General features: G+C 48.9%; 1 protein-coding gene across 1 annotated transcript; it reads right to left on the bottom strand.

Annotated features, from left to right (window-relative positions):
* Positions 1-31729: 31729 nt before the first annotated feature.
* NOL6 (nucleolar protein 6) lies at positions 31730-57000 on the bottom strand. Its single transcript, XM_059873849.1, has 26 exons — positions 56961-57000; positions 56648-56860; positions 55250-55366; positions 54803-54982; positions 54048-54216; positions 53157-53291; positions 52848-53011; positions 52523-52643; positions 52131-52189; positions 51864-51965; positions 51232-51347; positions 50688-50865; positions 49523-49645; positions 49219-49367; positions 48434-48509; positions 46035-46175; positions 45639-45750; positions 45263-45417; positions 44871-45034; positions 44285-44437; positions 43026-43123; positions 42028-42152; positions 41789-41878; positions 39585-39782; positions 33196-33297; positions 31730-32122 (listed from the first exon to the last, which is right to left on the bottom strand). Exons 1-26 carry the CDS (start codon positions 56964-56966, stop codon positions 31973-31975), a joined length of 3396 nt encoding a protein of 1131 aa, XP_059729832.1. The 5' UTR covers positions 56967-57000; the 3' UTR covers positions 31730-31972.
* Between the last annotated feature and the right edge of the window lie 14398 nt (positions 57001-71398).

Raw genomic sequence — 71398 nt, 5'->3', positions numbered from 1 at the left:
TTTTTTAGGCATTCACAGGTGTCTTCAAATTACCATCTGACCTCAGAGGACCTACCAGATCCCTTAGGCATTCTAGTATCCTTAAACATCTCAAATTGCAGCCTAGCATTTCCATTGACATGCAAAACTGTCTTCCTTGTGAGGGCTTAAAAGAGTGACATAAAAGCCCATGGCTGTGTCTCCTGCCTGGCCACTTGCAGAGTGTCAGGAGCCTCTGGGCCACTGTCTGGGTGACTTTCTCTGCAGGTTAGTTCAGAGCCAGCTGTGTCCACTGTCAGCAACCAGAACAGCTCTACCACTCACACACCCATGGAAATACTCACAGAGGAGTTGGATACACTCCCCTAAATAGGTCCTTAGAACTACAAGAATAGTTATGAGCTACAAAAGCAGGATCTGCACATCCAAGTCCATTTGCTTTCAGGGGTCTTTAGTTAAAATAAGTGACTATGACACACAAGTCCAAGGAGGAAGGAGGTTATGCAAGTTGATGCTGCTCAGTGAGGTGAAGGATGGGGCACCTGATGTGCCATGGGACAAGATGCAGAGCAGGAATGTGTATAGGTCAATGGCAGCAGCCAGCAGCTCCCTTCACACGGAGAAATATCAGCAGGACCAAGGTGACTTCTGGACCCCAAAGTCCATGGGATCCTCATGCTGTTCCCTCTCTGCCACCCAGAGCTCAAAATCAGATCAAACAAGCATAATCTAAAATGTGCAGTGTTGCAATGTCCTCCACGTGCTGCAGAGCAAAGCCAGGGGATTCCCTAGAGCCCACATTTTGGAGTCTGGAGGTGGTAATGCAGCAGTCCTGTATTTTGTCCACCTTTCACCAGGGTAGAGAACCAATCCGAAAGCAACCATAATCTGAAATCAAATATTTTTGCTGCTGACTTGTGACTTCTGCCTAATTCCCCAAAAGAGATGTGCAGCAAGCAGCTCCCATCAGAAAATCACTACTTTTCTCTGAGACACAGCAACACAATGACCATTGCCCTCCAATCCTGGTGTCATGATCTAGCTCCTGATTATAGCCTCATCTGGAATAAAGAGGTCTAGCCTAAGAAAATGCACTTAAGCTTCAGGGTGTCTTTGAGATATGATCAGTCTGGAAGGCCCAAGTCTGATGGGGAAGTTTCCTCCTTATACTGTAGATGAATGTTCAGAGCAGTCCACGCGCTTCCCCAAAGCTGCTCAGAGAGTCAGGAGCCCAAATGCCTTTTGTCTGACACCTGAGACACCACACTGATAACTCTGAGTGTTTTATGCCCATTATCCTCTTCATGAATTGCTTCCCAACAGCTCCTGGCTGTGTTGGAGTCAGTTTGTGCAGCCTGAACATCACGACATGTCTTGCTGATTCCTGAGTGCCCTCGGGAGCATTCCTTGCTCTTGGTAGCAACATTGCTTTTTGGAGCAGTATCCTTCCTTAGTGCTTTCAATCATCCATTTGAGATTCTGCAAGGGCTCTTGCACTGTCAGGATTCCATTGACTTCAACCATTCAGAGAGAACAAACAAGTTAAATATAGACTTGTTTTTCAGAAGAATGATTTTACAGGCCTTTCTGTTCCCATCCCTCAAGCTCCTGGAACCATATATTTCCAAAAGATCTCCAACAACCAGCTTTTAAACCCTTAAAAACCATGTCTGGGCCCAGATCTACAAAAATGAACCACACTTACTGGGTTGTCTTCTTACAAAAAGCAGATTCTTATCTTTGTGATAAGTGCACTTAACAGCTTGGACTAAAATTTTAGTCTTAAAAAGCAGATTTTAATACTGCAGCCTCTTGACCGAGCTGTTTCACAGCCATGAATTAATGTGGGTTATGTCTGTACTGTAACACTAGCTTGATCATCAGACCTATTTAAATGGCTTCAGAATAAATAGGACCAAACTGCTAACCAAAAATAAATGAATTAAAAGGTAGGTGTTATGCCTCACTCCAGACCTGGAGTCTGATTGTATGCTGCGTCTTCTGCCTGGAGGCCCCATGAGGAGACAACACCAGCAGCCATAAACACTACTGAGTCCAGGGTGTTGAACTTGAGGTTATGTCAGGGATCTTTAAAGGCAGGAACTTTCCTGGTCCCTGATGAATGGAGAGTCAAAAAGCATATTTCATGCATCCAATATGTCTTTAATTGTCCAACAAGAAGCATAAATAAATAAATTATGAGTCACAGCATCTTCCTGTTTTTGCATCTTTAGCTAAGGGGAGGTAGATTTCCATCTGAGCAACTCCACCCCGTCTGCATCTATTGTCTTATTTGTCCTGGCTCCCACACTCGCTAATTTTACACTCTCTCACACTTTCTGCAGCATTGTATCTCCTTCCTTGGCCCTGTGTGTGTGGAACCACTGGCCTCTCTTCATCACAGAGAAACCAAAGCCCCCAGCTGCCCTTGCAAGGGCACCCACCACGATAGAGGTCTCACTAGTGCTACAGACTCAGTCCTAATAGGGGGCCTGCTTTTACCATTTCCCTGTTCCCCAACACAGATCTGTTCATGTGGGCAGCCCAGACCCAGACATATTTTATCCAAAGATATCTGCAAACTGCCCTTTCATAAGCTGGAATCTTGCAAAAATCTGAAGCCCTCATGGCATGGATCTCTGCTCCAGCTGGTTTCATGACACAGTGAAAGTTGTAAGGCAGACACATACCATGATGAGGAAAGGAGAAAGGAAATGCAAGAGGACTTGTGAAGGTGAAGCCACTTAGCCCTCATCTTCCACCATCTATCAGATCCCACAACTTCCTCCTCTCTGAGATTCCTACTGGCTCTGACCAAGACTTCACACTGGAAAATGCCTTTGTGTCAGAAGGGACAGGACTGACAGCTGCCCCGGGGCACCGGGTAGAAACACTCCCTTGTGTTCTGCAGGTTGGATAGCAGAAAAGATAATGTGTGGAGTTTTTTTTCCCAGTTCAAACTCCAGCAGCCTTCCCACCATACTTGTACTGCTGGATCCTGTGTGCCAGTAATGGAACAAGAACAGTGGTTTCCAAAAAGAAGATTTGAAACATGGATCATAAGTTTCAACAAAAGGAATACTCACAAACATGGGGAATTCACCTTAGGGAAAAAAATCTAAATCAGTAATGCAAGTGCAAGAGAGCCTGTGTGCTACCAGAGGACATTGTGGATGTGTTTACTCATCACAAGAGACCAATTAGTGCATCGGAAGGCATTACTGCAAATCAACTAATGTAATAATTGACTATATGCAAAAGACTAATTCATTTCAAATGCGATAAAAAGAGTTTGCTTAACCCCAGCCATGAAGGTGTTCAAACTCACCCATTTAATTTCACAATCAGGACAGGCTCAAACAGAAGAAAGGAGTCAGTTACTATGTTTCATCTGACAGGTAATAATTTCTTATGATGTGTTGACTTAATTCTCTTGCAATCACATGAATATGCCCTTGATTAAGCACACAAAGGCAATCTGTCCTGACGAGCAGGGGAGAGAGGAAGTACAGTGAGAGATGACAGTGACAGCATCAGACACCAGCTGGCAACCTGGGAATCAGAAAGGAATTTTATAAATGGAAATGCTGTCCTGTGAGGAACAATGATCGTGACAGTCAGGCCTGGAAAGACAAGGATAAGCTCAGATAGGATGAAGAACCTGTAAGGGTTAGAAATTAGTGGGAACATATGAGGGGCTCCATAGAAAATGTTCTTGAATTACATTGGAAGTAAGTGGAAGATGAAGAAATGCAGACCTGCTCTTAGCAGGACATGAGAACACACAGCAAGTGATCCTGGGTGCACGAGGAGGAGAGTGCCCAATGATCAAGAGCATTGATCCTCCCCCTCTACTGGTGAGGCCACATACCAAGTGCTTTGGTCACTTCTGTCCTCCCCAGCTCAAGAAAGACATGGAAGGACTAAGAGGGGCCAGTGGAAGGTTACAAAAATGGTGAGGGGACAGAAGCACCTCTCTTGTGAGGAAAGGTTGAGAGAGCTGGACCTGTTTAGCCTGAGGAAGACGTTTACATCTCTCAGTGATTACAAATACCTTAAGGACACCCAAAGGTGTCAGGGGATGAGGCCAGACTCTTTCCAGTGGTGGGATGAATGTGTGACTGAGTGAAAGCTGGTTCATCCCATACCATGCTCCAGTTATAGGAAAAGGTTAAACTGGGACATATTACCAACAACAGAAAATGTTAAGAAGGGCTGGGACAAGAGTCCAGAATGGAATAAACACAGGATGAAGCCCAGTGGGAAGAATTTAATAAACCAGGGGTACTTAAGGAAACAGTCAGAGACACTTCAAACCCATTAGTAATTATCTTTGAGAACTCTTGGCATTCCCATAGGACAAGTGAAGGGTAAACACAACATCTATCTTTAAAATGCAGACCCAGGAGGACACTGGGAATCCCAGCTCAGTCAAGCCACCTTCTGTGCTGGGAAGGACCCTGCCTTCCCTGTTGACTGACCTATTTGTAAGTGCTGGGAACATAATGAGATGGTTGGTGCAGGTAAGATGGCTTGCTGAGGAGAAAACACATCAAAGCAAACCTTCTTCCTGGCAGATCATCTTGTGGTCTGGGAGGAGGTACCCAGTGAGGTCCCACACTTGTCATTCTCCAGCATGAAATCCTAATACAAAATCAGTACAGTACAGCTGCTGTTCTGGTTAAAAGTGATTTGTTATTGGAAACTTTCTGCTGCAAAATGTGATTTCAAGTACAGGAACATCTCAAAAGGATGCACAGAAGGGCCAGGCTTGGGCAGCATTTTGGTCTGTATTTTACTGATCCTAAGGCAGAAAATAAGCAGACTCACAGTAAGTCTGGGAGGGCTCCAGAGAACAGGCTCAGGTAGAATGCAAATGACTTTATTAAAGCAAACTAAAAGTTTGTAGTGCCATGGGGAAAAGGGTGGCTATCATGTCGTTGGTAAGGACAGGAGAATCAGAACTAGGTCATGAGAAGTAATTATTTTGCTTTTTCCACTGCTGATAGAGCTGGAGCTGGAATCCAGCTGCCCTTAGCAGAGGGAGTCAGGACAGGAGAAGGGTTGGAGGTTTCCAGAGGAGAGTTTTGGTGTGAGTTCAACCTGTCTGGGGCACAGCTCCCAGCTGGAAGAAACCCAGCATGAAGGCCCCAAGCAGTGCACGCAGCAGTGACCTGGGGGAGTAGTTGGACAGCCAAGTAAGCCAAGAGAATGAGGGTCTTGCAGGAATTACCACAGTGCTGGTTCCAGGATTTGTGGAGTCCCAGCTCCAGCAAGTGCAGGTAAGACTGATCCCCTCTCCTAAGCCCACCCCGGGGTTTCATGCCCACATTCTTTGGGGTCTTTGCAAGCTTAGGGGAAAACAGCACTGTGTGTGCAAGGCCTTTGCTTGGGTTTCCCCCACACAGACCTGGGCTTCAGGGTTTCCATCTATAGCATGGGCCTTTCTCCCTGTGCTTGGGCAAAATAAACCCAAGGAGTGCAAGGCACTTGGCTGGGAACAGAAAGAGGACAGTGGGGGCTGGTGGAAAACCCACAGGAGCAAAACAAGGAGGGTAAAGGTAAACCTCCTCAGTCCAGTTCCCTGACTAATGCCCTGGGTGGCACAAGGCAGGTAAGTCAGCAAGGAGGGAGGGAAGCAGCTCTCCTCTGCTCGAGCTAACCACAGGGTCCCTGGCCCCCTTGCCCCTCTAGTTCTGCTGCCAAACTCTGCTGGGCACATCTGGCCCTCAGGGACAGCCTGCTTGCAGGTATTTACCCCGTCCCCAGCACAGTGTCACCTCACCTTGTGCTCAATCACTCCACACCTAAGGGACCCCATCGACTCATGATATGAAAGCATTATTCATCAGCAGCTGGGAGAAAGGGAAGCTGAGGTTTACTTTCACAGGGAATTAATTTTTTTTTTTTGCTCCATTCCCTGCCCCAGGGGATGCCTCTGTAGCTGGCAGGGTGTAGGATAAGCCAGGACCATCACAAAGGAATCACATCTTCCTAAATCTGAAGGATGCTTTCCCAGGCCAGCAATGCTCACCAGTCATGTTGGGCTGCTGCCACAGTAGTTTGAAGGGATTCAGGTGGGCATGCAGGCAAAGAATGGATTCACACCAACATTTAGGGTCAAGCCTAGTGTCATCTGTCCACAACTTGAGCCATGTGAGCCACCCACCCCTTCTCCACTTCTTTTACACAGCCTGTCCCCAAGCTGCTCCCGCATGTCACTTACTGCAGGGTACAGCAGGGTCCTTTGGGTTCATCTTTCAGCAAAGCCCTCTCAGCCCTAACAGGGCACTCAGCAGAGCTGTACAGTGTGCTCTGCCCCTGCTCATGAAGTGGAAGCAGTCAGTCACCTCATCTCCTTTACTCCTCACTCTTCCCCCAGTGTGCAAGCAGAGCAAGAGCTGGACATCTGCTCCACAGCTCCATGCACCTGAGTTTGGACCTTCCTTTCTCATATTGCCTAAAAGTAAATGGGTTTTTTGGCTAAACTGGAAGAGAAAAATCATCCCGACCCACCCAGGTAGTATGGCTGATGGAATCTCTCCCAAGTATTGAGCTAGTCAGACCCACCCTAACTTTTTCCCTGCTCCCCTTGCCCAGCCCAACATCTCTCTCCCCGTCCTGCACAGAGACAAGACTTGGTGCTGCCAGCCCCAAAGTCCCCAGCAAACTGCTAATCACACACTCCACCAACACAGCCACACCCACCTCTCTCAATTCTCCTGCAGAGAGACCCTTCCACTGCTCACACTTCCCAGGGGAGCCACAGCAGCTCCCCTTGTCTCCAGCTCAGTCCTGCAGAGAATGGCTCAGTGATCCCTGAGAACTCCCACCTCCACTGCACTGGGTCCACCAGCACCTGACACTTCCTGGGTCTCTGGTGCTAAGACCTGCTCTGGGTGACTCTCTTGAGACCAGTCTGTGCCCAGCTCAGAGGTACACACGAGCTGGAGCACTGCTGGGAAGGGGTTAAAACCCCAGGCCTTGGATGTTGGAGGGGAATTTTGGAAACCACAAGGAACTCAAGCTGCTTTGTAGCAGGGTGTACAAGGAAACCCAAAGAACCACAGGCAGTTTGCTGTGTGGTTTAGGAAGCTCTCAGCTAATTGCCACCTCCTGTCTGAGGTGGTGCTGGACTGTGTTGTAATTTAGATGTAAAACAAGATCAAGACATTCACCGGAACTCGATCAAGCCAGAAAATAGAATTTACATGCAACTCATAAACCTGCTTTACAGAGGAGGTTGTAAAACCAGAGACCCTCTGGTCCAAAAGGAAAGAAAACAATTAATGTCTTCTTGTGGGAAAGCAACTCCTACGCATACAAGACATCAGATTTAGTGTAGACCCAACATGTACATGAGGAAAGCAAGCTTTGTGAGGTATTTATGTTATTCAATGAGAAATTATTGTGCAAGAAATACTGTATATCTTGTTGGCTGGGAGCAAAGATGTAGGAGGGTGTTATTAGAGCCATTAGGGATATTAGATACGTCATAAAAACACAAGCCTACGTTCTGCTTGAGAAAGATGCTGGTTTGAGAAATATGCTGCTTAGAGAAAGGCAGAAGTGTAAGCACAGACAAAAGGCACTGCAGATTTTGTGGAGTATGAAAAGCACGCTCCTATGGAGGCACTTTCTATCCTCTAAGCATCTCGAGCTGATAGATGCCTCAAAAAGTTTCTGTGGATATTGGTTATCTTTCTGATTCAAGATTTTACCTAACCTCGGTTATTCCTTAACCAATTGTGATGACAAAACTCTTTGAAGAAGTTTAGTGTGGATCTTCTTCACCTTATACAAACCTATGTTATTGGAATATTACCAGTAATTACTGTAATTATTTTGTAATTACTCCTTCACTCTTTTTTTTGTGTAAATCTGGGAAAGTTTATGTTTCATATGCCAAACTCCCATATTGTTAGCATGGCAACTCACAAAACAGAGTATTTACAGGAATCAGGAAATATTTGTTTGGCAGCACACAGACAAGCTCCTTAGGAAATTCAAAAAGACCAGAAGTATATTAGGAAGAAAAAAATACTGGGATGTTTAAAAATAAATTAGGTGTCAAGACTTATTTCAAAGATTAATATAATTAAAATCAACTTTCATGCTCAAGATCTTTTATACACATAGCAAAGTTTGTCCAGGTTTTTTTGAACAAAATCCTTGCTTCTGCAAGACCCTTAATAACCTAAAATGGCATCTCACCTGTTCAAATCCATTCAAATTATTTTTCTACTTTAAAAAAAGGAGAAGCAAAAATAGTTTTTCTAAGAACAGAAAACTCCCCAAAACTATAAGCCGAAAATTTCAACAAATGAACTCCATAAGAACACTGACTCATTGCAGGGACACAGAGGTAACACAAACAACCTTCTTCAGATCCAGACAAGTATAAAATAATTACACTTTCTTTCTTATTTGGGTCTTTGAAAAGAAGTGATCATAAAAAAACCTCAGAACTGAACATGTAAATGAGACCTCTATCCTCATCTCTCAGCACTCATCACACCCTCTCTGTAAACAACCCCAGCAAGACAAATAACTGAAATAAAAGAGTTTATCACATGGCAAAATTGCCAGACTCAGCAAAGTTTTAGCAAAATGACATATCAGAGATTTTTGTACTCTGGGTGAGGCAAAGCATTTAAAACACTACCCACAAATCAGACTGTCACCTTCACAGATGTTAATGGACTTTTTAAACATTCTCATTAATTCAGCATATCCTTGTTAATCTTATGATTGGGACATTTTCCTCAAGATGAAACACAAACAAAATTACAATGAGAAAGAAACCCAGTAGGATTTGGTTGTGCTTTAGCTAGCTACTGAGGTCTCAAGACAAGTCTTTAGATTACTTATTCTGAGTAATAGGCTTAGAGGAGTTCTTTTATTTCATAGAGCTGATTAATATCACCTGTGCTTGTCCTTTCAGCCTGTGAGTTTTATCCTGGACATGCCCATAAGGATTCTCCAGCAAGGAAATGGTGAAGCCTCCTATCTACTGCTGATACTTGCAGCTCTTCTACTAATTTGGGTAAAAGGGTGAGCCCACTTAGAGCTGTAATCCCTGCAAGGCCCTTCTGCAAAGGGGTTGAAGGTAACATGAAACACGCTTCGTTGTCTGCTTACTTTAACATACTAAAAACATCCTTTGTCCCAAAAACCCCTGGGCAAGAACATGCAGGAAACCCTCTGGAGTGGAAAGCCCATCTCCACAAACCACAGTTAAAAGACAGAATGTTAGGAAAAACAAGGCAGTACATGCCCATGGCCTGAGTGGTGCCCACGCTGAGGGGAGGTGCTGGAGGCTGAAGTGGGTCAATGAGTTATTGCATTCCAGAGACAATGGCTGCCCCACTTCTAAACGATGCCCTCAATTACCAAAGCCTTCTGGCACATCAGCCCAGGGTTTCAGATTTTAAAACTGCAAATGAGCTGCAATTAATGGAACTGGAATAGAACCAAAATAGCAAGACAAAAGAAAGCCCCTGCCCTTGCACTGAAATTACAGAGAAGCTGGATCCACCCAGGTGAAGTGTGAGTATCTCACCTCAACTGGATCATCCTCTTTAAAATCCTGTCCTCAAAACATTTTCCAGCTCCATCATCTCTTCCACTCTTTCTTCTACCTTTCAGTGAGACCTCTCAGAAGCATGGCCTCTCTAAAAAAACTACACCTACTGCAAGACTTTATCCAGTTCCCAAACATACTCTGTGATTTTGTGATTCAGTGATCTCGCTAGCAAATAAAGGTACTGTAGTGAGTAACTGCGGGTTTTGCTTTCTTCAAGCCACAGCAAGTATTTTTAGAGGAATCAGATCCTTGTCAAACAACAGCAGTAGCATCACAGCCAAGCTTCCTGGAATTGCCTTTTGTCTTGCTGCTACCAGGTAAAACTCAAGATGCTGCAGATTAGCAGAGAGGTGGATGACATTTAGGATGTTTGTCAGCATTGTGAAAAGTTAGGATCAAATCTGAGGCCACTGTATTTACCTCCCAGAATCAACATGCCAAGCTTGTGATGCAGAATCATAGAAAAATGGAGCTGGGGATGTCTGCCTAGCAATTCATAGATACCTGGGGCTGGATTAGTGGATTAGTGTTGCTCAATAGACTTTTACTAATCCAGTAAAGGAAGTGAGCAGTTAGGTGACAACTCGATCATTGCTCACACCCTTCTCAACTGTGTTTATGAATATATTAAATAGCAATGACCATAAATTAGCACTAGTTAGTTACACAATCGTGGAGAACTGGGATGTAGAGTGACCTGGAGAGAGCCAAGAATCGGTCAGCCCTAACCTTGTGATTACAGACAGATGTTTATCTAGCCTGTTCTTTGAGATTCCCATGCTGGGAATTGCCAGCCTGCTCAGATCACACATTCCAGCCCCTAGAGATCCCACTATCCTTAAGATTTCCTCCATTGTAATTGCTACAATGTGCTCTCCTAGCTTTCTGCCTCCCCAACCAAGAGATCAAGTTCTTCCTTCTATTTTATGCATTTAAAAGTTGGCATTGGGCCCCTTTCACTCTTCTTTGTGAAACAGGAGTGTTTCATTGCCTCTCACTTCAGTGTTGGGCCCTAAGTTCTTTTGCAAGGACGGAACTTTTTAGAGATATTATATCTGACAGCCCTAAAGCATATAGAAACTTGCTTTTCTTATTCACCTTTTCCAGGCCATGTACAAATAGACCAGAAGACAATAGGCCACAGTCTGGAAAACCCCTGCTGCTCTAGACCCTGGTCCCAGCCACAGATCTTGTTCCCTAGCCCTCCATTCACTTCTGTTGCATTGTCTGAACCCTCTCCCACTGGTACATATCCTTCCTGAAGGGCAGTGCCCAGAACAGGTCATATTACTGCCATGTGGGCATGATCCACACTAAAAAAATGATTGAAACTATTTTGTCTCTCCTACAAACAATTCCTTTGTTTATACATCCCAGGGATTATTAAATTTTCCTTTCTTTTTTGCAACACCATGACTCTGTTGACTTATGGTCAGCTGATAACTGCTCCAGCCACCTGCAAAGCTCTTTCTGTACAGCTGCTGCCACCCCAGATGACTGCCTGTCTCTTGTTTGTTCAAAGGACTGTTCCTGTATCCACACCAAAATCTGCACCATCCTCCCTGAAATCTATCCCTTCTCTGTCGTCAGAGCTGACAAATGCAGTGAGCAAAGAGCTGACAGGGTTTGGCATGTAACAGTGAGCAAGGAGGGACAGCATGTGGTCTGTAACACTGGGAAAAAACCCTCCATCTTGCAAACTGAAAAATAAAATCTTTAATTATTCAGAACAGGCTTAGTTCAGCCTCTCTGCTGAGAGATCTGACCACCACAGTAGTCAGCTCACTGACAACACCTGTTCCACCAGTGATCAGTCACACTGTTAATTTTTTAATCAAAAATCTCCGATTCCAGCTGGGAACTTCTCCTGACTCCTTCTGGCTCCTTGTCAATGTTCTGCAAGATGCAGCCCAAACAGCACATCTCTCAAAACAGTCAGGACAAATGAGGGTGGGACTGCAATGCTAGCACCACACAGCTCTGGTTACCGTGGGTGAACAAAGTTCAGGCAGGGATTCCCAGAACCAAAAGTAAAATGTGTGGTTTCCCTGGTTCCAGGAGCTGTACCCAGCACAAGCTGCCTCCCTGCCAAAGCCTCCTCCTGACACAAAACCTCCTTGCACATCACATTTCACCTGTGGAGAAAAGCAAACCTGTGAGCTCCCAGCAAGGTGCAGCTTTAACACCTACCTGGGGCTTTACACCTCAGCTGCCTGGCAGGTCAGCAGGTCATGGCATCTCTCAAAGAACAGTGACCAGGAAATCTATCAAAGTGCTCCTGGCCTTTCACATGCACCACTGCCAAAGCTGAAATTTAGAGCAAAATAGCAGCAAGAAGGATGAGGATGGATGAAAGGGAAGTCAGGAATTTTCAATAATAAGTATCCTTTTTGGTTTTTTTATCAAAAGGATAAAGTCTGGAGGGTTTTGACTTCGTAACTTCACTCTGAAATGTCCCATGGGCCAGAGGTGTGGGAGGTGTCTCATGCAGGGTGACCTTAAAGACCCTGCTCCCCAGGGAGGCCAGGACACCCCACCTCTACAGGTGGTGAGGACAAGCCAAGCAGATCCATGAAAGACCTGGTAATGTCCATCTCATGCAAATTGTCCTCCTTAATTTCTCTCCATGCTAAAGAAAATTTTAACAGGCATCAAGCACCTCAGGTAGTTCAGATCACACGTAAAGACGAAGGAAGGGTCCATCAGGTTTTCTGCATATTTCCTCCCTCATATCAGGATCTCCTAATCACTACACTCTCCCTTACTAATTAGACTTCACCTGGCAGGATGAGAAAGTTGGGGCTGTTCAGTGTGGAGAAGCTTCTGGTGAGACCTTCCAGTACCTAGAGGGGCTTCAAGAGAACTGGAGAGGGATTTTTTTACAGAGAGGGACATGGAGAAGATGAGGAATGGGTATAAACTGAGAGGTTTAGATTAGATATTCAGAATTCTTGTCTGTGAGAGTGGTTGGGAAATGACACAGGTTGCCCAGATAAGCTCTGAATTCTCCATCCCTAGAAGTGTTCAAGGCCAGGCTAGGTGGGATGACATGAACTGATTCACTGGTGGCAGCAGTGTTGACATTAATCACCTGAATTTCAATATCAGGGGGACCTTTGAGCTGCCTCATCTAGTGGAAGGTATCCCTTTAAAGTCTCTTCCACCCCAAACTATTCTCTGAGTCTGTGAGTGAGGAGTGCTTTAGCACCCAAGAGCCCTGCAGCCTTCCCTGCTGTAGTTTATCACGCAGGACACTGTTCACACACCAGCAGTGCAGTCAACTCCCAGCTCACACACAGCCAGGTGTCAGGTTCTCTGCCATTGCAAAATACTTGTAGTTTAAAGGTACAGTAAAGAATGTAAAATCCTAAGATTTTCCACAAGCACAGCTTTCCACAGAGCATTGCAAGGGCCCCAGGGCTCAGTGAGGTGGATGGGGCAGCCTCACCTCACCAGGCTGTGCAAATCATGCCAGGCCACAGCCACGCTTGCACCACATCCCTGGCAATCTCAGCAAGAGCAGCCCAGCCTCTCCCGTAACAGGTGGGGAGGAAGGCTGGAAAGGATGGATGAGAGTACCTGTGAGGCCCTGGGATGCTGCATCACCCCTGTTTGACCATCCCCTGGGAGAGCCCGTGCACTGGCCACACAATGAGCCAGCAGTGACACTGAGCCAGAGCAAGAGGGCCCCACAGTTTTGTTTTGGTTTTTTTTTTGGCATCTGCAGTGGTTGTTTCCAGCCCATTAGCTGTTCTGTCACTGCCTAGGTGTGTATGATTCCACTCCTGGGGCACAGATGAGGCCCCATTGATGGATTAACCACCTCAATAGGCAACATGAATGGCAGGCATGATTTGTGTGCTTAGCTGCCAGGAGGAATTGGATTTTAATCTCATGCCAATATGGGTCATATCCTCAGCTTGCAGCCTGAATCACATCCTCACCTCACATTCCTGACCCACCTTCTAGCACAATCCAGCCTCATTGGCAAGGAAATGGTGAGGGCTATTTCAAGCACCTCAGATATTGCAAAGGGGGAGCTGTGCCTGAGGGTCCCATTATGGCTGGTGGAACATGGGTGCAGCTAAGCCCCCTGTAAACCTGGCCCACAAAAGGAAAATCTTAAGCCCTGCCTTCTTTCTTTTTAAGGAGTTGAGATCTTTCTGGAGATGGACAAGGACAAAGAGCCACCAGTAACAGCTGCATGCATTTGCTTTCCTAAAAACATACCCTCCAGAAACAGCAAGCAAGAAACAGGAATCAGGTCTGGTCCTTGATTTGGTGAGTGCCATCAAATAAATTACATAAGAAATCTCTGATTATATAAAGTGCATTGCACAATGCATTATATAAAGCTCAGGTCATGGCTTAATCAACCAGCACTCAGCTCTCTTACATCAAGAAAAATTAATCTGAGGAGCAGCAAGGAAGGAGGAGGAAGAGGAGGATGCTCTCCCTCTCTTAAGGAGGCGTCTGGCATGCACATGGCACGAATGACCACTGAGCACACCTCCATCCCTGAGCCAGCCCAAAAGGAGCAGCTTCCAGCCAAACTCTAGCTTTTGGCTCAAAGATCACCTGCAGGGTACCTGAACAGAGCAGGAGATTTATGCATCCCTCAGAAAACAGACCCATAATCACAACCACCTCACCATTAATCTTGTCTGGCTCTAATGGGTTTGCCCAGAGGCACAGGGTGTCCATCAACCACTGTAATGCACCTTGGAGGAGAGAAATGAGAACCTCCTCATGAATGCATTGTTTAAAAAGGTCTGGTTTTCTTTTCTGACACTTGTGGATTTCAAATCAGCGGGAAATAGCCAAGGGAAATGTTTCAATGTTGACAGTGATAGAGGAAGTTTTACAGCAACAGATGGAAATCAAAACAAACTGGGAATTCTGCGCTGAATCTGGTGCCAGAGGTGCCCTAAGATACATAACAGAAGCCAAAGGCCCCACTTCTCTGCCCTAATATACATGTTTTTCTATAAAAAATAATGTGAGTTCCATAGTTTCTAAAGCCCAAGAATGACATTAAATTATTCACAGGATTTCCACCACCATGGGTCTGGCAGGTGGGACCTGCTCCTTCTCTTGGAAAACTTTGCTCTTAGAGAACCCTGAGGCTACCTGTGGCTTTAACACAACTCTTTCAATCAGTTTCAACAGGTCTTGTGCAGGATTTTGAGCCTGCAAGCACTTCAGGGTAAGAAATATCTGCAAAACTTCCACCATGTCTTGCAGAATCAGATCAAATCAGCAAGGGCGTCAGTGAAAATCGTTTTAACTACTGCAGGTTTCAATGGTGATAGCATCCATTAAATAGGAAAAGCAATAAATCTATAGGGGACATATACTGAAAATAAATGGTGAGGTTTCAGCCACACTTTGAAGTAGCATGGATTGGCCCAGAGGCAAAGTGCCAGGAACTGCTTGGCCCATTGTTCCAGACAGGCAGAGAACTTTTGTGTACCAGCGGAGAGGCAGAAAGTTGCAAGAAGAGGAAAAAGGCCCTCTTTGATGGTTGATTTTGCAAATGGGCTGTTTCATGGAAGGTGAAATTCTGAAAGGAGAGATGGGGATGCAGGAAACAGCAAGGGCAGCGCAGAGAAATCCTCACGGGGTGTGTCTGAGCCTTGGAGGCAGATGGTTTCTAACAGCTCTTCCCATGAGAATGGCCATAAGGAATCTAAGAGGAGATAGGATTTTGGGTTCTGTTCCCTTTCCCTTTGGTCACAGGAGCACCAGCTGTCACCAGGGAAATACAAGAGGTTGGCCAATTGGATGACATACAGATGGAGGGGTGTTACACCTCCCTGGCACTTCCCAACAGCTGTCGGCACATTTGTGGGGGGAAAAAGCAGCAAAACAAACCAGAACCTTGCCTTGTGTAATAAAATCCAAAGGGAAATCATGAGAGGCAAGAAGATAGCCAGAGCACATTCCCTGTGACCAGCCATTCCCAGGAAAGGAGTTCCCACCATGTCTTCTTCAGAAAAGAATGAGTCAAGGAGAAGTTACCACAGACACGACAGGGCATGCAGGTGTGCACAGGGAGAGAGCATTCCTCCTTTGGTCATGGCAGTGGGGAGCATTACTCAGGAGACCTTTCTTGCAGCCAAGATCTCCACAGGTGAGGTCAAACAGGTCCTCAGGAGTCAAGGATTCTGCAGACAGAACAATGTGCTGAAGCCTGGATGTGGCATTAAGAGAAATTCAAACACTTGGAGCCTCCCTGTGCCCAAAAGCCAAGAGCAATGGGTTGGGTTGGAGGAAGAGGATAGGGAGTTGCTCCTAGCTACTCCTTACCACCTGTCCTCCTTTTCTTCCAAAAATGGCGTTATCTAGGGGTTATTCAGTACACAAAGGCTCTCTGTGCCAGGGCTAGATTTCTGAGTCACTAGATGAAAAGCAAACCTATGCCACCTTGGAGAGTAATGCCTGTAATGCAAGAGTGAGAGGGCTCTTGCACAAGGCGCTGGGCTCCTGATGATCACACTGCCTCACACCTGGCCAAAAGCTGTGGGCTTTAGTGCTCCATGTAAAACTCCCTGGGTAGACACAGGATGCCAACCCGTGGGACGCTCAGGCTGGCTACACCTCCTGTTTGTCCAGTTGGGAAACTGGTTCTGCAGTGTGACCAGGAAAACCTGGCCCCGGTGAAGCCTGCACCAAATCCTTCCTTTGTGTGAAACAGCATTTAACAGGTGCCTCCACTCAGGCTTTCTCCCAAGTGTCTCTGCCACCCACACCTCTATCCCACACACACTGTGTGTTCCGGGGATCCCAAATAATCCCCAGCACAAATAGGCTTTATACTGTGGCCTGGGGAGATATTCACTCACAGAATTCTCAGTAAGATTAGTCTTTGCAGGTTGTATTAACACAAAGGTCCCATCAAAGCCAAGTGAAAGAAAACAGAATTTGACCACAAGGTCTCCTAGTTGGTTTTGGCAAGCTTTAGTTGCAGTCAGGCAGTCCAGAATCCTGTTTAATGCACAGGCTGACAGCTCACAGGGCTTTTTGTCACTGTGGGTTGTAGCACAAGATTGCTCAGATGCAAAAGGGAGGTGAGATCCTCTGGCTGCAGAGGAGCCCTCTGTGTGCCATGCAGCTCCAGGGAATTCCCAGGTCAGGGAGTGGATGGGGATGGATACACTTTGCACCAAAGGCTCAGAGGAGAACTCTGCTTAATCTCAGGATCAAATCATGTGCCAAAGCCAAGTCACAGAAAACACTAATGGCACATTCCTGGCCAAGGAACAGCTGTGCTGGTACAAGGTAGGCACTGCACAGTTAGGGCTCCTGGCAGCACACTGGTCCATCAGGCAAACCCTCAAGTTTTATCAGGCCTCAGATACAGTGCAGGGGAGTCAGCACTGACCTCCTTCAGCCTGTGCTCTTCACCCAAGGACTAGGGGATTCCATACTCAAACCCCTTCTCTCCCCCAAGAAATGCGACACAGAAATGAAGTGATCAACCCCCAAGCTAACAGCCCCTGTGAGTGTCAGACAGACACAGGTGAGATATCCATATCTCCCCTTTGGAAAGCTCCCTCACTTTGTGCAAAATAATCTGAAAGGGAACACACGAATCACTTCCACCACGGGCATGGCAGAGGGCTTCCAGCAGGAGAGCTGGCAAGAGCCTCTCACTTAATCATACATGAAAGGCTTGTGTTCTGGCCTCTGTAGTGGGAAAGGAGGCAGACCTGGATCTCCTGAAACCACAGGGAGGTAAACAGGTAGAAAATAGGAAGACAGCCAGGAAAGGAAGTCAGCTGTAGGAGCACACAGACCAGGACTACATACCTTCCCCCAGCTGGAACAAAAAGGGATAGAAATTGTGGGTATTTGGCTTGAAGAGCTGTATTCTCAGCCTGTGGTATTTTAGGAGTGTGGAAGATTCCCTAGCTGTGCAGTGTACAGAGTCCAGGACTGTTAATACCATGTTTCCAGGTGGGGAAACCCACTGGGGTTAGAGGCGCTGTCCCACAGAGTTCCCTTCCCTGGGCATCCCAGGTGAGCACCATCACCTGCATGTGATGCATCCCAGAAGCCCCACAGTAAAGTCCACCCCTCCCCAGGCTCTGTCATGATAAAGAACTTGGCTCTTCCTCCTCTTGTTTTTGGGGTCTAATGCCTGGCTAAGGAATGGCAATGGAAAGTGATACATGTGTATAGAGTGAGACAGGTAGCAGAGACATTCAGAGTGATAGCTACCATTGGCAAGCTTAATTATACAGGCATCATTTTATATTTTTGGCCACAGAAGAATATTTGCCAGCACTTTTCTGTCATATTTTTTAGTTGCCATGAAACTGAAGGTGTTTTCAGGGTCTGATAAATATGCACTAGATCAGACACAGCATGAAGCTGTGACATGTACCATGAGAAAGGAGGGATCCCAAGTGACTTGCACCAAGGAAGAGCTGGTCTGCCAGGCTCAACTCAGCCAATAGACCTCTGATTTCTGTGACAGTCTGCTGCTCAGAAGCTCTGTTGTAGAAGAGATCCATCTCTCAGGGGAGACCCTTTGCAAACAAGGTTGCATGTCAGGTTTTGGCCAGACCAGAAGCTGCAATGTCGCCCCAGAGCTCAGGTGAGAAGTGCTGCAGAGCCAGCCTGATGCTGCTGTGTGCATGGCTTGAGATGGAGAAGCTTTTCTGCACCACCTTCCCTTGCTGGTTTCCCTCAGAACATGAGAAAAACAGCAGCACCGTGCTGAAGGCAGGAGAAAGCAGGCTGTCAGGCAGCTCAGTAAGTGGGCCTCTTCTTTGTGATCCTTTTCAAATTCTTTCAGCCTTTTACCTTTTCTATTCTATTGCTTATCTGCTGGGAGAGCTTTGGGGCACCACTTGCTGCCCAGCCACCTCTTTATCCTCCTGTCTATGACCTCGTTGTTCAAGGGCAATGAAACAATCCAAGGCAAGGGAAGCTGACGTCTTGGAGGCATGGACAGAGTACAGATGATGGAAGTAATATAGGAGCACTCACCTTCCTGTCCTCGGGTCACCCAAGCACACCTTGCACCTTCAGCTGTTGCTGTGTACTCTCCTCTCTCTGCTTATGGGGGTTGGCTCCATCTCACATTAAGATCAGCGATTAAAGCAGGGAATAAATAAATACAGTAAATTGAGAAAGATCAGCTCATCAGGCCAAGAGCAAATGCTACAGAGTCATCCAGAAAGCATCCTGTAATGTGCAAACAGGAACTGATAGAGATCCTCTTCCAAGGGCTGAGCTTGTTCATAACTGATGGATATTCTTGGCCAAAACCACCTCCTGCATATCTGGGTGTGAGCTCTGCTATCTGCTGCTGCATCGTGCACAGCCCAGATCTCTCCTGGGCCGAGGGCAATTCTCAAATTGGAGAGAATGGAAGCATCAACAGGGGCAGATCTGTTGTCCTCATTAGCCCATTCTGTCAGGGAGCATTTCAGGCTGAAAGCGAGGGAAGAAACATGCCTTTTTATCTTGTCACATTCTTGCATATGGAAGGGAATAACTGAATCCCTGTGGCAAGTTCTGCCTAGCAGAGCAAGCCCAGCTGCAGAACCTCACACTGCAGCCCACATAAACATCACCTTGGGAAGATCTCTTGGGAGTCACAGCACAAAACAGCTCTGTGCCTGGCAACAACTACAACTGTGGAAAAAATCCCTCACTATGGAGCCTGGGTCTCAAAGCACTGTAACACAATAAGCCTCACCAACTCATTTCCTTACCCTGGGGAGGCTGCACCATGGGAAGACACCAGAATTCTCTCATAGGAAATGCTATGATGGGAAGGACGCTCAGCAAAACAGGTGGTACCACACCTCTCCTGCACTGCACAGGGCATTTGTGAAAAAAAAGGACATCTTAGGAACTCTCAGGGAGAGGTAATGAGGCAAGACAGCAGCAGGATGAAGCAACAACTTGGGCAGCAAAAGACAAGCAGGAAAACCTGCTCTTGGGTCAGATGCTTTAGTCCAGGCCAGATCACCCCTCTCTACCCCATTCCTGTTATTAGTGCTGCTGACCTTTCAGAGCAACCTCTGACATCCAGAGATCTGCAAGGCAGATGGACAGTAACCATCAAAGCTGACCACTGGCATCATTCAGGCTGAAGAGCTGCACACCCTGTGCTGGTTTGCATGGCCAGCTTGTGATAGAAGAGGGGCTAGAGGAGTGGCTTCTTGAGAAGCTTCTGGAAGCTTTCTCCCTGTCTGGCAGAGCCAATGTCAGGTGGTTCCAGGATGGACCCAGCACTGGCCAAGGCTGGGCCAGTCAGGAATGACAGTAATGCCTTTGTGATAACATATTTGAGAAGGAAAATAAATCGTTATTGTGCAGAGGTAATTGCATCCAGAGAAGAGCAGGGTGAGAATGTGTGCGAGGAGCAGCCCTGCAGACAGCCAGGGCAGTGCAGGAGGGGCAGGAGCTGCTCCAGGCTCTGGAGCTCAGATTCCCCCACAGCCCCTGGAGCAGCCCAGGCTGAGGCAGCTGTGCCCCTGCAGCCCAGGGAGGGCACGGGGGAGCAGAGATCCAACTCAGCCCCTGGGGGAGCCCAGGCTGGAGCAGGGGGTGCCCAAAGGAGGCTGTGACCCCATGGGAAGCCTGTGCTGGAGCTCCTGTGCTCCTGGCAGGACCTGAAGACCTGTGGAGAGAGGAGCCCAGGCTGGAGCAGGTTTGCTGGTAGAACTCCCCTTTAGGGGACCCACACTGGAGCAGCCTGTTCCTGAAGGATTGCAGCCACGGAAGACTGAGCCACACCATTGGATGGACTCACATTGGAGATGTGAGTTCATGGAGAACTGTCTCCTGTGGGAAGGTCCCCACACTGGAGCAGGGGAAGGACTCCTCTCAGGAGCAGCAGCAGGAACAATGTGTGATGAAGTGACCATAATCCTCTTTCTGATCTCCTGGTGGCACTGTTGGAGGAGGTAGAGCCGGGAAGGAGGGAGGGGTGGGGGGAAAGTGGTTTTAAGATTTATTTTACTCATTATTCTGCTCTGATTTTGATCAGTAATAAATTCAATTAACATTTTCAGTTTGAGTCTGTTTTGCCCATGACAGTATTTGATGAATGATCTCTCTGGGTCCTTATCTCAGCCCATGAACTTTTTTTATGTATTCTCTTGTCCAGCTGATCAGTGGCAGAGCAGCTTTGGTGGGTGCCTGGCATCTGGCCAGGGTCAACACCCCACCCCCTGCAGTTCCCAGCCTCAGCCTGGCCATCCTCATGGCTCGGATTTGGTGAGCTCCTTGGGAGGGCAGCAGTGCACTCATCACCTCAGAAAGGTGCCCAAAGAGCTTTTGCTGGACAAGGTCTGCCTGTGGATATTCACAGCTCTGAGGCATGGCCCAACAAACCCTGACTCCCTGCCTTTGTTCTTCTAGGATTCCATACTTTTCCCTGCTGCTGTCATCTCGACCATCCCACCTCTGCCCTCAGTGTTACCTTTCCCAGCATGGCCATTTCTCACATTTTTCACATGGGCAGGTATGGCAGGACCATAGCTGGGATTTCGGACTTGGGAAGATGGGGCCTGGGAGCTGGGGATTACCCAGAGATGGAGTTACAGAGAGATGGGCTGAGGCTGGAGAGGAGGGGTAGGAGGGATGGCTTCCCCACGCCTTTCCCTTGAGCTGTTCCACCTTACATGGGAAAGAAAAAAAAAAAAAAAAAAAAAGGAGTCCCTTGAGCCGCAGAATGCGTAATAGTGAGCACAGCCCCACCATGAGTCATCTCTGCTTCCAGACAGGACAGGGGCTGAAGTTTCCCACGACTTGAACACAGAGGACAGCCTGGCACTGGCACTGTATATCAGGGGAACATCTCCCACAGGGCCAGAGACACACAGCCCTCAGACACAGCCCAAGCCAAAACTCGGCCTGAGCGGAGAGAACATCATGATACCTGGTTCCCTGCTGCTTGTCTTATGTGACATTCAGCAGGATCCCTTCCATGTCTTGTGGAAGCTGTCCCTGCCTGTGGTAGATCACTTGGGAAAAGATGATCTTTCAGGTCCTTCCAACCAAACATTCTGTTTCAAGTCCCAGCTTAATGGGGTCAAGTCAAATTTCCCAGCAGAGCCAGGATCCAACCTGTGTATAGAGAGCACAGCCAGTACCTGACCATCCACTGGAGAGGACTCCTTGGATGTGTTACTGCTGAAATCCCAAGATGAATACAGGAACTTCTCACACAGGTTCCACAATCCCACTGGAAAGACTAAAAGCAAAACTACCCTTCCATCACCCTGTGTGCTCTATGCTGCCATAGAGAGAGCAGCATGAGAAGCTTCCACCTGCTCTGCCCTTTCCCACATTTCCCTGTGTGTCCCTGGAGATGTAACATGGCGCAGAAGCAGCACTAGGGACGACAGTGCTTGTGGGACACACTAGACTCAGGATCCCAGCTCAAGCCTCTCTGCTCCCACCCCAGACCCAGATTATGGACACCCAGCCCCCCTAGGAGGTATGTGGGGAGGTCAGTGCTGCCCTCCAGCCCTCCCAGCTGCTTTTCCAGACACATGAGCTGAAGGTATAAGCTGAACAAGTACAGCTTGTGCAGGGACTCTCCCTCTGAGGGCTTTGCAGCCCTTTTTGGGGTTCAGGCTGTTCTGGAGGGCAGTGCATATGTAGCTTCAAGCCCAAGGGTTTCACTGGAGATGGGTACACTGTTGAAGACAGCATGGAGGCAGCTTGGGCAAAGCAGAGGGCAGTGCAAGCCCTACACTCCTCTCAGTGCTACGTCCATGCCCACCTACCTCCCAGGTTAGCTATTTTTGTTGACAGTGCACACAGTTAGATCCTGTCTTCTCAAGAACTCTGTGTGGTGATCCCCAAACAGACCTCAGATTTTTCTGGCACCAGTTGCAACATTCCTGCTGTGCACACTGAGCTCCGCCTCAGAAATGATCAAAACCTCAGAAAAACAGATTTCTGCTCTCAGGATCCCCAGAGAGCTGCTCTGGTAGTGAACTCACCTTTTTTGTCTACAGCAACTCCCAAAGGAGGCTGTGTTGATCTCTTTCCTAGGAGATGAGCACCTTCTGGAGAGCAGCAGCGCATGCGCTGGCAGCTGGCATGGTGTGATCTGCCCTGACTCACACTGAGTCCTGTTTGCCCCAGGGCTACCAGTTCCAGCCATAAATCCCAGCCTGAGCAAGGATTGCCAGCATGCTTGGCCTGGCCAAAATTCCTGCAGAAAAGCTAATACTAATAAATGAATGTTTGCTGGAAGTGTTGGCACGAGGCAGCAGGATGTTGCTGAGCTCTGCACAGAAACGTACCAGCAGCGTTGTGGTTTCAGATGAAACTCAAGGCATGTGAGTCCTCCGGCCAAGATTCACCACTGGGTTTCAGGATCACCCTCAGCAGCAGGAGCCAGCCACCAGGATGCTGGGCTGGGAGCAGAGCCAGATCCCCAGCACATCCAAGGCCGGATGTGCTCCTGGTTCAGGAGGCAGAGGGGAGCTGGTCTCCCCTGTACACACAATGACAGGGTTCCCCGGCAGCCTGCAGGTCCTGAATTTCCTCTCACTCCCCAAAATGTGGTAGGGAGGCCCTACCCCAGTCCTCTCACACCAAGGACACGGGAGAGGCACATGTGAGTGGCACCTGGCTCACAAGCCACACAATGCAGCCGGGACCTGGGTGGGCAGCCCACGCACCTCCACCACCAGCCTGACTTGCTGCAGTGATTATTGGACCTCAGGCAGCCTCCATGCTGAGTGACCTCTGCTTCCCTGTCAGCAGCCACGGGGAGCTGCAAGCCCAAAGCCTCCTCTAGCTTCTCCATCTCTCATCCTGCACCTCCAAAACTGCAGCTTGTGGATTCAGGGCTGCTGCTTGCTACTGAGCAGGCTGTTTTCTCCAATTTCCACCACCAATGTATTTTTCCCCTTGCAAAACTGCAGACAAGCCACCTCCTATTTCCAGGTGCAATGGATGTGTAGGGGAAATCCCTCCAGTCAGGCAGGGCTCTACTGTCCTCATCACAGGAGGGATGGCAGCTTTGCAGCATCCCATTTCCATGGAGCTGCCTCACAGCAGGAGAGGTGTAGGAGAGGCCTTGAAGAAGTGTTCAGGCTGATAGTTTATCTTGGACCACTCCTAAGCCTGGCAATCCCTCAGCCCTTGGAAGAAAACTCTTTTGGCTGATTTGGACATTAGTGTTCAAGCCCAGCAGCAGACACATGGAAATATTTTCATACTCCAGGGCATGTCTTGCTGGAAGAGGGAGAAAGAGTGGCTGGATTCATGTTCCTGCTTCCAGCACTGCTGGTGACTCGTCCTGTGACTTGGGCCCATACTTTCACAAACCACACCATGTCCAGCTGAGATGGGAAGATAAAGGCGGCCCCACACTGCCAGGCCATGGCTATCAGGCATTTTTATGGCACTTTACATATACAAGTGGCAAAGATTGCAGCCTTAAAAGGGAATTGACACATTTGGCCCCCAGCCTGGCTCTGGGTAGCTGAGGGAACAGCTGCTGCACTGGGGAAATGGTGTAAGCCAAACCAGGAGCACAGGTCTGGAAAAGGCCAATGCTTTTCCCCATGGTGGCTGCACCAGTGACACAGCCCCACACTGGGATGTACACCACATCACTGGGGTGAGCACGGGGTGCCAAATACAATTTTGGATGCTGCTTTGGTTGATGGCTGAGATCTATGTCCATGGCATGGAGAAGAGCAGGGAAAGGAATCCTGCAAGCCCATATGGCTGCGTATCAGCATGCCAGCCATCCTCCTGCCTTGCACAATAGGGACAGGCTTCTCCTATTCTCAGGACCATTCTCAGACCCGTGGCTGTGATGTCCCACCCATTCCATTCCCAGACCCCATGCTCACGCCGAAACTCCCTCCCCATGTGCCGCTCACGCCCTCCCTGTCTCATCCTACCTGCCTCCAACCGTTGGTGCTCCAGGGCAGGGAAAGTATCTCCTGGCTGTGGCAAATTGCTGGTGCTAAACAAATTGCAGCTCCTGCCAAAAATCATCACTGTCGTGGGGCAGGAGCTGGGAGCATTACTCACCCAGGGAATTGGGTTTGCCTGTGCCAAGAAGGGCTGGGGGCAGCGGCTGCCTTGCTCATGCTCTGCTACAGGCCAGTGGTGACATGGCACAGGCCACCAGTCCCCCAGCCACATATTCCAGGAAAAGGCATGTCATTCCCCAAGTTCTCACCAACCTCCAACAAGTACCCAAAAGAGTGAAGGAAAGGCATACCTATATAAATATAAGGTGTGGGGCAGGCATAGGGCAGAGCAATACCTTGCCCTGTAACCATGCAAGGGAGGGATATGAAGTATACTTTGAAGGCAAAAGGGAGAGGAAATGTCCTTGGGATGGGACCACCTGGGCAAGAGGTCCTGGTGCTGTGGCAACAGGAAGAATGTTAACCATCTACAGCCCCAGGCTGTACTGGGAGGGAGCATGGGATTTGGTTGCCAATTATTCCACCTGGCTGAGCCTTTAGCAAAGATAATCCTCTCTGACAAGCTCTAACAGAAATGGCTGGCTCAGCCCTGCACTGTAGGACACCCATTGCACCATGTAGTCCTGCCTTGTGAGCCCTGATCCCACTGGATGGAGGAGAGGCATCTCCCACCCCCTCTGATCTTCCTTTGGTTTGGGGAATGGCCTTGTTGTGGGACAGGGTCTACTGATCCCTGGTATCCTTACAGAGCTAGCTGCCCACCAGCAATACACAGCCCCTCATCCCTTCCCTGTAACACTTTAGGGTCTCCCATCATGCAGAAGGACATGGTTACCCCATGGCAGCATCTCCAGCCCATCGCCAGGGTCTTGCCCTGCATTAACACAAAGCAGGTCAGCACTCCACCAAACCAAGCCTGGCTACTGTGTGTGTTCATAGAATCACAGCATAAGCTGAGCTTGAAGGGGCCCAAAAGGATCATTGAGTCTAGCTCCTGGGCCTGCACACAACCACCCCAAGAGTCACACCACGTGCCCAAGAGCATTGTCCAATCCTGTTCTGAACTCTGTCAAGCTTGGTGCTGCAACCACCTTCCTGGGGAGCCTGTTCCAGTGCCCAGCCACCCTCTGAGTAAAGAACCTTTTTCTGATATCCAACCTAAACCACCCTTGACACAACTTAAGGTCACTCCCTCAGGTCCTGTCACTGGTCACAGAGCAGAGATCAGTGCCTGTCCCTCCTCTCCCCCTCATGAGGAAGTTGTAACTACAATGAGGTCTGCCCTCGGTCTCCTCCAGGCTGAACAGACCAGGTAACCTCAGCTGCTCCTCACATGGCTTCCTCTCAAGACCCTTCATCATGCTTGCTGCCCTCTTTTGGATGCTCTCTAGTAGCTTTATATCCTTCTTTTATTGTGGCACCCAAAACTTCACCCCAGTGCAGAGCAGAGCAGGACAATTTGCTCCCTTGCCCAGCTGGCCTGATGTGCCCAGGACAGGGATGTCCCTTCTGGCCGCCAGGGCACTGCTGACTCATCAGCTTCTCATCAATCAGGACCCCCAGGGTCCCTTTCCCTGGCACTGCCTTCCGCCCCTCATTCCCCTGTCTGTCTGTCCCGTGTCCCAGCCCTGTATCCAGGGTTGTCTGGTGGTGCAGAATCCAGCATTTTCCCTTGTTGAACTCCATGGGGCAGGTGATTGTCCAGCCCTCTAATTTGTCGAGGTCTCTCTCAGGGCCTCCCTGCCTTAGGGGGAGTCAACAGCTGCTCCCAGTTTTGTATCACCTGTGAACTTGCTCGAGTTCTGCATCCAGGTAATTTATGATGATGTTGAAGAGCAGAGTGCCAGGGATGGAATCTAAGGAACCCCACTCATTCCTAGGACTAGACAAGTCACCAGTCTGGTGTCACTCCAGCCACTGCAACCCTTTGTGCTTGACCTGTGAGCCAGCTAATCTCCCATCCTATGATATCTTTATCCAGCTGTGGAATGGACACTTTGTCCAGAAGGATACAGTGAGATACAGTATTGAAAGATTTACTGAAATCCTGGAAGCTGGCTTCCTGAACAGGCTTCCCTTGACAACTAGGCAGGGAAGAGACAGAACATGACAACTTAAAGCCTAGTGGGGCCACCACTGTAGTTTGCCTCCCAGACACTCTGATCCTCAGTATTTTAATATGCATGAAACAATGGGATGTAGCCAAAAAGGAGAGACTCAAGGCTAATAAATCAATACAGTACCAGGTTCCTGCCATGCCCTTTTCTGGCACCTCCCTTAGACTTCCCATGCATATCCAGGAGCAACATTAACAGGAGCAGTCTGTCTGGCACCTTCAGCAGCGCAGGAGCCACCAGCACAAGGCACAAGTGTTTCCCTGCAGGCTCACTGCCAACACAAGCTCTCGGCACCTCCATTTGTGACAGTAAATGAAACCCTGGGGGACAGATTCCCCCTTTCTTGCTCTCTGGTGGGAAGAGGCAGAGTTTGCAGAGCCTGGTCATGATGCTCAGCAAGAAAGTGGAATAATGGGGAAATCCTTGATGCACCCCCAGTTCATTCCTCTGCCAGATCCCACCATGCATCACCAGCTACCCAGCACCTCCCCGCTGTGCTTCTGGCCAATGTTTCTGTTTCTCCTGGTGGCTGCTAAGCCTCTAGCACTTGAGTCTAGTGCAAAGGCTTCAGAGCACCAGAGAAAACATCTTCGTGATAGCTCGTATGGTCTGAGCAGCTTGCAGTTTCATTCTGCTCCCCCTCACATAGCCCTGAAATGCTAGCAACCAGCATTGCTTCTCCCACTACCCCGTGTCCCAGTCCCAGCCTCTTTCCAGACTGCATTTCTCCCATTTTGCTATTCCCCCACCCAACATCTTGATTTCCCCTTCCCTGTGGTGCACCCTGCACTTACTAAATGCCATCCTCACCCCTTAGTGGCATCACTCTGCCTTTCTGAGGAGACCACAAGCACTAAAAGCTGCCACCTGCCAGAGCTGCTTTGCTGGGAACCAGTCCTTCCCAAGAGCTGCTGCCTTGACTGGGAATAATCACTTCAGGTCCAGAACATTTGTCTGATAACAAAAACCCCAGCCAAAAAGTCATTGCCCAGCCTAGAACAATGGTCATTGCAGGAACAGCAAACTAGGGCAGATTATTCCCTTTCTGTGCCAAAAAAAAAGCCCAGACAATCACTCCTTCCCTAGCCAGCTGTGGAAATTTAACCTAAGGGCTTTAAAAAATTACTAGTAATTGTGGGTGCCTGAGCAAGATGCTTCTTTAAAAGGCCTTTATTTCCAGGACACCTGTGCTTCTTGCTTTCAAGGGGTCAGCCTCACACCAGACAGCCTCACAGAGACCCCAAACAGCCTCTGAAAAGATCTCAGCAGCCCCAAAGAATGAACATCAAAGTCTGAACAATTCAGTAAGCAAGAAAACCTCACAGCACTCAACCTGCTGTGGTCATCCCATCATCTGAGCTTGTTTTATCAACCTGTTTCCCCTGCTCCCTTTCATAAATCTTGTTATGGTCACTCAAAGCTGTCAAGGGCACCTGGCAAGCAGGAGTCTGATGGCACAAGAAAGGCTCCATCCCCCTCCTCCCTGAGCCTCCCAACAACTGCTGTCTGCCACGTCCTTGCATCCTTGCAAAGCATGAGCTGATCCTTTTAGGAGAAAGCTGCCCAAAGAGTGGCTCAGGTAAAGGCCCATGGGGACCCAGCAGCATTTGGAAAGCCCTGCTAGAAAGCAGAAAGCATGCATAAAGCATGCACCACTTGACCCCTGTCTTGGCTGGCTCCATCCATACACTAAGTATACGAATATCATCACGCCAGCCCAGTCTTGCATTTGGCCTGTTTGCACTCGCCCCCCACACACAGAGGACCCCCACAAGGAGCTTCTGAGATAGCTTTGCAAAACCTACACATCAAAGGCAGCACTGCTGCTGCCTCAGCTCTCCCTTTGCCCTCGTCCCAGCTCTTGCAACATAACATGGCATGGGCTCCCCAGGGCAGCTCTGTGTTTGTGCAGCTCTTGTTTATGGCTGGGACCACAGCTAATCAAACAAGCAAGTGCCCACTCACTGCTCTGGAAGTGGAAGCCCAGCTTGGTTTTCAAACAAGAGTGCTCTGAATAACCCAGGCCCTACCCCAGCTTTCACAATAGGAATTAGTCACAGTGCTCCAACAGGAGCAGTAAATCCGGCAACAGCAGATGAAGTTACAGCAGAGACCTCGCTTGTCCTCTCCTGTGTACCTGAGACACCCCTTTCCTACAGATTCTGCCTTTCCAGACCCCTTGGAGGTGCAGGTACCCTCTGCTCCTGAGAAAGGTGTTTTGGATTTTGCTTTAGGTAAACTGCTGCTCAAGAAGTCAGAGCACAGCAATATCCAGACCTTAAGAGCAACCAGGAGATGTGCAGAGGAGGCCACCAAATTTATTAAAGGGATGGAGCACAACTCCTATGAGGAAGAACTAAGAGATTTGGATTTGGTCAGCCTGGAAAAAAAAGACTTCAGGGTGACCTAACTGTGGCCTTCCAGTACCTGAAGGGAGCCTACAAGGAAGATGGAGAGGAACTTTTTACAAGACACATAGTGACAGGACAAGGGGGAATGGCTTCAAACTGAAAGAGAATAATTTTAGACTAGGTATTAGGGCAAAATTCTTCCTAGTGAGGATGATAAATATTTGGACATTGGGAGATTTAAGGCAATGCAGAGTTATCCTTCCCCTGAAAGAGGAGCCTGTGGATCACCTACAGCTTCGGCAACAAGAGTACTGCAAGCAAAGCTGGGATAATTTGTTATCTGGGTAGCTTTTGCTGACACAGGTGTATCCCTTCCAGGTGATGTATCCAGGGGTAGCAGTGGTCAATACGGTGAGTCTTAGGTGAATTCATGACAAGATCTTTGCTGAGGTACCCATGTTTGTCACCTAAACTGGGCTAACATCTGGCTTCTGAGCACAGTGGCACCACCTTATGAAACACCAGCAGGTTAGGACTTGTACAAGGGTTTGCTTATGAGTTTAATTTATCATCATTTTATTGGGACCAACTGAAGATTTGCCTGGATGTTTCCTGTCCCTTTACTGCACGCTGCAAATGGAGGGTGGAGGAGCAGTTTTATGCCTTTTTAAAGGCAAGAAGGAAAAAGTAGAAATACAATACCTGACATGTAAAAGAAGCAGATAAAAGCAGAGCTGGGCTGGGGAGGACAGGGCAGAGGAGATTACAACTTTGTTCAGCTGAAAAGGCAGAAGCCATCACCTCATAAAAATATATCCAGGCAGGGAATAAGCAATAGAGGGGCCCCATCCCATGACAGCCCCAGAGAAGGACAAGCACGACCATCAAGCCTGGCTGGTGAAGAAGGTAGCTGGAGCAGCTCTGCTGCCCTGGAAGCTAATGCAGGCTCTGGCACATGCCTGTGACCCGGCGAAAGGCAGATATATGCAGTGGGGAGAATGTTCCAGCATCTGCAATACACAGCAGGGGGAAAAGCAAAGGTGGGATTGGGCATAGAGAGAACAGGCAGAGCTCTGGCACAAGCAACCACTGCACCAACTCCAGTGGTGTCCAAAAGCTGTGCTGGCACATTCACATGATTCTAATGTCAAACTGCATGTTCAGAGTGAAGGCAAATCACAAAAAAAAAGAGGGAACAATCCAGCTACCGAGGAAAATTACAGCCATCGCTGAAGGCAGGTTGGGCAATTCCAACATCTAGAGAATGATAAAGCACAACAAAGAGAAGATTAAGAATTAATCCCTAATTAGCTGCTTCTGAAACCTGTCGAAATCACTGCCTACATCATTTGTTAATGGACTTGTCAGCAAGTTCTGAGGCTGCAGGGGTCACAGCAGCACCAGAACGTGCTGCTTTGTTCTCAGGTGAGAGGTCTGTTTTGCCCATTAAGAGCTTTTGATGATTTCAGTTTAGGTGTACACAGAAAGCTCTTTCCAGAAACAATGGGCAATGGATTCCACATGCAGTGTCCCTCAGCCACCAGCACAGGGAAGAGAGAAAAATTATCCCTGTAATTTAAATGTACCTGATTTATCCCATAGCCAGGGGTGCTGCACCCATGTTCCTACCCCACTGTGTGACGACACACAATGTTTCCAACACTGATCAATGGGCACTAAGCAAACAGCACAAGCCCACAGTCCCATCTCTGCCATAGCCCCCTTAAAATGATTCAGAGAAAACATCTGAAAAACAGGTTGTGAATTTCCTCAACAAAGCCCTGGGCTCACTGCCAACAGCTGGAAAGGCCAGCAGGTCTTGAAGCAACACACCTTCCTATCTGAAATGCTCCTAACCAAGAAACAACTGCCTAGTTATTAGGCTGCCTAAATATCCACTTGCCTTTCCAGGCTTGATCTGCAAAATCAAGCAAAATCTGCTGTCATGAAGTCTGTTTTCTTTGCTCTGCATCTGATTCATCCATGCTTTGCTGTTGGAATACATGCTCTGCCTCCACTAGAAGAGGGGATGGACAGGTGCATTTGCTCCAACTTATTTTCCTCTCTTGCCTTATCAGGAGTCTTCACAGTCATTCCACATGAGAGAAATAACCCCACATCCCCACTCTGAGTAGGGTCACCTGAAGCAGGTTGCCCGGGACTAAGTCCAGCTGGGTTTCAAGAGTGAAATATGGAGACTCCACCTGGGAGTCTGTGGGTAACCTGTGCCAATGTTTAACCGCCCTCATGGTAAAGAAAAAGCATTTTAAGCAGAACTTTCTGCATTTCAATTTACCCCTCTTACCCATCATTTTGGCCCAATCCATCTTCTTTACTGCCTCACCAGATATTAAAAAACATTGGCAATAACCCCCTGAGCCTTCTCTTCTCCAGTGTGAACAAGCCTGGCTCTTGCACCCTCTCCCCCTCATCACAGAGGCTTCAATTCCTTTATTGTCTTTGCTGCCCTTCACTGGACCTGCTCCAGTATCCATGTCTCCTTTTTACTGGGAAAACCAGCACTGAACACAGCATGCCAAATATGCCTCACTGTGGCTGAGCTGCAGGGAATACCCTGGTCATTCTTTTAACAACTGTTCTTTTGGTTTTGCTAACCCCTACAACAGCAGCATCTCATATAAACTCCCTACCAAACCAGGAAACTGCCTTTCCATTGCACACTTCAGCCATATTTTTCAGACCTTTACATTTTCATGTGAACACACCTCCAATTCCTACAATAAACAAGAAACAGGAACATTTTCAAAAACTTTATCCCATCTTTATATTTTCTTTAAAATAAAAAGTCATTTGTATTCTTGAAAACAATAACAGGTCCGATCGCTTTTCTGAACCATATATATAAAGATAAATAGAGTAAAACATACAGTTCTGGGGATTTAGAAAGCTAAAAGGCTCTTCTAGGACTGATTTATAGAAAGGAACAGACCCAGAGGTAACAAACTGCTTGAGGACAGGCCACTCTGACACCTCTCAGTGGTTTCAGATAGTCCATTTCTCTGTACGAGCTTCCACACTTTTGACCAGCCCTTCTCCCAAAATCTCAAAGTCTTCCAGAATTGCTTCCACATTGGGAACGCAGACCAGCTCGTTGTTCAGAGTTGTCACCTTCCTTCCCCTCATGCTGGAGACCTGCAGGACACAGAAAATATTGCACAAATGGGAGCACCTGCTCAGAGTTGCATTGCAACCTCTGAAGGCCCCAAGTAAGAGAAGTTGCACTCCTGTCTTGTCACATCCAAAGCCTGCTACACCACTGCACCCAGTTCCACAAGTTTCACTTCTCAACACCATCAGTGCTCATTTTTAGAGCTAACAAAGTGCAAAAGTGACCCTTCCAGCCCCTTTTAGGGTTTACCCTGGAGCCACAGTCCAAAGACTGTGAGGAAGTCAGGAGGCAAAGCAACAGCCAGGGGCATGGTGAAATGGCAAGTGTGAAGAAGCATGGCAGTGCCTAGGTAAGCAAGGATAATGCAAAAGGGATCACAGCACAAGGTTGAGTAAGAGCTGCCTCTGCTCTTTGGTGGATGTCCAGACCTCAGGTGGGAAGATATACTTGGCTCCAACAGTGGCAAAAACCAAACCCTTGTGTTTAATCCAGCCAGACTAAGCTCCAATGCAAGAATCTCCTCCTCTGTTTCACCACTGTGAATAACTGGGTTTCACAACAGCAGCCAGGCAGAATGGCCAATGCCCTCTGGCTGTGAAGAGAGGGGAGATAAATCACCAGAGACTGACAGAAGAGCCTGGGCTGCCAGCTCTGAGCCATGAGTAACTGGTTTCTTTGCGTCTTTCCTTCATAGAAAGCAGCATGAATCACTCCAGCGTGCCTCACACCTGGCTTAACCACCCTCTAGGGTTTGCCAGCCCACACAGTGCAGCTGGAAAACAGCTCCATGCATCAACAAGGACATGGGCATTCTGGACCTGGCTTCTTGTGGGTTGAGTATTTCTGGTAAGATCCCGAAGCCACAAGAATGGGATAGTCTATTTCCCTTCCCAGTTCTCCTGATGACTGAAGGCACAACTGTGTCTTGGTTTCTCCCCTTCCAAGAAGCAACAGAACCATGACCTCCATTTCTCAAAGGGCTTTGGGGCTGATGAGAGTTGGACAAAGCAATTACCATACAGAAAAATAAAAAGAGCCCTTCAAGCTTTCAAGGTATAGAGGTAATACAAAGCTTAAAACAGAGACAAAAACTCACCTTAAAAGGCTGAGGCTGGAAGCTCAAAGGTTTCCACAGAACTGCAATCACTTCCCCTCCATGCTTGTCATAGAAGAACAAGGCAAGATCATCGAAGGCATTCTGGAGAGAAAACAAATACAGGTTAAGGACAGTGACCCTTCAGGGACAACCCACTGAGTGTCCCTCACTGCAGTCCTCCATCAGCTGACCTGAACTACCAAGACGTACTTTCCCAGTGTCCAGCAACCGTATCCAAGATTTCACAATGCATGAGATAGAAAGAGGCAGCTCTACCCAGCAGGCAGTCCTGCCACAGTACATTTCTTGGCACCAAAGACAAACACAAAACCAGAGGCCAGGATCTCAAGCTCTGCAATCTGTGCAACCAAGGTATCTTGAAAAGCTCCTTCTTCCACCAAGATAAACCCCATGTTTATCCAAAAAGAAAACAATACAGCAGAGGTTTTAAGTAACACAATGTTCAGTGGGATGGAAAGAGATAGAAAGCTCAAAGGAGGCACTGCAGCAATCTGTCCTCCTTGCCCCCTGTGTTTCAGCAGTGGCGTCAGTAAGCATCTCCTTTGGTGGTGCTGGGCAGCAGAGATCAAAGAGAGATGTTGCACAAAGGGATGACTAAAGCCCAGTCTGGCTTCCCCCAAGCCCACACCAGCTGGATTCCCAGGGCTGCAAGGAGGCAGATGAGCATCACAGCAGAAGGAAACAATGCTGTGGGCAAGCAACTTCTCAAACCCAAAAGTCTGGCCCTACAGCTCATCACCCAACATGCTGATACCAACAGATGTGTACCCCGAAAGAAGCTGACCAAGAGAGGCAAACAGCTGCTCCCCAATACATGTTTGTCTTGGAGATCAACATCAGGCAACAAGATGTATTTATCAGGCTGAATAAACAGTCCCCAGCATCAGTACAGGAGAAGCTTCTGCACAGGGTTTCACCAGCCTTGGAACAAACTACTGCCCAGAATACAGATCCTCTGCTCCCTCTTCAGCCTTCTTCACCACCTTCGTTTCCCAGCTTTTACCAAGAGAGGTCTCTGCTGGCATCATCGTATCATGAGGTTTTCATTAGGATGTGCATGAAAAGAAAATCAACATCAAAGACAAGCTTGGATGGGCTCTTGTATGGACATACCAGGATGGCAGTAGGAAAAAATGTAGAGTGGGTTGGTGTCACCAGTGATCCTAATAGGCAAGGTTGCATTTTTAGAATACAGATCTGACAAGCAAGAAGGGGTGGTGTTGTCTGCAATTTTCAGAGACAGATTTGAGTTTGGACTGTTGTTGCCCTCACAGAGGGCAACAAAATCAGGTCATCAAGATGGAAAGATCCCAAGAACTGCCAACTCATCCCACTCCATGGGCTTTCACAGGGGCAAGCCTGGTCAAGGCATTATTTCACCCAACTGGCTAGAAAAACCACTGTCTAAAAATACATTGAGAAAGAGGTAATCCACCCTGCAATTTCTGTACTGAGAGCAGCGGGTTATGCTCAGAGCCCAGTCAACAGGGAAGACTCCTCTTTTTTTAGCCAAAGAGGGAGGGAGGGAAGCTCAAGGAATGGCAATAAAGCTCAGGGCACGCTGACCGCCAAGGTGCAGCTTTCTGAAGCAAAGGGGAGCAGACATGTGAGAACCTGAAAAAGCCCAGCTACTCTGCAGGGCGAGGTCTCAGCGCCACGCGATGCTCCTTGTGAGAACAGTATTTTTTACAGACACATCTTGCTGGACAGAAGCCAGCAGGATTTGCAGTAAAAAAACCCCTCCCAGGCTCAGCTAATTTCCCAGTAAAACCACTGTTTGGCCTGATACCCAGCAGGTTTTTTTTTTTCCCAGACAGCAGGGAGCAGAGGGCAGATGTTAAAAGGATGGCATGGAATTCAAAATCTCAGCACTTGTCCCGCTCCCAGTGTTGTCCATGTGATAATGTTTCAAACTGGCCCACCGAGCTGTGGAGTTCTTGAGAAATGGTAGCATCAAAAGGGTCACGTGTATTAGTCACTGCACTCCTGTTTGTTCAGAGGCTTGGGGAGTAAAAGCAAACAGTCCTTTCCACATCCCATGTTCTCTGCCCAATGCCACTGGACTTGTCTGAGCCTGCAAACACCTTCTTGCAAGAAAAGTTTCAGAGAAAAGGGAGAAAACATTCATTCACTTCTCCAGGTGCTCTATCTTTGGTTGCAATTCAGCTTTCAAGGCCCACAGAAATCCCTGCCATCAACAAAACCTACAGCTGGTTCCCATCTCAAAGGGACAGAAACCCTACAAGCTCAGGGTTTCATTTTGCAGAGGCCTCATTGTCCAGGGAGAAGGTGTATATGGCACCTGGAAGAAGATTAGAACAAGCTCTGTAAGAAACCATCAAAGCTATAGGAATGAAAAGGGTGGAGAAATGTAGTGAGTAAAACAATGCCTGGATCTAAAATAGGATTACCAGATTCAACAGCTCCATCTGAAGCGCAGATTTTGCAATGAGCTAAATGACATTTAGTTAAGTATCTACTAGTTGTTAGTATCTACATTGTTAAGTATCTACTTGGTGCTAGTTAAGTACCTACTGTGTAAGTATCTACATTGTTTTTTAGGAATAGGGCTTTTTCCATCTGACCCTTTATCCACCCATTTTATTCACTGCTTCTACCAAGAGATTAGGCTCATTGCATCACACATGCTGGATGAGCCTTTTAAGGAGGTCTCTGCACACAAAAGTGTGTCCTACAGTAGTATTTCCTGGTTCAACAGCAGCTCAGAAGGCAAATGCATCAATAAACACTTGCTCAGTGTTCAAAGAATTTTAAGTGCTCCTAGCAAGGAACCTACCAGTGTAAAACCTTATTAAAGCTACTTACTTCCAACAAACAACCTCTTATTTGTGGCTAACATTTTGAGGTTTCTGTCACCCTCCTGGGACCTGCCCTTAAGTTCCCAGTTATGTGACACAGAGCCAACAGAGCAAGGAGCACTGTCCAAGTAACCCCAGGCTGAGGCCTCCTCTGTGATTTTCTTTTAAAAGACAAAGGAAACCTTTAGGTTTGGGATTCAGCTGATAAAAGGTTTCAAATTGAATTCAATCTAAGCAAACTTTTCCACCAAACTTTTCCACCTATACACACATCCTTGTCCTGGGGCTTTGGGACAGCAAGAAAGAAGCCATTTGTGTCCTCCTGGCTGCATCAGCACACGTGTCAATCCACCAAATCGTTAAGACAAACATCTTCTGTCACTTCCTACACAACAAACCCTGCACAGCCTCTGGGAGGGCATTACCAACACAGAAGAAATGCAGCCACAAGTCCCCTGTCAGCTCAGTCCAGGAGCACATGGGGCTGATGCCCCACTGAACAAATGGGCACATTCATGTGTACCTGCCCTCAGCCCAGGGCACTATGCTAAGGGTCTGGTGGCAGCTCTGCAGCCCTGAAAGTAGGTAATTGATTTCCTGACACCTCTGTTCTTCCAAAGATATAGATCCAGACAGGAAGTTTCCTGCCTGACATGAGAGCCCACAGAGCTTTTTCAGCTTTTCCCTGTCTACCTGGTGTCACCATTGGAGGAGCCAGCCCTGTCAGTCAAAACAAGAAGGGAGCAGACTGACCTGGAAAGATTTCACTAATTAGAGCTACATCACATGATCACAGCTTACATGTTTTAGGAGATAAAAAGGAATTAATGATAATAAAAATTCTCTAACATGCAGCAGCAAGAGACACATTTTTACACCATGGGAGGAAGAAAGGAAAAGGCTCAAAGTCCTCCTGATAGGTCTTGCCGTAAGGTGCAAGAAATGCAAAACATTACTTTTGAGGGATGTTTATTGTAAACATTTTCCTGCTCATCCACACAGAAAAGATCTCACAAGATGGACAGCTTCTCTGCCACAAACCCTTCCTCTGGCATGTACAGCCCAAGAAAGCTAAATCTCAGTGAATGACAGCACATCCCATGAGTGACCTGGCGAGACCAAAGACCCAGTAAGAAATTTGAGGTCTATTACAGCCATAACAGACAGACAGATGGACATGGCACAGGCAGCTTCACCCAATTTACCCCACAATGAGTGAACAGCTCAGGGAAGTGACCAGAGCCTTTGGCTTTTGTGAGCTCCAGAATGCAGGCAGACAGGCATGGCAAGCAAATCCACAATCCCTGTGTCCTCTGGATGGTCTTGAGTCCAGAGGATAGCCAAGTCACCCTGGAGCAAAAGCTGCACAGATTGAGCCTTCTCACACCACATCCCCAGCAAACACAGTGGTGTTCAGCAGCTCCACAGCCACCACAACACAGATCAGCAGCCATGAGGGAGACTCAACGGGGGCCTCATTCCAGACACTTAAATTTAATTTAGCCTTGCTGGAGAATCCCCACCAGGAGCCAACCCAGGGTTTGCTCAACGAGGCACTCTGAACTCTAGGTGGCAGGGAGGCTGCTGATGGGCTGAATCTCCAGGGAAGCCCTCTTGTGGGATGTCTGGCACCTGCTTTCCCTCAAAAGTGTCTGTCTGCAAAGCCTTCTCATGTGGACAGGATCACAGAACAGGCCTTCTCTATCAGATCTGTTCTGGAATTTAAGAATTTGCTGCCTGAATCCCATAGCCAGCCTTTCATCTCTACCCAGAGCCTCCCAGGCACCAGAGCAACTCAGGCCAGCTCCTGCAGCACATCTTGAAAAAGGAAAAATTCAAGCAGTCAGGAGTCAGCACCTCCTCCCCTTTTATTTTCTAATCTGATTAAGCTCCCTGGAAAAGGCACAGAGCAATCCTTCACCTCCAGCGCACTAGTGCCTTGCTAAACCCTTTGACTTTAGAAGAACAGGGGCAAACAGGCTGGATAGAAGAGTGGATCTCTTGGTTACTAGTCTGAACTAGGGGAAGAAGCCACTCCCTGCCCCTCTCAATTCAATCAAAACACCAAGGCATTTAAATCCTGTTTTCCTGTGGAAATCTCAGTAAAGGACAGATGTTTCTTTTCTGCCCATAGAAGAACACAAAATCCCACAGCATCTGTGAGGCAGATGTCTCCCTTTGTTGCTACAAACCCACCATGGCTGCACTGTCAGCCATGGCTACAGCCCCGTTGCTCAGTTCTGTGGTTTGTGCTGTTAAGAGAGAGCAAATTACTCTGAATCAAAGCCAGTCAGTTCTGCATCCAAACTGCCTTCTCAACCAAGTTCTCTCAGAAGGATTCACTGCTGTCACCACACTTCTTTCTGGCACCAACTTCTTGCAGGGTTTGAATCACCCCCAGGGCTTCCAGCCCACAGGACAAGGAAGAGCTGAACACTGCTTAGAGCAGCAAGAGCCAGGGAAGGAGAAATAAAAGGTGCTGGAGAGGCTACCAAGCAAAGCCAAAGTCAATGAAAAGGTCTTGCCTCGGAGCAACAACATCAATACACTGAGACATGAAGTCAGATGATTTCTAATGGATGAAGTAGCTTCTACTGACAGCTCAGCATCAGCAGCTTGCAGTGGTCCTGCAGTGCAAAATCAGCTTTTGAGGTATTCCAACCTAACTGGATACGGCTGAGTTCTCTGAGACCACGTGCAGCATCACCTCTGTGACTTTTCCAGGAAAAGAAACACCTGTTTGCCTAGAAAAGCAGATATTTACCAGCTACTGATCTGGATGCTATGAATGACAAGCAAACTGTTACTGGAAGATATCTCCAGTATGATAGATATTGTTTGTTTTCTTGTGGCTAAGAGCCTTAAAGACAAAGAAAAGCCTCCCAGGCAGAGATGCTGAGGCAGATTTCGGGCTCTCTGCCCCACAGCTCACTCTTCAGAGAAAGCTGCAACCAGTTCCTGATCTGTTCCCTCCTAAGAACCTCACGTGAAATAACAAGGGACACCAAGAGAATCAACACTGCTTCCACAAGCAATGTGACTTTTGCTCATATCCATCTTTCTTCATTGGGGTGTTAGCATATTGGATTTAGGAGCAGCTGTAGAAACCACTCTGTGACCAATACTGACCCCCTTTGGCTCACACAACCACTGGCCTAACAGCAGAAAGCTTACTAGGACCATGTAATGGATATCTGTACTTCCCCCCAGAAATTGTAAGTGGCTACTGCCCATCATGCACACCAACTGGTGGAATAAGCCACGAAAAGTGAGTTAACTAGAGACAAATGGCTTAAAGACACTTTTGTGCTGAATACAATCTTCTTCAGCAAAAGCTCCTGGTGGTTTCTATCTGAGCTCATCCTCACATCACAGCAGCACTTCCATTTTCATGCAGGAGGTGGTGTATTCACCAGGACTTCTGCTGGAGAAGCAATGCCCATTCCATGCAAATACCTAAACATGTCACCGGCCACATCCTGCACCAGCAGGCAATCCAAAAGCCAGAGGGGAACTTCCCCATCTGCCTCCCCAACAGGCCATGCTTACCCTCAGCTCCTGGAGGTACAACTGCACAGGGTCATAATCCACCACAGGAAAGAGGATATTCATGGCTGAGCTGTTCTTCACCACGCCACGGGAAACTGATTTCACCGGCCGGTCCACGCTCTCCAGGAGCCGAGGAATCTGGTTGGGATTCAGGTGGATCAGGACATCATAGAAGTCCAAAGGAGGGCGGAAGACCATCTGCAGGGAGAAACAAACAGTGCTAGCCAATACAGGACACAAGAAGGCAAAAGGGGTAAGAGAGGTTTCCCAAGTCCTTGTTTGCATTTTGTCCACAGACCCCAGGAAGCCCACCTGAGTAAATGCTAGTAGGGTGGGCAACTGAGAGAAGGACAAAGAGGTGAGCTGAGACAGATAACAGCACTGCATGTGGCAGAGTCTCAGGATGAAGATGGGAATCAAGAAGCCAACAGGAACTGAACAACAAACAGGGAACAAAGGAGCTGTTTAATAATGGGATGGCCCCATCTGTCCACCAGGACTTGCCCCAGAAGACAACAGCATCTTCCATCAAACAGACAGAGGGTGAGAGCAAAACCCCATTAATGGAGGGGAGCAATCCCAGACATGTAAATATTTGGACAGGCAGGATCTAGCTGTGGATACAGCTGTATTAAAATGGAAAAAAACTTAAAACTATGAGTACATTTTCAAATGGAACAAATGATGCAGAGACACAAACAAGGGCATGGGACACTGCTCATCTTGCCTGGAACTGGTTTACTGCCAGGCGAGGGAGAATGCACATGAAGAACATCAGTGATCAGCACTGAGTCAGTCCTAGATCTGTTCCACACAGACCTCCTGTCCCACCCAGTGATCAAGTCCATGACTTCCTGTGTGTGCCCTGGGAGCAAACCCATGTGTGCATCTTCATGACAGCAGGCATGTCCCCATGGGACCCAAATGCAAAGACAAAAAAACCAGCTTGCAGCTCTCTCTTAGATACAGGAGGTAACTGCAGAGGAGGCAACTCCAAACTAAACTGGAAAGGCTTTTTCCTCCTCCCTGCCCCAAGCTGTGCCCTGGAAACAACATCCCATGTTTATCCCTAAGGAACATCATAGGCCTCCATAGGGAGGACACTGGCATGGTCTAGAGAGATTCCATGGCAAAGAGAAACATTCCCACTGCAACGGAAGAGAGAAAGGAAGAGTCCCAAGGAGGCTGAGTCAAGGTGTTGGGAGGCTGCTCTGGCCAGGTGACAATTGGTTTTAGAAGCTAACCATCCTCAGCTTACAATGTGCCTCTTGAATTTCAGTCCTGGGCCAGCACTGTGACTGCAATACACTGGACATGCCTCATTCCTTCACAGCCCTGTAACATACAGTGCTACTGCCTCAAGTGCATCCTCACCCCATAACACTTCTAGTGCAAAATAAAGCAGAACAGAAAGCACTGTCAGTAAGCCCTTTTTATATTGCTTAGGCAGAAAAAAAATCCACTGTATGTGCTGCTTTCTGGTTTTGGTTTTCGTTTGGAGTTTTTTGTCCCTAATATGAATCTGCCATATCTAACCACTGCTTGGCTTCTTTAGCCCTTTGAGATTCAATCCCCTGGTTCACTACCTAGTACACCAACAAACTACCCTTCAAAACACATGTATCTCCCTTCAAAGGGCAAATAAATATACATCTCTCAAGACCACTGCAGTAATGGATGTTTTATTTTACTTAAAGAATGAAATCACTGAGAAACTGAAGAGGGTTAAACTCCACAGGGCATTACTCCTCCACTCAAACCAAAATAACATCCTCCTAAAGTGCCTGGTACTGTCCTGCCAAACCCTTCAACACCCTGAGCTTGGTTAGAGTTGAGCTCACATGCCAGATTTCCACAACTATTCCAGAACAGTCTTCCAGAGGAACCATTTGATCAGGTCATAGGCACACCAGCTGGTTTGGCACAGGAGTATTGTGGGTTTTGCTCATGTCCCAAGAAAACTAGAGAATACAGAATAAACTTGTCCTAGGCACCCCAAGATGCAGTGCAGAGCTGGGTCCCCCAGAAGCAGGGTGGCATAGCGGGACATCAGCCTCCCTCCTCCCATCCTTGCAGCTTTACATCCCAGGGCAACCTCATGGCCACAGCCTGAAACCTCCTCACACATCCCAGCAACCACCACCAAAGCCCAGTCTGCTTGGCCAAAGCCTGAAAATATTTGTGCTGCTGCCCCAGGGGCTCACCTTCACATCCTGGTCGCTGAGCGGGTCCATGAGCTGCTCCTCCAGGGCACGGAGAGACTCCGAGGCGAGCAGGACAAGGCGCTGCAGGATCTGGGAAGGGAAGGAAGTCAGAGGGTACAACTTGGCAGTCTTGGATGTAACAGAGACATGGGGCTCTAAGAGCTGGCTCCTGCTCTAGGAGCAGAGAACTGCCCCAAGGCAGCAGCCACCAGAGGCAAGGGGACAAAGGGCCAGCTCACCTGTGCCGAGGGGCACTCCCGGGTCCACATGGAGCTCCACTGGTCTTTGGGAGTGGCCAGGAACATGACAGGGAGGCGAGCACGAGCCGCTACAAACTTGTTCTTGATCTCCGTGCAGTCAGAATCTGGAGAGGGCAGGCAGGCAGGTGAGATACTCTGTTCCATTCACAGCCCTCTGATCTCCTCATCCCCATCACAGCCAGGAAAAGGCAGCACAACAGGATTTATCCTCTCCCACCCTCTGATCCCACAGTCCATGTGAAACCAGAGCTCCTTCACCTCGGGCTTGTGCCTTGCTCCTATCAGATGGACCTTTGCTCTAAACCCACTCAGGTGAGCTCAGGCATGGTAGGTATGAGACTGACACAAGCTGGAAATTCACATTATAAGCTAGTGACAGCTTGTATTATCCAAAGAGTGCTCTATCTTTTATTTCCCCTCAAGTGGGGAAAAGCTCTTTAGTTCATTAAAATAAGTTGGACGGCACTTTGGAAAATATTAGTTTTCAAAACCCAATTCTCTCCCAGACACCTTTACTTTTTTTTGTAAATTAGCTTTAAAAGCTGGGTGTAACTATCTCCCCCATACCACGACTTTGCAGAGCTGAGACAATCCCATGGTCTCCTGTGGCTCCAGCATGTACCCAAAAGACAATCAACATACAAAACACTAGAGGGCAGAAACAGACTGCTTCAAAGACAACACCACATCCAACACCACCCACGCCTGTCACAGATTTCAACAAGACCAGAAGCAGCAGACCACCATCACTGAGACCCATCTCTTCAGAGACAGGCAGGGAAAAAAAGAAAATCACACATGGCACAACCAAACCCATCCTGCAGGCAAGTGAAACATGACAGGACAGGAGCAAGGGAGTGGAAAATCTCCTTCTCATAGCACAAGCTATGATGTATCCAAGAGATGTGGAGCCAGGCACTGACCAAGGAGGGCTCAAGAATCTCATGCTGCAGCTCTCCTACCCACTGCCTGCTCACCTGTGAGGCCAGTGTTTAGGTTGACTATCAGAGGGTTGTTTTTCCAGTCAAAGGTTGCCAGCAAGTTGAGGAAGCGCAGGAACCCCACCTGTGGAGAGCTGCAGGCAGGACAAAACAGCTCAATATCAGCATTTGCTCTCCTGGGAGCAAGAAGGGCTGCACTTGGGGGTGACTTAGTGAAGGCCCAACCCACATGCAGCCCAAAGGGTATCTGTAATGGGAAAGGGAAGTTCAAAACGAATTTGAGACACCTCCCCATCTCCAAATCTCCAGGGTAAGTCTTTTTGCCCTTTTCCCTCATTCCTCAGGAAAAAGAAAACAGCAAAATGTAAATTATAGTGCCCCCCAACTCCCTCCCAGCTGCCCAATCTCCTGATGCTCTTTCCACCCAGACTCCTGGGTCTGGAACAAGGAGGAGGCAGAGAGAGGGCTACTCCCATCTCTGGTGCAGGTCTGAACACCAGCCAAGTTCCCAGAGCACCTCTTCCCCTGCAGCACAACACATGGACAAAGCCAGATAGCTGGGAAGATGGGGATTCTGTTATTTTAGGAGACAGGAAAGCATTCTAGGCATCAGACTGTTGTTCCTGCTACTTTGGGAAAGGAAACTGCACCCCAAGTGCAGGGCAGAGTAACCTTTTGCTTCCACATAAAAGAAAAACATTTCCTTTAACTTCATTTCACTTCCTCTGGGCTCCATAACATCTGTCTGCCAGGGGCCAGCATTTACCAACACACTGCTCCATTCAGTTTTCAGGGCCCAACCCCTCGTCCTTCCCTTGGAAGCCTTCTCCAGGAGGGAGGCTAGAGCTGCCACCACTACCTTAACATCCTTCCTAGGGAACTCAGGAACCCCAGCACACTGGTAGCCACAACACAGCCCCCACTCTGCTTCTCCTGGCCACCACTCCCAAAACAAGGGGCCTCACCAGTCCACCAGAAGGCACAAGACACCCTGCAGTTTTGCCACCAGCACCCAGAGGCCACAAGGACACTCACTCCGAGCCTTACCTGCTCTACCCCATCCTCTGCAGTGCACAGCATAGGTAAAGCCACAGCCCTCAGTGCTAAGCATCTCCATCTCCTCTGGCAACTCCCAACAAGACTTGGGACAACATTTTGGCAGCACAGGGGCCTCATGCTCCCTGCTGTGAACCCTCTCAACACCTCCCACCTGAGCAGCATCCCACCCTTCTTCAGTGCCATGTAATGAAAGGCACTAAACACCCCTCAGGCCAGCCCGGGCTCCTCATCCTCACCTGGGTGGTGTGAAAGGGGCTGGGTGGAGGAAGAGAAATGCCACAAGCAGGTCCACACACTCCTCAGAGATGCTGTCACTCAGGAGCTGGGCACTGATCCAGCGCTTGGCCAGCCGGGAAGTGCTGCCAAACACAGGGTGCTGCTGCTGGAGCCTGTGAGGAGGGACACATGCCACTGCTCAGCCCACACACCCCAGGACCCATAACAGTCTCTTTGCATTTGGTGAGAAAGAAGAGAGGAGCAAAAATCTGTGAGGAACACTTACACAGCATTACAAGCACAGAGACTTCCAGCAGATGCTGAGATACTGGAGGAAGATGCTGCCTCATGCTCCCCTCTAAGCATGCTGCATTTTAATACTTGTCTCCTCACACCAGTGACTTCAGGGTAAGAACTGGTGGAACTCACACCCACATCCCTCCCTTAGTCCTTCCAAAGAGCCTCTCACAAGGCTGGCTGAAGGGCCACTTCCCAAAGCAAGCTCCTGTACCCACCATCACCCTCCAGGACCCAAGGGACACCTCCATGTCAGTTTCCAGACATGTCCCACGTTCTGCTCTCTCAGGCACTTTCTGGCTCACTTACCCATGCAGTGAGCTAGTTAGATAGGGCAGATGCAAGGTTTCCAGCTCCAGCTGCCGAGATTCCTCTGTGTCCTGGTACTTCAACATCCCTTCTGGAGTGACCACTTCCTTCAAGATCAGGGGCTCCCGGTGGTAGGCTACTTGGAGACGGAAAACATAGCCATCCTGAGATGGGACACAAGGCAAAGTCAGGCTGGATGGTGACATAAGCAGCATGATATGTGTTATGTTGCTCCTCAGGAATACAACAGCAGCATCCTAACATCAATGCAGTCTCACTACACTACTCCCTAGGCCCACCATCCAAATACTGTTTTTGTCCAGTGGGGCCACTGCCACAGTCCCCCACCTTGGTAAGGTCAGGCCTGGGGAAGGTTCTGGGGACGCCCCTACCTTGTACACATCAGTATGGGTGACTGCAGGTCTGCAAACCAGCTGGTGCTGCTGCTGGAGGAGCTCAGCCAGCTGGAGGTGGAAAGCAGCCTTGATGCGTTTGATGGCTCCTTTGTCCTGTGGCCACTGGCCACTGCCTTCCATGTGGCAGATGACTGGGGCAAAGAGAGAGAGAGCAGGAGGTCAGTGAATCCCTCACAGAAACAAGGTGCTTGGATAGGGGTGTCTGGAACTACAGGTTACAGCACAAAGGCAGGAGGAGACAGTTCTGCTCCTGCCTGTAGCACACCAACACAGCAATAACAGAGCCAGGATTGATTCTTGCCTCCACTTCCCTAAAACAGATCATCTCCCACTCACATCTCACACCACTTACTCTTCAAAGGTGTTATGTAGGCTGGGCAGGGCTTCTCCTCCGAAGGAAGCAGAAAGTGCTTGCTTCTGCTATGGAAGGAATAAATTGGCTTCATAGGAATGGGAGGAAAAACCTGAAAGAGAACAGCCACCCAGCAACTGAGAACAGGGAGCAGAAACCTCTTGGGAATGTGTATCCCCTCACCCAAACCTCCCACACCAGCAAAGCCCTCCAGTACAGAGGGTCTGGTCACCTTGTGCACAGCAAGCCCAAAGGATAGAACAGCAAAGAAGAGGCACCATATTGTCCCAAGGGCTCTCAGGAGCCACAAAACCAGAGAGTGACTCATTCTCCCAGTCCTCCCTCACCCCAGCTCCCTGCAGACCCCCAGGCGTGGCCATGCCCCAGGACACTCACGTCTGTGTAGCGGAGGGCTGGATGGACACCCTGCACAGCCGTCACTGTCAGCGGCAGCTCCTTCAGGTTCCACAGCTTGCGGCTCAGGTCATCGTAGGAGCAGACAACACTCACCATGGCCTCCTCGCCCGTTCCCCCTGCCTATAGACACACAGGGAGCCTCTCCAAGCACCTGTCCTGCTCCTGCACTCACCTCACCTCCCTCATGGGCTGGCATCACAACCAAACCCCAAGGAGCCAATACTGCCACCCCAGGGAGCAGCTTCTGCCAAGAGCGCTCAGCAAAATGGGAAGGTAGGAAAGAGAGCAAAGACAAGGGCAAGGCTGTCTGCAATTCCCCAGCAGCCACAGGTATCCCAGAGGCAAATAAAATTATTTCTTTTGCAAGACACTAAGGCAGCACCAAGAGCTGTACTGCCAGCAGTCACTATAGTAAAGGAGAAGCCAAGAATGATCAGGGAATAAAGAGATCATACACTGGCAAGGTAAGAGCAGTGCTACTGTCTCCACAGCAGTTACCACGACGCCAACAGAGTCAGCAGGTAACAGAAAACTCCACTGACTGCATCCTTAGCCAAGGCAGAGCTCTGGTGTGTGGCAAAAGCAAAGAAAACATTCAGAGCACCACAGGAACCCTGTGGAGGGCAGCAGAGAAGCACCAGAAGGAGAATTGGTGCTGCCCTTACTGCTTCCACCTCCCTAGAAAACAGCAGAGCAGCCTGAACAGGGAGGACACATTGGTGACACCAAACCACCCAGCTCAGAGGCAGCTGAGTCACACAAGGAGCCAACCTGCCTGGAGTTTTCCAACCTGGGCTCTCTGGTGGAGCAGCAGCACCCTCTGTGGGTATGCCATGAACCACAAACCCCATCCTTATTGTGGCTGCACCTTTCCTCTGCCTTCATCCTGCACATTGCTGGCTCCCCAAGCTACCTGCACACAAACAGCTGGAGGAGCAGGTACCCCTGCACCCACCACCCCACACTCAACAGCAACTTTCTCCTTTGTTCCTCAAGGACTGGCAACAATGGAACCCCTAAGCACCCCTCAGGCTCCAGGAAAATGCATCCCCTATCAGACTGGGGGGTATCAATCCTGCTAACTCCAGACCAGCCTGAAGGGACACAGCACACAGACCTTCCTGCCTCACCACACAACAGGCTGTGAAAACTAGCATCTCATCCCAATTCTGACACACAGCTCTGCACAGACCACAATTGGTTCTGGCACAGGAGATCCTTTCCATCAAATGCACACCCCTTCAATCTGAAAAAGTGGAAAGGAAACAATTTCTTCCTCCTTCCAACAACCAGGTAAAGAGCTGGTTCTACTGATGCCTTTTTGGGACTACTTAAAAATGGAGGCCAGACAAAATTAAGGCAATAAAAAGTGGTTATATTTATTGAAGGGCCTTCAGGTACATTTTCAGGCAGATGAAGCCCCCCTCAGGGGCTACACCCAAAAATGGACAATGGGTCATGGGTTTTTATACTTTTATAAGTTTGGTTCATTTGCATATTGGCAGTTAATCTTCCAATTACAGCTTCACGTAATGAAGACATTTACTCCATGTTTGCTCCCTCTCCAACTCACTTTTGTTTACATTTCTCAGGGCCTGAGACAGTAAGATATCTTTGATTTCCGGGCCTAGAGAGGAATTGTTTTGTCTAACCAAAATGTAAAGACAGTAGCTAATACTCTATATGGAGTTTAGAGTTATACACTAAAGAACTACAGGATTATAAATGTATGAAAAATATTAATGCTAAAATCCTAAATGCTAAAATCCTGATGCTAAAGGCATCAGTACAAAAAGATCAACTAAGTGTGCCAAAGTGCTCATGGCTCATCTCCAGACTTTAATTTCACAAGCTGAAAAGCAGAAGTTGAAAGGAGGGACATTTCCCAGCCTCTGAGATGCATCTTTTCTGTCTGAAAGTGCAGTTTCTTTGTTTCAGCTGCACATTCAGATGGAGCACAATCTAGCACTTTGCAATATGCCAGGAAAGATCCTTTTCCTCAGTTTGCCAGCTGGACCTAAGGGATGGCAGCACAGAATTGTCTGGCCCGTGTCCTGAAGGATGCAGTACCTCAGAGGTGCAGCCAGAGGAGCACCATGGGACAGTAATATATGCTCAGGCATGTGGACAGAGGGGCAACAGCAGTGAGAATAGGACAGTGGGGTGCTTGCAGGGGAAAATGAGGTCTGGAGATGCTACAGCAAGAGGATTTCAGCAGTTATGCACTGGCTGCCATGAAAGACTTGGCAGATCCTTACCCTTACTACATTCTCTTGGGAACCACTCAGCTGCTTCAGTGCCACTCAAATGACCTCCTTACAGCCCTTCCCTCACTGCTCTTCCCAGAGAGCCCCAGCCCCACAGGGAAGCAATCATACCTCTTTCCCAGTCCTGATCACAGATTCCAGCAGGGCTCCTGTGTAGCAGATGGAGGACTCAGGAATGTCCGCATGACTATGCAGGAGAAGACAGAGCATCAGAACTACAACATGCCAGCCTATTGATCCTATTGACACTGCATGGGTCAGCCCAAAGATGAGCAATCCCTCTCCAAAGGAAGGTCCTGGTGAAAAGACAAATCTCTGTGCATTCCTCCCTGCCCAAGTAATCCACCCAAAGTGGACCAGTAATTTATGCAGCTTCACAGGATGCAAAGCCAAAGCCACCAAAGTGCAGCCTTTGCTCACAAAACCCATCCTCAAGTCAGGTCAAAGAAGCACAGGCGTTTGTGTGAAGGAGGGCCTCATTTTTGGCAAATGGTATAAACTGCTGTAGAGGCTTTCCAATGTCATAGGGAAGACACAATCTTGTGAACCACTACAAGGTCTGAGTATTTTACAAAAATGTCCTGCAAGGTCCAGACAGCTTCTCTTCCAGCTCTGAGGAGTGTCCCAGCACCCCACCCATATGGTAAGGGCAGGACCATGCTGCCTCCTTGCCCTCTGCATTACATCCAGCAGAGGCTACAGCACCAGGTGCTTGCCCTTCCACCCATTGTTGGGAAGCAGCTCACAACATTAGGACAACTAAAATGATCTCACAAATCTGAAACAACCCACAACACCCCACAAAGCATGAAGCTGACAATGGGGTCACCAGGGACAGGACACATGGCAGGAGCGACACATGGAGCAACCCACAGCTGCTGCTCAGTGCAACTTACAGCTTCAGCAGGTGCCTGATGATCTGCTCAGGAATGAGGCGCTTCTGGCAGGCAGTGCTGGCCTCCCACACCACAGCCTCACAGATGCTGCCATCCTGGAACCGACGCAGCTCTGACTTCTCTCCCCAGAAGGTCCGGAACTCCAAGGCCTGTGGGGGGACATTGACCAAGCCAGAGCAGGGACAAAGGTCATTTCTGGGCCAGACAAAACCTTCCCAAGATTACCAGCCAGCCTCCCAGCTGGCTTTAACCACAGCACAGCACCAGCCTTGCTCTTACTCAGCACAAGCAGGGCTCCCCTCACCTCGGGGTGATCAGCCTGAGGACCCTTCTCCAGCATGCTGGCAGCAAACTCTGGGACAAACAGGAGACCAAACGTCAGGGGCCCGACATCTTTGTGTTTTGGGGGCTCAGCATCAATCGGCCACTGCGGGAAAATGAGGAACATGAGGCACAAGGAGAGATGAGGTTTCTGGAGCAGCAGCTGCTGGGATATTGGGGTGCTAGATGAACCTCCTGCTATGTTCTCCCAGGGGCCCAGACAAGCACAGATGGGGAAAGTCTCATCTAACAGGTCTCCCCAATTACAAGAAAAGCTGTCGTCACCCTTCCTCATTACTGGACCAGGACTTGTGCCCAGACCAAGCAACACAGCTACAACCCAAAGCCCAGTGCAGGGCCTCAGGTTCTGTGGGAGCTCAGCACATCACTCCTGATGTCCAGAGCTACCAAGAGAACCCTTGGGGGGCTCGGGAGTCTTGGAATGTTGCCAAAAGCACTTGGTGGCTTGATTTTGATCCATCTAGGGATGTGCCACCGATGTATGAAGAAATGGAACCTGCGAGAATCACTCGAGTGTAAATGGTGAAAGGAAGATATCATTATAGGGTGAATCACAAATTTTGGGGTTTTGGTACAGGGGAGTTGTAGAGACAAGATGGAGGAATCAGGGTGTGCCACCAGGCTCTTCTTTCTTCTTCCTGTCTTCCATCTTCTGGAGTGGTGTTGGCATTTATAGATTGGTCTGGGATGATGGTGTAGTTAGTGACGAAGATGATAGGTATTGGGGACAAAAGGTAAATATGATATATGTAGTTTTTGTTATAAAAGATGAGGTCGCCTTGGGGGTGGGCAGAGTGCCTTTGGCTGCCGTGCTGGTCAGATCCTTCGGGCAGAGAAAGGACTTTATAGATAAGAAATAATAAACAATTCTGAAGACCAAAAAAACCTAGCGTCCAGACTCATCTTTTGAAGCCTAGCGTGCAAGAACCATCCTGAGTGTGTGTGGAAGCAGAGACAGACAGCCAACCCCATAAGGTTCCATACTCCCAACAAGGGAGACAAGGGAGACATCCCTGTCTGCTTCCCCAGTGAGCAGGGATGTCCTTCCTGTGCTCTGTAGTGCCACAAGAGACAGCTGAGACCCCACAAGCTGCAAAGGATGCAGTGTCATTGCCAAGCTGCCTTACCTCGGGGATCTGGGGCAGGGAGTGAGCCACAAGCTGCGCTCTCTGGGACAGACCACGTGCCAGCAGCGAGACAATGAAGGGCAGGGCTGCAGCAACATAGTTCCCACCCCGATCCATCAGCTCATTCAGCAGCTGCATCTTCTTGCAGGTACCCTGCAGCTTGGAGACATGCTTCAGGCTACAGAGAAGAAGAGAAGCTGGTCACCTACCTCTGCCACCAAATCCTTTTCTGAGAGAGGGCTATGTCAGAGGATGGACAAAATGGGGAACTGAGGGTCCTAGCCACAAGAATGCCCTCTGGCATCTCAGGAGATGCTGGTCACTGTTTCCAAGGCTTAAACATTGCTCCCCTCCTCTGGGAGCCTATCTAGACAGTAGAAGTGGAACAGCCCAGTGCAAGGAGGCACCAGTGTCTATCTCAGAGCTTAGTTGAGCCACTTCTCACCGGGTAAATTCAAATCTAACCCAGACCAAAGGCAGGAGCAGCTCACTCATCTTTGAGCAGGCTGCCTCAGCACTACCCCACCAGCACAGTGAGACTCACTGGAAGACATGGTCAAAGGTCCTGAGCATGGGCTTCGGGGTCATGAGCAGCACTTGAAAGCCATCCACCATCCGGTCATCCAAAATCTCCATAGAGCGCTTGGCTTCAAACTGGACCTGAGCAAGGAGGGAAGGCAGTGCAGGAACATGAATGCAAAGGGAGAAGGGAAGCAAATCCCTCCAACAGTGGTCACTTGTACTCCCCCATCAACAAGGGCCAGCCCAGTTCCATGGTCAGCAGCACGCCTTGATCCCAGTCTCTGTCTTTAGCATGAAGCCAAGTAACAAACTGCTGACTGCTGGCCAGACAGTCCCCTCTTGATATCCCCGACAAAAAGGTGATTTAATTTTTTTCTCTCCTACAGAACAGTTACATCTGCCAAACAGCTGCTTGGTGCACAAAAAGAGGGAAACAACTCTCCCACACCACTTGAGGAAGACTGGTAAGGCAGTACTACATCCAAGTCTCCAAATTCACTTCCAAGCTTCAAAGCTGGAGATGATAAAAGCTTAGAAAGCCACAATGAATGCTCTGCCTTGGTCCTACATCCTCCTCAAAGACATCTAACCATCCTCTGTCTGAGCTCACTCCTAAGACAGCACCTCAAGAAGCCACCACAACCTGCTCAGTACCTGGTGGTATTTGCTGGCAGTCATATCAGCACAGAGATTGACCAGTCCAGAGGGATCCACAAAGACCACTTCAAATGCCTGGTGGAAATCATCCAGGACAGGCTGGAAAAGCAAACAGGGTCCTTAGTGCTACAGTGCACCACGTACACCAAGACACCCCAAAACTGCTGCTGCCATCTGCCATCCCTGTAACAGGCACATCCCAGCCACAGGAGCAGTGGCAATACAAACAGACTCAGGCACAAGACCCCTCAGAGGGCTGCTTACCAGGGAGGGATCAGCATCCTTGGCTAGACTGATCCCTGTCACGCTCAGGTCAGTGGTGGCTGTGCACAGACAGGAAAGAACAAGTCATACCAGCATCCACATCTGTCCCCCTGGTGACAGTGGCACAGTTATGTGCCATTACCACTGAGGTCTAAGAATATCAACAGTGCTACAATACAATGCAGGCCTCCACCCTATGATGGGAATCACCCACTGCAAGCTGCACCATCCAGCCCTGCTCTGTTGAGTCATCCCCTCCTATCCATCCCACCCACAGGGGCTCAGCACAAAAGAAAAGCCACAGTGGCCTCTCTGCCTCTTCCTCCACTATGTTCAGGCTTTTTGCAGGGATAGCAACCCTTCCTTGTCCAGAGAGACCCCTGGAAACTCACACAGGAATTGCAGAGTGCTCCTCAACACCTGGTAGCCACTCATCATCTTCACAATCTTGCGCTTCATCAGCAGGTAGGCAACAAGCATGGAGACCAAGAAGCCACTGAAGCACCCCAAGCCCTGTGAAAACAGAGGTACCACAACCCCATGGCAGCCCACAAGTTAGGACGGGGCCTCCATGAAAACCTAACACAGCTCAAAGCAAAGCCACAAGCCACCACCCCACCCACCCAAAAAAAACACCACCCTTCTGCCACAGGGAAGGAGAACAGGCTAAAGGCAGGTGAGCCAGGTGAGCAGAGCCCACCTTGGCACAGGACATACCTTGCTGAGCTGACGCTGGTTCAGCCAAACTTTGAGGAGGGCCAGGCCATCTTTCATGCCTGGGAAGTCTGTGGCTGCATTAGACAAGAAATGCAGGTGGGAGAGCATCACTGTGTCACAGAGGATGGAGTTGTTGTAGTGTGGAGTCGGGGGCTCAGTGGCTCCTGTGTGGAGAGATGACATGCTGGACCCAACCACCAACCAAACACCTGCCCACAGAGAAGAGCTGCAGTGAACCCACCCACAGGCACTGGGGGCAGTTTCTGTCTGAAACAAACAGCCTCATGTTCCCCCAGCCCTAGGCTGTACCTTCTTTGGGGCTGCTCTGCTCCATGAACCAGGCGGTCCGGACGTTGTTCTTGCTGGGATAGAAGCGGCTGGGTTTGAAGAGATCCGAGTTGGGACAAGCATGGAGTCTGACAGTGACAATCTTCTCATCCTTGCCTGTAGGCACCCGAGAGGAGATGTACAGGAGGAAGAGGTGTCAGAGATTAAACTGGGAAAACACTAAGCATCCTCAGCCTGGGCAAAGGCAAAAGCTCCTTCCCACCGAAGTTCCACAGCAGTGGAAATCATGTCAGAGCAGAGAATGACCACATCCCAGAGCCAATGATGACCTTGAGGTCACACTGCTCATGCCCCAGCCCCATCCTCCTCCCCACTGCTCAGTCTGGCAGCGTTGCCTGCCCTGGCCTTGCTATGCCACATCTGTCCCAGACACCAGCCCACTATCTCCTGAGGGCTGTGGGAGCAAGCAGCACTTAGCAGCCCATCCATCCCATGTCATCTCATCAGGGAAGAGACAAACTGCACACAGGTTCCTGGGGAAGGCAGGACAGCAGGGAACAAGGCTGGGGAGAGCAGGAAGGAAGGGCAGTGCTGGATACAGGTATGTTTTGTAGGGTTTACTTTTTTACTCCTTGAAGTACCCACCGGACATGCCAGCCAGTGAGGCCAAGGCTGGAGAGCCCACACAAGCCCCAGAGGAGGATTGGGAAGGGGAGAGACCCTGAGGACTATACTCTGGGTGAAGAGAGAAAACAGCTGAGAAGCACCCAAAATTTATCGCCAATTGTGACGGCAGCCTCAGACTGATCCCTCTCCAAAGGGGCATTAAATGGTATCACACCACCACCAGCACCCTTCACCCAACACCACTACGCAGTCACACCCCACACCAGAGCAAGGCTCAAGTGTCACCTTGAGGCCTCAGGAGCAGGATGGGTTTCAGATGGTTGCTGTTCATGTAGGCAAACTTCACACTGCCAAAGAGCTTCTCCTTGGACAAATGCTGGGCAATGTGGGACAGGTACAGGGCTCTCTTCCGGTGGTAGCGTTGGTTCAGGTTATCTTTGTCCTGAAAGATTTCCTGGGAAGAGAGACACAGGACAATGCCACCTCACCTGCCTGCCGTGTTCAGTTCAGCCCAAGGCACCCCTGCACCCACAGCTCCCCCTGCCCCCACAGGCAGTCCTATCTCAGCCCAAGGAGATCCAAGCTGGTCAGGAGCTTGATACTGGCTCACAGAGCTCCAGGACTGCAGGAGACAAGAGCAGTCATGCAGCCAAACAAGGTGTGCTTGGTTTCAAGCTTTTCTTACAATTAAGTCTGGGCAGCAAGGGGAGGTTACCAGGCTACAAACATCTCCCTCCCTTTAACACAATCTCAGGAGCTGCGGTAGAAGTGCAATTGGGTACAAAAACAAACAGCATGCATCTCCCTGGCAGTGTTCCAGGGAAAGAAGACCCTCATGAGGAACTAAGACCAAACAGCTGCTCTGATAGAGCAAGAGGCCAGCCCACACTGCCCAGCTCCTTTTGGAAGTCACCCTGCATATCCAGATGCTGCCACCTCACTGAGGAATGGAGTGGACAGCACAGGGGTCATGGAGGACAGGAGAGGACAGGGCTCTGGCAGGCCCCAGGCCATTTAGGAGGTGGCATGGCCAGACTCACCCGTGGCATGGTCACTGCAATGTCCACATTGATGTCTGGCCTGACGCAGGTGCCCAGCAGGTAACTGCCCACCACCTTCAGCTCGACTGGGGGCACGAAGCGGAACCTTCCCTTGACATTGAATGGCACCTGCAGGAACGGGACCTTCACATCCTCGGAGAGCCAGGCCTGGTCAGTGAGCTGGGAACAGACATGACACACAAAACACTCTGAGCATCAACAGCAGCAGATGTGCAGGGACCAAGACCCCACTACCCACACAGCTGCACACAGAGCCTAAAAACAGTGCCCCCCTCTTTTCCCTCAAAGAAAAAGCAAATTATTATTTTTCCAGCCCCTAAGGCAGACAGTCCATGAGTAGCTCTGCTTGCAGAGCAACAGCTGAGCCTGCTTCTGCTCCATACAGGACAGCGGTCTTGCCACCTCTTCCATAATACTGGAACATACTTCAGTTTCTGGAGTCTCTGGGATGGCACTCAGCAGGCTGCTAATTTCATGGAGGAAGGCATCGATCTTCTTCTTCTTTTTCTCCTTCAATGTCACCTCCTTCAAAAGCTCTTCAATCTGTAGGGGGAAAGGCATCTGTAACACTGGAAATGCAGCTTTTACCTTGTCCTCCAGCACCAACCATGGGCCTGCTGCAAAGGACAGCTGGTGAGCTGGGGGACACACTGAACTCTCTTTAAACCCTGCCTGGAGCTGGCAGTTTGATCAGTTCCTGCCATTTTCTGTGAGTGCTGTATTGCAATCATCTCCATCCCAATCAAGGTCCAGGCAAAAAACCCTGATGTAATTCACACAAGTACAGCTCTCAGGAAGGCTGCTTGTGTGACAGAGAACCAGCTGCAGGAAACAACCACACAGGTTCCCATGATAAACCAGGCCCTAGAGATCCTGCCACTAACAGCAGCAAGTAACTAGGAGATCAAAGCTGTTCCTCACAAAAATCACTAATGTTAGAACCACCTGAGGGATGGTGTGCCTTGCAGAGGGACCTGGGCAAGCTTGAGGAGTAGGCCCATGAGATCCAACAAGACCATGTGCAGCATGTTGATCCTGGCTTGGGGGATGAGCAGCCCCAGAGCAGCCCTGCCCAGAAGGACTTGGGGTGCTGTGGGTGAGAGGCTGCACATGCCCTGCCATGGCACTCACAGCCCAGAGAGCCAAACGTGTCCTGGGCTGCATCCAGAGCCCCATGGGCAGCAGGGCAGGGAGGGGATTCTGCCCCTCTGCTCTGCTGAGACCCACCTGGAGCACTGCATCCAGCTCTGGGCTCCCAGCACAGGAGGGACAGGGACCTGCTGGAGTCAGACCAGAGGAGGGCACCAAGATGGTAAGAGGGATGAAGAACCTCTCCTATGAAGAAGGGCTGAAAGCACTGGGATTGTTCAGCCTGGAGAAAAGAAGGCTCTGAGCAGACTTGTTGTGGTCTTCCAGTACCTGAAAGGCCTACAAGAAGGCTGGAGAGGGACTTTGTATGAGAACATAAAGTGATAGGAAAAGGGGCAGTGGCTTTGAACTGAAAGAGAGTAAGTTAAGATGAAAAAATGGGGCGAAATTCTTCCCTGCGAGTGTGTTGGCACAGGTTGCCCAGAGAAGCTGTGGATGCCGCATTTCTCAAATTGTTCAAGGACAGCCTGGATGGGGCTCTGAGCAACCCAGAGGTCTTGTGGAAGGAGACCCTGGGGGGAGGCTTGAAACTAGATGATCTTTAAAGGCCCCTTCTCCCAAACGGCTCTATGATTCTATGATCCAGTTATCAGCTGATCTTCCCGTAACACAGACCCAGGTCATCTCCGACTCCGCGCTCCCCCCGTGGGGCAGTGCGCGGCCCCACCGGCTGACCTGCAGGCGGAGCAGGCTGGAGTGGAACAGATCCTCCGTCTCCTTCAGCTGGGTCAGCTCCTCGCTGGTCGGCGGCTTGTAGAGCTCGGCGCGGCTCAGCTTGGCCGGCTGCGGGGCTGCAGCTGTCGGGGCAGCCCTCTTCCCCCGCCGCACCGCGCCCCCGGCGGGGGGCTCCGGGCCCTGCTCCGCCTCCTCCGCCGCCTCCGGAGAGTCCTGCGGGAAGAACACAGCACAGCATGGTTCAGTTCAGTTCGGCTCGGCTCGGCCCAGATCAGCCCCGCCATCCCCCCGGCCCGGACACGCCGCCTCTCACCGCCATGGCCGCCGCCCACGTGCACCTCCGTCACCACGTGCAGCGCCGCGCGCCCCGCCGGCCGCCGAGCGCCTCTTCCTATTGGCCGCGCAAGACGGTGCGGGGCTTCCCATTGGCTCCGCCGCCCGTGCCCGCCCACGGGGGGTGCGTCCGCAGCGCCGCTCTGCTTCCGCAGCAATGGCGGCGCGCTGCGGGGGCCCGCGTTTGCCGAAATCATCGCCTTTCACCCCAAAACTGCGGCTCCCGGGGCAGTGTGACGGACTTTCGCCTTCAGGCGGGCGAGCGCGGGGCCGCCTGCGCGCCGCAGATCCTGGCTGTGGTCCTTGATGCTTTAGCGGGATGGATATCCTGGATGTGGCCTGCCGAGAGCCTGAGCCGGCCTGGCCGGCAGGAACGAACACCGGGAGCCAGGAAAACCCTTCTGGCCTGGAAGAGCAGGCACCGGGAGCCATCATTCTCCTGGCCACCTTCCGCAGTGACTGGGAATGACATCAGGAGCCAGTGGCATCCTACATGCAGATTACTGGAGTGGGAGTAATATCCCCTTTCTATGAATTAGATACATAGGCCTTTAGAGAAGCAGCTCTGGACACCGGGTCCGATCAGATTTGGGTTGTCAGGGCATTTAAAAGACCATGCCATGTGTGTCCCTGAACAGGAGGACACAGAATTTGGACCAGGTAATTTTAATTCTCTGTCCAGCTCTTTGGATAACTGTAGTCAGTTAATCCACTTCTCTACACTTTACCATGAAACAGGATTGCTATGTCTCCAGTGGGACAGTCCTTATTCTCCAGAGACTGCTCTGGGATAACATTCCTGGAGTCTGTCATCCCCATGCCAGGTCCAAATTCTCCCTGAACCCCAGCCACACTCAGTACCACTTTTTTCCTGCACTGTGGGAACACTACAAGCAGGATCTCTTCAAGGGCAAAAGGGTAGGCATGTTAAGACAGAGGGTAGGAGATCAGATATCCATCCTGAAGGTATACATGGCAGTTAGAGAACTCAGTGAAGTAAGCTGAGGATCCCTAAGCCAGATCAGCCCACTGCTTGTAGGCTGTTGGGGGAAAACAAGAAGGTTTAGAGTAAAAGCTAAGCTCTGTTGGAGGCAGGGGGTGGGAAGCAAGCTGTGTTCAGAGGATGTTTGCAGCTGATACTCTCTGCCCTGCAGGTCTTTCCTGTGTCTGACTTGCCTCAGAGCAGGGCAAGCTCTCACCCATCCCTCTGCCAGGGAAAGCAGAGTAATGCCGTGTCCTGCTCAGTTGCAGAGCTCATTTCCACACACTGCAGCATCTCTGCCTGGGACATCAAAGTGCCGAGCTTCTGCTGAAGGCATTGTTTCTGTTCCCAAAGAAGGCTGGCACCTGACCTGCTGCTTGGCTGGCGTGGCCATCAGCATTGTTGCCAAGAGCCCCTCAATTCTCTCATTCCTCCCTCATATATAAAGACTTCCATGCAGGGAAATTTGCTGGAAGGTCTCAGCCTTTTGTCAACTCACCCACAAGGACCCCTGCAGGTGGGTGTTTGGTTCCTGCTTTCCAAGGAGAGTGTCTGGAGACCTAGGCTGTTGTGTTTGGGGAGAAAATCCTTCACACCAGCAACTTGTTTCAGGGATGCAGATGGCTGTAGGTATGATACAAGGCTTCTGGTCTCTGATACTGCTCATGGCAGTTCCTGCCTGGCTGCTGCATTACAGCCTCTCTGGATCCCAGACACCAGCAGCAACTTCTCCAACTCTCTCCAGAGGACTCCAGGAAAGGATTTTTGCTGATTATAGCCTCCAAATCAATTTTTCCTTCATCTCAGTGGCCTTGGTCAGATTCCTCAGGCTTAACCCTGAACCTTGAACTGAGCAGACAAACCCCCTTCGTCCATCCGCATCCATGCACACACTCCCCTGCATTCCAAAGTTGCCACCAGAATTGACTTCCAGTTAGTATGGACATTTACCTGCTGTCCAATTTTGCAAGTAATTCCTGAGTGCAGCCTCAGTGATTCCACCAAGTAAGAATTGGCTCCTATCTTTGGAGGTCTTTATCCTCCCTGTTACCAAAAAACTCCTGCTTCTTGGCTGGAGGAACTCCTGTTCCTCCCCCTTCCTGGCAGGGCCAAGACTGCCATGCTCAGCTCTGCTCCACTCCCCTGGTGATTCACTGCCAGACAGCTGCAGGTGCTGTGGCCATACCTGCAATGCCAGGCTCCTCTCTTTTTTAAGGGGAGGGTAATTACAGCCCTGTGCAGGATTTTTAGGAAGCCTGGGCAAACCAGTTTGGTCATCCCTGTCCCCAAGGACACATCCTCGTATTGCCTCAGAGAAGCAGGGGAGGAGAGGGTCACTCAGGGGCAGGTCCAGGGTGCTGGGGTGTCCATTGTGCAAATCCCTCAGCATCCCCTAAGCACCCCTGCTATTCCTGGGATGGTGTGTAATGCCCAATTGGTTTGAATGAATAAGTTCAGGGTCAGTTTTGGGAACACTGGGGGGCACAGGACAGGTCAGCTCCTGGATGTGTCACCTCAGGGCGACCCAGCCAGCTCTGCAGTGGAGAGCAGGACCACTCATGCTTGCCCCAGAACGGGTTCTTTAATAAAGCATTTCAGCACATAGTGAGTCATTAATTACACCCAATCATACAGTGCTAATAGTAGTAATATTAATTTTAAAAATTTTACTGCATTCCATACTATGTGCCCACCCTTGCAGGCATCATGCACCTCCTCCTATCCTGCCTAGCTCAAAGAGCTATTGCTGAACTCCTGCTTCCTGTTATGCTTCATCCTTGCTGCTCAGAAACACCTGGGGCATTGGAGGATGGTTCCCTTTACTCTGCCCCTAGAAATCTGAGACTTCCTGGCTCAGGTGGAGCCATTCCCAGGTGAGTTTTCAACAATGGTAAGCATCCCCAAACTGTGTACCAGCATCTCCTCAGCATGACCTTTTGGAGCTCCAGCTTTCCTGAGAGATACAGACAGATAGCAATGTGGCATCAATGCACTCCTGGGAAAATCCCACTCTGCTACACTTGCAAAGGGACCACCGCGAGCATGTGGAGCTGCATCCTCGGTGCTGTCTTTCTTGGGAGCAGCACCTGAGCACCGCCAGCCCTCAGCCCACCACAGTGGTGATGCCCTGCAGCACACGGCTCGCAGCGCATGAGTGCAGCCCCGCACGCACACCTGTGTACACACACACCCCTGCTCCCTCGGCTCCGGCCTCAGGAATGCTGTCGGCATCACGCGCAGCTGCCAGGAAGGGGCTGCGGTCGATGCGGCTGCCGAGCAAGTTTAGTGGTCACATTGATCCCGACTTGCGTTGTGTCTGCTTAACCCCCTCTCCAGCTTGTCCCCTCCTGGGGTCTTCCCAAAAACACCACTGCTGTGGAAATGCCCTGCTCCCCTGGCCACTGTGGAGAGCTAAACTTGCGGCAAGAACCTTGGCACAGCCCTGTAGCTTGGTATCACCTGCAGGTGTCTGCAGGCAAAGCCAGCTCCTGTTCAGAGCTCCCCCCTGCAGCACTTTGGCATCCATGCCCTAACCCTCTTTGGCCACCCCATGGCCGTGGCTGTTTTTTTTTTTTTTTTTTTAATAAGTACCCCAAAACCTCATTCCAATGATAACACCTGGACATGGCACTTCTCACTGCCTGGAAGCTTCACCCAGATTTGATGGAGTTTCTTGCTGTTTCTGTGTAGTGGGGGCTCTGTCCCACTTCTGCATTTCATTGTAGGATTAAATAGTTTCTCCCTTTGGCTTCTGTAGTATTTTCAAGTGTTTTAAATTATCAAGTATTAACACATGACAAAGTCATTTGTAACTCTCAAAAATAACCTGGCACATAGGCTAATGACACACTCCCATAATGTTTGTCCATCCCAGGCACGGCCATATCACAGAAACACTGAGCAATCTTCACAGTGGCCAAGAGGTGGGAGTCTTCATCAGGGCAAAAGGGTAGGGTAAAGTAGATGTTTGTAGTTTTAACTTCAGAACATTAAAGTTTTAAACAAAAGCTCAAGGCCTTCACCCTGGGGTTCAGGCAGACACCCAGCATATTCCTGGCAGCCAAAAAGTAAGGTCCAAGGAGAGCTGGAGCCCAGCTCCAACTGTGGGATGGGGTTAGAGGGATACCCAGGTCGCTCCTGGGGCTCAGGGACCACCCAGGCAAAACAATGTTGCACTGATTAAAACATTGGATCATCACTCTTTTCTTGGATGGATGATTGTTCAAGTTTCACCTGGTTCATTAACTCTCAGCCATCTGCAGAGAAAGCACTTTGCATCTCTCTCCACCAGTAGAAGCCGCAGCTTCAGGGCTTTACAAGGGCAACACTGAGATTCACGGGATGGTACAACAGCCACAGGCCTCCTGGCTGGGTCAAATGCCGGGATGCTGTGTTGGACACCCTGTCTGAAGAAAAAAACAAAAAAGCAAAGGTTAACTAAATCATACGTATATGTCAGGGGCAGAGAGGGAGAGACTGATTTTGACTGTCTGAAGTCAGTCTCTGGCAGCTTTATCTCTGAAAACTGTGGTGATCTGAATAACACAAAGAGAACTAATGGGAAATTGATATGCTTTGAAATGTACCAGCAGTTTTGCCTCCTCTTAAATTACCAATTTGCATCTTGCATAGATTGTTTTGTGTACCTTGTTTTTATTCTCTGGTCTCTTTGTTTGCTTTATGCAACAAGCAAGAGAGCAAATTTACCTTATTTCCTGTCTGTTGCCGGGTTGGATTTACACATAGCAACAAGGAGAAGAACCTTTTTTTTTTCTGTTAGTAAAATCAACTTGCAGTCTCTAAAAATCTCACTGGAGACACTGAAGGAAAGGAAAAGCTCTGCCCCTTTTTCTCTTGCAGTCTTGTCATGTTTTATCAGTAATGAGTTGGTATGCCTTGCCTGTCCCACCAAGGCACCCCTGGGCAATCTCCCTGCAGAAGAACAGGGCTCTGTTTCCCAGCCATAACAGAAAAAAATTCAGTCTTCAGGGCAGCTCTTGAGACAAGAGGGCAGGAGAGAGCCAGGAACATGCAAATGTGAGTTTCATTTATTTGTGGCTTAAACCTCTGAGTGCCAAATCACCTGGCAATGTGAGTGCCCTCCCAGCCTTTCCAAACCCAACTTGCATATTGCTGAGCAAAGGTCAGCAAAGGTGATGGTGGTGATGATGAGGATGATGATGATGACAACTTGGTTAATTAAAATCTTCAAGCACACCTGACTCAGATTTAACAGCTCTGGCCTTTTTTATTCTTTGCTTCAGCTCCCCCATTCCAATGACTCTTCAAGGCAGGCATGTTACATACTCATTCACCTGATGTGGAGCAGAGGCAAGGCAGTGGAAGGTTTTGCCGGAATGCAAATTCAGGAATTCAGGCAGAGCATTCAGGAAATTCCCTCACAGTTCTCCATTTTGCCTTTGCTTCTCATAGAAACAGAGATTAGGCAACAGTGTTGACTGTGTCTCTGCCACATCCCTCCTAGTTTGTGATTTTCAGCCCACAGGGGCTGCCTCACCTCCGGATGCAGGTGTTTTAGAGCCGTTTTGTGGAATTTGGCAGCTCATCTGGGTGGAGGAGAAAGACCAAATCTTCCACTGTGGGGAGGAAGATAGTGAGGCACTCTGAACCACATTACTAACCACTTAAGCCTCCACCAAAGATGGTGCTATCAGAAATAAGCTTCAAAGCTCTGCCACTGCAGGAACACCTTGCAAAAGACTTACTCTGTGAATGTTGAATCCTCCTTTTGCACTAAGATGAGTCCCCATACTGTGGCCTCACCCCATGGTGTGCCTTTGGGCTGGAAGGGAGAAACTCTCTGGCTTTGGGCTGGGATGAGCCCCTCTTTCCTGGCCCCTAAAGCCCCTGCAAGGCTGCCCTGAGCCAGAGCTGTCATCTGCTTAGGTCAGATTCATCTTCTTCCTCAGCAGGGAAGACACCTTTGAGTTCTACACATAGGTTCTTCCACCAAAATAAAAACCAGGCATCAGCTTTGGGAAATCTTGGCAAACCTTTGCTGACATTTAGCCTTGTTTGATCCCAAGGAGTAGGAGTTACCCATCCTGGCTTAGAAACTGGGGAGAACATACCCCCAGACTAGTTAGGGGAGCACAGGCTGAGACCAGATGCCTCCTGGAGGTGCTGATGGCTGTACAGAGAGCTGAAGGCTTTGTGTTATCTAACATTCAGACGGATCCAAAAGTCCCAAAACCCAGGGATGTCAGGCAGGCCTCCCAGCTGAATGATACCTCATCCTGCCCTGCTGTGCATTACCAAGCCATGGGCAAAAGACTTCATTGCCCCCTGGGAGATGGGCCTCTCTCCTGAAACAGGCTGATTGTTGTACCCTAGTTTTATCCTGGCAATGAATGACTCTGCTGTCATTTGGGGCTTCCTTTGCCTCCCCTCTACCTGGTGTGGGAGGAAACACAAAGAGACAGATCCCACAGGAAGCAGGTCTTGCAGCCTGTGTGAGGACAGCAGCAACTTCCAGGGAAGAAAGTATATGGCCATGGGACAATTTGAAGTCACCTGGCAGATGGTGGGCATCTCATCTGGGGAATTTCCCTTTGGTTTGTTTTTAAACAATCTGTAGAGTTGTACCCAAGACTCACTGAGCTTTTTCTGAAAGGAATGGAGACAAAAAGGAAACAAATTTCAAATGATCATAGCACTACAAGCTCTCTGTGTCCATGGGAGGAACAGCTGTGTAGGCTGGGAATCTTCTGCAACAAAAAGACACCACAGGAAAGGTTATAGTACAGCCTGCAAAGTTACAAGGGGCAGAGTGTGGCTGGACAGAAAAGGACCATTTGTCATTTTCTCCACTGTGAGGATGAGGGCATCAAAAAAGCTATGAGGTGGCAGGATCAAAACAAGCCCCAAGGAAATTATTCTGCACCCAAACAGACCATTAGGTTGGGCAGCTGTTAGGTACAGGATGTTGCAAATGCTTAAAATGTATCTGCTTTCAAAAATAACCAAACAAATTAATGGGAGAGAAATTTGAAGGCTATTATGTACAAGAACAATTCTGGCTCAGGGAGTTTTAGTCACAAAAAAAGGTTGGACATTGAGGAGATATTCTGGGGAAGTATCACTTGTCCTCACACCAGGGGTAGACTTGCATGAAGAGAAGTGTTGGGGTAGATGGGTCCTTGTGGACTATTTCTTGATTCCAGAATAGAGAAGCACCCAGCACTGAAACCTTGTGCTGGCCGTGACAAATTTGCTATCTACCTGTGCAAATCTGCCACAAGACCTCACTGCTGTGCCATGCAAAGCACTTCCTGAAGGTTTGGGAGGACAGGACATGTGGCCCCCAGCAGGTGGGGACAGAAGATAGTGCCTATCAGGACCTGTGCAAGCAGGTCCTTGGAGATAAGACAGTGTCTGGGGAATCACTTAGTGCAGTGCCTTGATAGAGCAGCAGCTGCTGGCTCTCAAGCCAAGAAACCAACCCTGAACGTCATGAGATAAAGTGAAGGCAGAGAGAAACCATGACCTGGCAGTGAGAATTTCCAAATCTCCCTTTTCGTTCCTGTGACATAGGAAAATGAGATAAAAAGGGAAAATATTCAAAGCAATACATACCTCAAGCAGGCACAGATCATCCCAGCTGACCCAGACTCAGCTGCAAGATCAGGTTTTGAAAGTTTGTGCAATATTTTCATGGTTTTCACGGTCAAGATGCCCTGTGAGATGTATGAGGAATGGAATGGCAGGAGCAGAATTCAATGTCATCCCAACAGATAGGAGCACTTTTCAATCTTCTGGGCTGTTTTTACAGCTGTGTCTATAAAAGAGGCAAGTTCACTGCCCCCAAAGCAGCTTCCAAATCTTTAAGCCTTCCATTACCCCCATGTTGGTATTTTCCATCGGATGGCTGTACACTGTACCCTGTACACCAAGGGCTCTGCCAAGCATTGTCATCCCTCTCTCTGTGTGCAAACTATCTCTGGTGCAGCCAGTCTTAGTGCTGACAGAGACCCTCAAACTCTCAGGTCTCACTTGGCAACCACCTCCTATGTCAATAAAATATGACTCAAATGGGCCCATTGCCAAACTGATGACCACAAAACACAGACAGGGAGGGGATGCCATACGGAGGGACTTGGACAAGCTTGAGGAGTGGGCCCACAAGAATCTCATGAGGTTCAAGAAGGCCATGCACACTTGGGTTGGAGCAACTCTCGGTACCAGCACAGGCTGGGCATAAGCAGCCCCAGAGCAGCCCTGCCCAGAAGGACTTGGGGTGCTGTGGGTGAGAGGCTGCACATGCCCTGCCATGGCACTCACAGCCCAGAGAGCCAAACGTGTCCTGGGCTGCATCCAGAGCCCCGTGGGCAGCAGGGCAGGGAGGGGATTCTGCCCCTCTGCTCTGCTCTGCTGAGACCCACCTGGAGAACTGCATCCAGCTCTCGCATCTTTGCTATAAAAAAAGTACAGACGTGTGCTGGTTGAGAGTACAGTGGCTGGGGTAGAGTTAATTTTCTACAAAGCTGGCTTTCTTCACAGTTCTGTGGCTGTGTTTTGAGTTTGTGCTGAACACAGTGTTAATAACATAGACATGTTTTTGTTATTGCTGAGTGGTAACAAAAAGCCAAAGCCTTTTCTGCTTCTCATACCACCATGCTGGAGAGAAGATTGGGGGTGCAGAGAAGGCAGGGAGTAGTCACAGCTAAGACAGGTGACCCCAAACTCATCAAACTGATTCCAGACCATATGGAATCATGTATATAAAGTGTGGAGAAGGAGGTAGGGAGACATTTGGAATGATGGTATTTGTCTTTCCAAGTAACCATTACGTGTGATGGATCCCTGCTCTCCTGAAGATGGCTGAACACCTGCCTGCCCATGGGAAGCAGTAGATTAATTCCTTGTTTTGCTTTGCTTGCATGCATGGCTTTTGCTTTTCCTATTAAACTCTGTCTCAAGCCACACATTTTCTCACTTTTACTGCTCCAATTCTCTGCCCAATCCCAAAAGGGAGAGTGGCTGCCTGGGGCTTGGCTGCTGGCTGGGGCTAAACCACTACAGCCTGTCAGAGATGTGGTGGATGCCCCATCCCTGGAAACATTAAGACCGGGTTGGACAAGGCCATGAGCAACCTGCTCTAGTTGAAGATGTCCCTGCTTACTGCTGGGGGGTGGAACCAGATGGCCTTTACAGGTCCCTCCCAACCCAAGCCATTCTGATTCCATGATTCAGTAAGTGAGAATCCTTTTGTTTTCTCCTGCTTTACCAACATTTTGGAAATACCTCCATGGATAGGAACAGCCAGCAGCTTAATGAGCTCCTATTTTCCAAGAGCCCTAGATAAAATATTACTCAAATTGCTTTTATTATTTATTAATCATTAGAATATGAAGAGTAACAGCAGGATAATTTGATTGTACTCAGTCATCAGAACTTTTGACTGCTTTTGCAGGTTTCTAGACAGCAAGCAGATGTGAAAGAAGCATTATACATATATTTAATCTGTATGTGAAAGAAGCATTATACATATATTTAATCTGTATGTGAAAAAAGCATTATACATATATTTAATCTGTACTGTCATAGGGATGACAGTAAACAAAAAGGAGGTTAGGGCAGTGGAGTCAATAGGACAATATTTCCACATGTATGAAGAAACCCCACAGAAAAATGCACTATGGCATTGAAAATTGCTCTGTAAGGAGCAGCTTTATACTGTTGTAGGACAAGTTAGGCACACTGTTTGCAAACCCTTCCTTCTAATTTCTTTCACTCGTAAGCATTCAAGTAAATGAAAGTATGTCTCACTCTAGGGAAAAACTCTGCATTTCTGAAGCTGAGCATGTGTTCTGATGCTTAGGGAAGGATCTGAGTGTCCTGGCAACACTCACCAGTCCTGCACTTAAAGAAAAAAAAACAGAGATAAATATATTAAAAATGGATGCTGAGAGAAAAACATGCTTGAGGTGGAGAAAGGCTTTTATCTAAGTTTTGTGGCCTTCGTGGAATGTTGGCTGCTTGTGTGCAGAGAGAAGAATTCACTCCTCTGAAAGTCCTTACTGATTCCTTTGTTCCCATTTTGCAACCCCTGCTCTGCACATTTTTCCTGAGGAGGGAGAGGCCTCCACCCCATAGGCCTTTTCTGCTTTACCCCATTCTCATACCTAAGGGGCAGCATGAAGAGAGAAATAGCTAAAACTTGTCCTTTTTTGGTTCTTCTTGACCATTGCCAAGTATATTCACAGTTTTATTAACTTCCCCAGGGCAAAAGCAAAGTAAGGGCCTTTGATTATCCTGGAGATAAGGAGATGCAGACCCATAGCACCAGACTACAGCCAGCTCACCAAGCAGAAAGCCTCCCCTGCAGCACCTCTGAATGCGTCAAAGACAAGAAGAAAAGCATATTAATTTAAAGCACTGTGCAAATGAGGGTCCAGATGCAAAGGCTTAGCTCTTAAGCTCCCTCCCTCCTACTCTTCTAGATCCTTGAAATTGAAAAAACATAGGAAAAACAAACCCATTTGAGATAAAAACCACAGCTTATTGTTTAGGACAGCATCAGAGCTTTCTCCATCTTTCAAATGGGAATTCTGCAGAATGAACTGTCAGTGATGTACATCCAGACACAAACATGGCTCTTGGCTCTTTCTGTACCCTTTCTGCCCTTGAACTGGCAACTGCAGGTTAGAAGAGGGAAAGAACCCATCCTAGAGGCCAGGCAGACGATCTGAGATGTGCTAGATGAGACAAGGAAATGGCATGTGCCAAAGCTACCATGGATTGAGAGCTTCAGGTTGGTGCAGCCAATGGGTTCCCTGCAGGATGGAGAAGCATGAAATTAATTAATGGAAATCTCACAGCAGGTAAACAAGTCTGGAGGAGATATACCTGGCCCTACAGGCAGCTGTAGATGGGGATTGAGATGTTGGCACAACAAAGCATTGAGGGACAGCACCTGCAGGGCACAGCCATGCTCTACCCTGTCCATGTGCCCCAGGGATCCTTTTGCAGGTCTGAGCCCTCCAGACTCAGTCACAAAAACAAGGCAGGAATATAACTGTGGTTGCCCCAAGGTCTGCAGCAGGGTGCTGATAGAAATGGGGTAACCAGCAAGGGGTGGTTGGAGGGAACAGGAATGCAGAGCAGCTGGTGGAGTCAAGAGGAAGACAATCAACCCCCTGAACAGCCCCTGCAGGCTCCCATCCCTCCTTTCTCCAAGAAGGTGTGTGAGCACTGCTTTCCAATATGGACAATGCTGGAGAGTTTCAGCCTTGTGAACTCAGTGGTTTTCTATTTGTTTTTTTAAGACCCCATAGAAGTTCTTTCCAAATTTCCATGGACAGCAAGCCCCAGGGTGGAGATGACAGCATCTCTCAGCATGCTCAGGACAGGTGGGAAGGCTTCTCCAGACTTGTTCACCTGTCTGGGAAATTTGCATCAATTACCCTCCCAGTGATTCAGGCTCCTGCAGGAAAGTTCAGCCTCTTCCTTTCTACCTATGAGTGCCCAGAGCAGTTTTTAGGATTGGTCCAAGGCTGTTCCCCACCCAGTTCTGCTTCACAGCCACCACAAAGCAGTTTCCAGAGCTCACAACCTACCACTGCACACAGCAAAGTGAGACATTACATGTGGCACACCAGCCCTTTTTCAGAGGAGCATCTCTTTGTTAGGAAGTTGGAGGTGGAGATGCTAAGGGAGGATTCCCTGCCCCTAACCCTCTCTGGACCTTTTCACTCAAGAGATTCCTTTTGCTATTCAGCCACCCAAGCCTGCTGACCATGCCCTGGGCTTGGTGCTTATGCTGCAGTTTGGTTTCCTTCCCCTGGATCTGTTCATATTTAATGTGGGAAGAGTCACAAAAGGGCCAAATTCAGCCTCAGCAAAGCAAGGTCCAATGCAATTCACTTGGCCCTCCCTGTTTCCTAATGGAAAGTCTTCTTGTGGTCAGTTTTCAAAGCTTCGGGCAAGATCTGAGCTGTGCATCTTCATCTACACCATACTGGGCCTGCATTTTAGTTTCTGGCAGAAGGTGAGCACATTGCTCCTGGAGACCAGCCCACAGAGACCACCCAAGGTATGGCAACAAGTGAGAGCATTGTAAGCTCAGCTGATAGCAGCTGATATCATGCCATTCAGCACAGAACATGGTGTTGGTGGCCCCAAGCCAGCAATGGTGTGAGACCAGAGCGCTTCCTCCTCACCCTCACTTACCTTCTGCAAAATGCTATCTGTCCCCACCATGGCTTCTGCAGAAATACAAGAAGCTGCCTACTCTGAGGGTAAAAGCAGGCTTTGGTGAATCCACCAGGCAGCTGCTCTGTGTACTCCAGCTCCTTCACTCTGCTGCCAATGCCTGCCTAACAGAGACGGCTCATCCTCAGGAATGGGGTAGCTGTTAGTCCCTCCTTGGTGGTCACCCCCTCTCAAGGGGGTCCCCCAGAGCTGACCCTGCAGGCAAGGTGAAGGTGAAACACGGGATGTTGGCTTAGGCTGATGTCTCTCTCAGAGCATACCCCATGCTACCTTATCCCAGTGGTGCTGGCATCCACACCATCTCAGCCACACCGAATGCTGGAGACAGGGATGTCTTGTGCATCAAGAACCTAAAATTCCAGGTCCCAACACAGAAACTATTTCTGGGACTGAACAATATGGACACCCCAGTCACAGCCCCATTAATAAAGAATTATGTTCTACAGATTGCTGCTTTGGAGGAGGGTAACAGTCACTTCAGGTTTCAACAGAATCCTGATGGGTCCTTTCCTTCCAACTCAGCATTTTCTTTTATTCTGTGAGACCATGAATCTCTGAAGACCACCACCCCTGTGAGCAGCTGGAGGACTGTCCCTATAGCTGGCAGCTGGAAAAGGCTCAGCTATTCTGCACACTGAGCCCTGAATGGAAGGTGTAAGGTGACCTGAACAGCCAGGTACACAAACTCTTGGAAATTCAAACCACTAAGGTCACAGTCGTCACACTCCTTAGGCCCTGGAATCACAGCTGAAATAGCATTGTAATGCACTTATAATTTATTCATCAGCTGAATGGGAGCAGTAGGCATTGTGACAGCACTCTTTTATCAAGCCCTTGTGATGGACTTCATCCATTTTAAAAGAGCAAACTGGAGTTGAAAGGCAAAAAACAAAAAAAGAAAAAAAGAAAAGAAAAGAAAAGCCAACTTTATTAAAATTAAAACAAGCAGAAAAAATGCCAAATCAAAATAGGGAAAAAGAAAAAGCTCCACTAAAGATCTGGTTTTCTCTTCATTTTTCTTCTCCTTTGCTCTGAATCTTCCAAACTTTGCATTACCCTGCTGGTGGCTACCTTGATGTAGGAGGCTCCTGTTAAACCTGATGCTGCTGACTGATACCAAAAAGCATCTTTTCATCCCTATGATGAGTTCTGCCTGAGGATGAGATTGGCCCATTTTTAGGTGAAAGAGAGCCAGAAGGAGAATTTTGGACAGACTTTTATTCTCAAAGATTGACAATTACTTCCCTTGAGCACTCTGATGCTCTGCTCCCCGGATAGAGGAACTTATGTATGTGTCAATATGAAGATGAGGGCGCTTGTGCAACGGTTCTTTTGGGGTTTTTTTGGTTTTTTGGGGTTTTTTTTGAGGTGAAACTCACCCCACGCACTAATAATGCTTTGTTCACTTGGGCAGCAGACCAGATAATCACATTTTGATTTTCCTCACTAAATGCTCAGGGAGTTTTATGGGGAAATCTTTCTTTTGGCATCAGGGTATTTGTGTCAGGGCTGAGATCTATCATGATGATGCTTGTCTGTAGCCCAGTCTGGGACTGAGGTATCTAGTGTAAATAAAAGAAGTAACTCCAGATTCCTCTGTTACTGCCCCTCCAAGGCAGCAAAACCAGCCTGCAAACCCCAGGTACTATTTCCCCTTGTTCCATAGGCAATGTTTGCTGCCACTGTGGGAATGATGGGCTGCCAACACCTCTGTGGCCTCTGCTGGAGATTTGCACCCATTCAGGGCAATGGCACTCCAGGAAGGAGACAGAGTAAATAATCTTGGCCCCTCTCTGTGTCTTCCATACCCCTACAGTGGTCTGGGCAAGGAAAAAATGGGTAAAATTTGGGTGGTGGGGAGACCTTTGAGGTCTCTCTAAGAGGAAGAGGAGTTGAGTCCAGAGCTGAACCACATTGACCTAAGAGCACATGAATTTCCACTTTGGGAAGTCTGAAGGACAAATTCAAAAGAACTGGCTGGACAAATATATCTTAAGCTGTTTAGAACCAACTTTGGGGCAGGACAATGATGAGGTGGACCTCCAGGTGTCCTGCTCTGTTTCAGCACAGCCCAAGGAATAGCTGCTTGTTCCTTGAGCTACAAAGGGCTCCTGGTGGGGTAGCTGTAGGCTAAGCAGAACTCCTACTGCCTGCCTAATCTTCTTCATCACTTCACCATCTGACTTGCTGGGGGTAAGAAG

The sequence above is a fragment of the Haemorhous mexicanus genome, chromosome Z (assembly GCF_027477595.1).
Source record: "Haemorhous mexicanus isolate bHaeMex1 chromosome Z, bHaeMex1.pri, whole genome shotgun sequence".
Lineage (NCBI taxonomy): Eukaryota > Metazoa > Chordata > Aves > Passeriformes > Fringillidae > Haemorhous > Haemorhous mexicanus.
Note: the sequence above shows the minus strand (reverse complement) of the source record. Positions and strands in the feature narration are given on the sequence as shown.

Coding starts and splice junctions, on each gene's coding strand:
- NOL6 (XM_059873849.1), bottom strand. Junction 55,367..56,647: donor CCAGCCTGCTCCGCCTGCAG/GTCAGCCGGTGG, acceptor TTCCCCCTACAG/ATTGAAGAGCTTTTGAAGGA. Junction 54,983..55,249: donor CAGAGACTCCAGAAACTGAA/GTATGTTCCAGT, acceptor GTCTGTTCCCAG/CTCACTGACCAGGCCTGGCT.